Here is a 72,089-nt window from a genome sequence, read left to right as displayed (position 1 = left end):
ACTCTCATATACACTGACAAACAATGACATACACACACACACTATTACTTGGACACACACTGACAGATGCATGCACTCACTGAAAGACGCACGCCCCCACTGACCGACACATACACACTCACTCACTGACACATACACACTCACTGACTGACACACACATTCACTCACAGACACACACACACACTTACAGACACCTACAGACACACACACACACATTCACTCACAGACACACACACACATTCACTTAGACATACACACTCACAGACACACACACAGACATTTCCACTAACACTCACAAACTAATATTTTTTACATTTTATTTTAAATCCACCCAGCCTCCATGGGAGAGCTGGAGTGGATTTCTTGCCTGCAGTCCAGTGTGGCTGCTGGGCGGGCAGGCAGGGGGCGCACAGACTGAGTAGGCGGCTCTTAGTGATGCCAGGAGCCGGACTGACGTCATATTCCGGCTCCCGGCTTCATTAAGCGGCGCAGAGGGAGCTGAGCAGGAAGAGCTCAGGTGAGTATGCTCCTTCGCTGCCCGCTGCCAGCCTCGGGGGGGGGGGGGGGTTCAAACATGGCCAGCCGGCCAGCTCTTGAGCCCCCCAGGACGTGAGGCAAGCAAGGGATCTGGGGGTTTGGGGCGGCTTTTTTTGCCACCCCCTGCAAAGTGCCACCTAAGGCAGATGCCTTGTTTGCCTCACGATACACACGTCCCTGGTGCCTGTGTGTGTTACTGTATTCAGGCAACTTGGTGGGTGGTGGGGGGGCGCCATGAAGACTTTCCGCACAGGGCGCCTATTTGCCTAAGGCCGGCCCTGAACACAGCTAATTTCGTAGAAACACTTGTCTGCATAGACATGACTTTGATCTCTAATCATGGATAGGCAGCCTATCACTCTTCAAATTCTTTTGAACTTCAGCCCCTCCACCCCCACCCATGATCATCAGTCAGCACAAGCTGTGCAATGACTTTATTTTATTTTTTATTTATTTCTGAATATTGCTATGCACACATTACTGTAGCATGAATATAATCATCGCTGTAGTAATAACGTACATTTCAAATAACCAATGGCTGGAGTAGAAAGAGTGGGATGGTTTTTGAAAGGCTGAAAGCGAGATACTTAAAGGGACTGAAGAACTGATCAAAAAGTGCAACTTGAGTAGTTATGGGAATTCATTTACATAAAAGCTATTTGGAGTCTGCTGAAAATACATAGTAAATGTATGAATTCCATAGTATAAAAATCCCAACACTTACCAACCACCGTATATCTGACAGAAAACAAATGAGAAAGGAGCTGACTAAATGATATAAATTGCCACCACCCAAAAAAAATTTTTATAGACCCCATAATATAGACCCCTTCTTTCTTATTTTTTTTTACTGTTTTGTTGTTATATTTTGAGGTAACACAAGAGAGGGTTCTTTTCGATATTGTGTGTATATCCATTATTTCTATCGGTAGTTGCACTTTAGTTTTTCATTGTATATCTGACAGACTGCTCTATCTATTAATGCACACTAAACAGTGAACCCAGCTTTGTATAATATGATAGCTGCGGTTTTGGTGTTCTTAGATTACGGATGTAAGTGGAACTGCTCTTGGCCAATTAATCACTGATCACATAAAACCCTGATGAATTATATAAACCAGAAAGACTGCTAATTATAGCTCCTCTTTGTGATGAGGGAATGTTCTTACTGTTTTGCATTTTTTTAATTCAATGTCTGTATATTGCATTAAAAATGGGGGGATCATTTTTCCACTTATATTTTTAAGTTAATATGCCAATGTATGACTTGTCTTCTGCCTTTTCCAATTTTATAATGATAAAAGTATCATACAAAAACAAAAGATAGTTAAAACAGCAATAAAATACAATGAGATAAATAACTTGGATCAGATAATATAATTAACATGTAATAAGTGAATCATAAAAGAACACTGTAGTGCTAGGAATGTAAACATGTATGCCTGACACTATAGTGTTATATAATAATATATTAAGATTATTGCCCAACCCCCTCAAATAATGAAAGAAACATTTTCATTTATCTAATTTCACCCCACCTGAAATTAGCAATATTAAAGATCCTAGCATTGGGAAGGTTAATGAGCATGATCGACAATCTCCTTCTTTCCCAATCGCAATTCTCAGGTATGGTCCATGGAGGATAAGAGAATGATTATTTTGTGTATGCACATATTTCAGCTTTCGGATCCTTTCATTGACTTGGTCTTTCTTTTTTTCCTCCTTGCAGACCCTTGGACTGACTTATGCACCCTCTTTCCACACGTAGAGTCCTTGACTTATTTAGCCTTTTTCCACATGTAGAGGCTGCTGTCTGTTCTGAATCTTTAATTTTTATTCTCAGCATGGCTTTGCCATTAAGTAGAAAAAATATACTGGGGAACAGATCTGTTGATTATGTTTCACAGCATAATAAAATGTATTTGTCTGGATACACTAGGCAGCTTCTCCTTGAGACCTTCCTGAAGTCCTAATGTTCAAGTCGATTTGAATTAATCCAAGGTGTCTATCCATAGAGGGGTGATCTCAATTAATGATGTCGCGAACATAACATTTTCGGTTCGCGAACGGCGACTGTGTCATTTTACACAGCGTGGGAAAGTTCTTTGGAATTTCCCCACGCTGTTTAAAATGACAAAGAGCACTCTGATTGGTGGGCTTGGAATCTAACCAATCAGAGTGCTCTGTGTCATTTTACACAGCGTGGGGAAGTTCTTTAGAATTTTCCCACGCTGTGTAAAATGACAAAGAGCATTCTGATTGGCTTAAACCAGCCAATCAGAGTGTTCTTAGCCTAATTGCAGGGCGTGGCAAGGCTTTATAAGCCTTCCCCCGCCCTGCAGAGCTCAGTCTGCACGGAGCCCTCCATGGGTGAAGATAGATTTTTTTTTTTTTTGCGCTCGTTTTTTTGTTTTTTTGTTTTTTTAAATTGCGTCGTTTCTTATGGCTTTTTATTTGGCCTTTTTTGGGGCTGAAAAAAGAAGATTTTAGAAAAAAGAAGACGTCAAATGGTAAGTTGAATTTTTCTTTACAGGTTAGTTATTTTATTCCCCCCTCACTATTTTGTTAGGGTGAGGGGGGTAGGTAGGGGGTAACTCCTTTTGGGGTGGGGGGGTGGGTGACTAGGGGCTTGGGGACCCCTAGTCACCTTTGATTCGGGGGGATTTTTATTTAGGGCCCCCACCCACCACTCAGGGGTGGGGGCTGGGGGGGGACAGTAGGTCCCCCCTTATTGTTTTTTCTTAGGGCCCCCACCCACCACTCTGGGGTGGGGGCCAGGGGGGAGGACAGTAGGTCCCCCCTCATTATTTTTATGGCCCCCATCCACCACGCAGGGGTGGGGGCAGGGGGAGGACAGTAGGTCCCCCCATTGTGATTTATGGACCCCAACCACCGCGCAGGGGTTGGGGCCGGGGGGAGGACAGTAGGTCCCCCCCTCATTATTTTTATGGCCCCCACCCACCGCGCAGGGGTGGGGGCGGGTGGAGGACAGTAGGTCCCCCCCCCAGTGTGTATCAGGGTCCCTGAGGACAGGTGTCAATCCATATCTGCCAAGTGATGCTATGTAGGGGGGACAGTCCCTATTCTGCTCTGTGTCAGTGTGTATCAGGGATCCTTAGGATAGGTGTCAATCCATATCTGCCAAGTGACCCTATGTAGGGGGAACAGTCCCTATTCTGCTCTGTGTCAGTGTGTATCAGGGATCCTTAGGATAGGTGTCAATCCATATCTGCCAAGTGACCCTATGTAGGGGGGACAGTCCCTATTCTGCTCTGTGTCAGTGTGTTTCAGGGATCCTTAGGATAGGTGTCAATCCATATCTGCCAAGTGACCCTATGTAGGGGGAACAGTCCCTATTCTGCTCTGTGTCAGTGTGTATCAGGGATCCTTAGGATAGGTGTCAATCTATATCTGCCAAGTGACCCTATGTAGGAGGAACAGTCCCTATTCTGCTCTGTTTCAGTGTCTGGGGGGAGTATCAGCAGTAATACAGAGTGTCTGGAGGGAGTATCTGCAGTAACACAGGGTGTCTGGAGGGATTATCTGCAGTAACACAGAGTGTCTGGAGGGATTATCTGCAGTAACACAGAGTGTCTGGGGGGAGTATCTGCAGTAACACAGAGTGTCTGGGGGGAGTATCTGCAGTAACACAGAGTGTCTGGAGGGAGTATCTGCAGTAACATAGAGTGTCTGGAGGGAGTGTCTGCAGTAACACAGAGTGTCTGGGGGAGTATCTGCAGTAACACAGAGTGTCTGGAGGGAGTATCTGCAGTAACACAGAGTGTCTGGAGGGAGTATCTGCAGTAACACAGAGTGTCTGGAGGGAGTATCTTCAGTAACACAGAGTGTCTGGGGGGAGTATCTGCAGTAACACAGAGTGTCTGGAGGGAGTATCTGCAGTAACACAGAGTGTCTGGAGGGAGTATCTGCAGTAACACAGAGTGTCTGGGGGGAGTATCTGCAGTAACACAGAGTGTCTGGAGGGAGTATCTGCAGTAACACAGAGTGTCTGGAGGGAGTATCTGCAGTAACACAGAGTGTCTGGAGGGAGTATCTTCAGTAACACAGAGTGTCTGCGGGGGAGTATCTGCAGTAATACAGAGTGTCTAGGGGGAGTAACTGCTTGTAACATTTATATGCACTGAAAAAAAAATTGAAAAAAAAAAAATGAATGCAGCTTCCGAATGAATCTTAAATGGATGCTGTCCAGGAGGTGGGAGGGTCTGGAAGGGAGGGTCTGTTGCTGATTGGCTGGAATGTGTCTGCTGAATGTGAGGTACAGGGTCAAAGTTTACTCAATGATGACGAATAGGGGGCGGACCGAACATTGCATATGTTCGCCCGCCGCCGCAAACGCGAACACGCTATGTTCGCCGGGAACTATTCGCCGGCGAACCGTCCGGGACAACACTAATCTCCATGAATTGTGAATCAGTAAATGTGGTATTTTTTTTCTCTCTCTTTTCTCTCTGTGGAGGTTCACTCACTGAATTGTAGTGTACTAATTTGAAAATTTGAAAAAAATAACTGATTTGGAAAAACCGTGATTAGTTGCCTAACTGTTGCCTAAATGTTATAACATAATTGTAAATGCAATATAGTTATTGTGTAGTAAATAAAGCCCTGTTTGTCATAAACTAAATGATGTATGGAACCATGCTGCTGGATTGAATGCTAAGTCTTTTGAGGGCTTCAATATTGTCAGTAGAGGCACAACTTAAAACACAGCAATGGCTTTATAACATTGTGTCAAATGTGATTTTTTTTTAGATATTGTGTTTGCTAAGACATAAGTAAGTTCAGCATGAATAGGTTAATCTTACCGTTTCACTTCTATAGGTAAGACTCGGGGGTACAATTCAAGAATTCCATCTTGAACCAGGTATGAAGCAGACTGGCATTCATTTCAACCTATCAAAATATGAACTAAGAATCGATGGGGACAGCATGTGGCTCCCCACCAAACATACAGCTACAGTGCAGTATACAATTATAAATGACAGGCCCTGTCAGCCTATACAAGTGAAATGTAACACTGTCATTCTGTGTTAGTTCCAGTGCTGTAAGAAGAAGCATGTAAGCAATGACATTTTAAGGAAGAAGGAAGAAAAAAGTGATTGAAATCACTGCGCAATTGATTTTTATGCAAAGAAGGTGAAGCATGAATTTATTTTTCAAAGCATGTTTGTTGAATAGAACACGATTCCGGGAGCAAGTAAAGTGCACATCTTCAGGGTACATAACAGGGCACCTAATTCACAATTCTACATTGTGTCACCATCTCCGGTTAGACCATGAAAATTTATAGAATGAGAAAACAGGAGAGAAAATTAGATTTCTTCACTTACATAAAAAAAGAAATAACATCTGTGCTACAAATAACAGTGGGAAAGAACACTCAAAAAACAGGATAAACAAGCTTTAGTATTGATGAAAGAGCCCTGCAAGGCAATGCCAGTTAAGTGAGACAAGCGGTACCAGGGCTAAAAAAGATTTGCTGGTCATCGAGAGTACAAAATGTGTCTCTACATCAAAAATGACTTCTTATGATCTGTCTGAAAATAACCAATTAGTATAATTGAATAATAGCAGGAACCACTGTGATCTGTAAAAAGAAAAGTGATAAGTTAGCACAATATCATAAAAACACAGTAAGAGAATAATATTCATTCAAGCTGGCCACTGAAATAGGATAGATTTCAGAAAATAGATTTGAGGGCCCAAAAAACTAAGCATTTCCTTGGCCCAGTAGTATGGACATCTCCTCTAACCCAAAATATGTGAGGGTGAATGACATGAAGGATGAGGGATAAACAAATTGTCACAGCCCTACAAATATTGTGGTCCCAAAGACTCTACTTTTTTTACTATATATATATATGTTTTAAGTATTTTGCTGTCACTTTCAGTAGTGTAGAGAAGGGCAGCATATTACGCTGGGCTCTGTTTATGCACAAAAGTGTTGATTGTGATTTTATCCTTTAACATATTGCTTTGTTAATTTTACAGTTTTCACAATGATAATCACTTCATGGTCATCAGTACCATTTGCAGTAGGCATTGCAGGCAAGCAGATATTCCATACAGAGGTGAAGGTTGACAAATTTGTGCTAATTTCTGGATTCTACAAACGCTTATGACAAATACTTAGCAACAAGGTTGGAGATGAACCCTTGGTGAATAGCACTGTTTGATGTAACACCCATCAATGATCACACCCAGATGTCTCTGTTTATTTATACAAGGACTCTGTAAAGATGATATTTTTTTTTACATAAATACAGGGCAGCTATTGTCCATGTAAGCACCCAAAAAATTACAAAGTAAATCCACATATCACAGGAAGTGGGGTGACAGATGAAAAAGAAAGATTCAATGTCTGGACACATTTCCCATCTGTGTTGGCACTTTCTCAGTAGCCCCCTCTTTTTCTATACTGACCTAATCTATAGCTCAACTTGTGAAAATAGAGTTTGAATAGGGATTAAAAATGTGATCTTACTCTGATTGCCTCTACATTGAGAAACTGCAGTATCTTAAAAGGGTAATTACAGCTAAATATACAGCAGGCTTGTTAGATAAAATATTATTAATCTGTTGGGAATATAGTTTTAAACTGATTTATGCAAGAACATTTTCAGGTGATAGACACGCTTTCAGAAAAGTTATACTAAAAGGATTTAGAAAAAAACAGAAGACAAATAAAGTGTTTTAATATCTAAACAAAACAGCAATTCCCACAGCTATGGGAGATGCAAAAATCCACACTTAATTTATTGTTAAATATCTAAAATGCATAAAAGTTCTTGCTGTATTTCATCATATATAATACCAATGAGATGGAACAAATCACCAAATTTACTGGGACCTTCCAAATGATCCCACCTATGCAAGCTTATGGACAAGTCAAGTACTTAAACATTAAAGAGAACACAAAATAATAATAAAAAAATATACAGCATAATTAATTAAAATGTCATCTCAGGATTATCTTTAGAGGTGTGGGGTAATGCGATTGATGGAATTATTCTTGACGCTATGCTTGGAATTTTACTTTTGAGAAATATAAACTTTACAAACAGCAGCATCTTGAATGCTAGAATCCCTAATTCCAGCTAAAAGATAAATTAATTATATTAACCCTAAGTTCCTCTAACTGTAATGGCCCCCGGCTCGCCGCGAGGCACGTTGAGCCCGACCGGCACGACCGCGCCAACAGACTGAGCTTACCTGCTCCTCCAGATCTTCCTGGCAGTTTGCCCAAAACAAAGATGGCACCGACCATGCGGTCGCGGCCATCGATGACTCCACCCCCCGGTGTTATACAAACGTGCGTGTGACATCACGACGCCAACGCACGTTCTGGGGTCAGAGGTCACCCTCTGACCAATTACAGTCTAAGGAGGGATATTTAAATCCCTGAAGCTTCCCAGTTCTTTGCCCTGTCGTGGTTTCCTGTCCTGGTTCCCGAGAGTGTGTTTTCTATTCCTGTTATTGCTATTCCCAGTATTTTGACCTTGGCTATTCCTGACTACTCTGATTTCTGGTTCCCCTGACTTGGCTTGTTTAATCGGTATTGTGTATTTCTTGTTTCCGTGACCTCGGCTATCCCTTGGCCATTCTCTGTCTTTACATATTAGTCCGGCCATTCTAAGGACCGTTTACGTTCTATCCTTTCTGTTCTGTCTATGTAGATGTTACATAGTTCTGCGTGCTGGACCACACTAGCAGTCGTGACATTAACTTAGTAAATTCCCTCTACTGGAGGATGGTTACCTAAGTATTTTCCCACACTACAATAGTCAAATTAATATGAGTAATTTCTGCCACTAATAAGGTGTATAGGGTTATGGATGCCCACTGAATTAACCATATTCCCCATCCCACAGGCCATTTCATCTCGCATTTTAAAAACGTTCACTTCGGTCCAAGGCTGAGGCTCATACTTTGATACCTGCCTCTGCTTCGACAGCCTAAGGGATGGAAGCAGATGTGTAGTCACCCACCACCTTAGATTTTGACCTTATCATCTTACGGTATGAGAGATGTATTTGTGCCCATAACAAGAGTCCCTTCCAGCTAACCATTCTAGTGCCAAAGGTTTGGCCACATATGGCTGTGTAAAGTAAAGTAGAGTTTTAATCAACATGTTCAAACAAACTTCATTAACAAAACAAACAATAATAAAATAAAACATACTCAAACAAACCATAATGTTAGTCAGTGATAATTTTGTCAACTAACAATTTTAGCCAGATTTTAGTCGACTAAAACTAAAACAGTTCAGATGAATCAAATGACTCAAATTAAACCAAATTGAAATTTGCCACCAAAATTAACACTGGTGTGTAAGACACATGGTAGGAGAAGAAATGAAACACATGGGGGGCTAAGGGAATGAGACACATGGGTGAATGGGGAGCACAAAGAGACACAGAGGGGCTGGGGAAGGTGCAAAAGAGAGAGATAGAGGCTTTAATTAAACCCATTAGATTTTAGTCGTGTAGACTAAAATCTACTTGAGATTTAGTCAACTAAAATCTACTGGAGAGTTAAAACTAAAACTTTGCATAAAGCACTTTGCATAAAGGAGCCTCAATGGCTAGATCTCAGCTCATGGGCAGAGCCTCCTTTAGATTCTGTATTGATCTGTGTATATTGTATGTTCCTCCTAATTGTACAGCACTGCAGAATAAGTTGGCACTTTATAAATGCCAGTAATAACTAATAAATAAAATTATACAGGCAAACAGAATTTTCTTCCCATACAATGTACGGCATCATAGGCGTAGGCACAGGGAGTCACCCTAATCCCCGCGGCACGCCTCTGGAGTGAGACCGGCAGGGGAGATCTCAGGATCTCAGGATCTCCCCTGTCGGCTCATGCAGAGCCGGTGCTATCTGAGCGCCGGCTCATGCAGAGCTTGCGCCAGGGCCAGACTGGGATACAAATTCGGCCCGGGCATTTTTTTATCACAGCGGCCCACTAAGAAGGGGCGGTGCAGAGAGGGCGTGTTTTGTCGTCACTAACGACAAACACGCCCCCTTCTCAAAGTGCAGGCCAGGGCAGACCATGCGCAGAGCTCTGCTAAAGAGCTCTAGCATGAGAAAAAAGCCCTGTATTTGTTCTGCACAGTGCAAGCAAATTTAATAACATGCTTGCACTGTGTTTCCTTGCAACTTGTCTCTGGTGTCTCTATAAATGGATACCAGGAGACAAAAATGGCAGGAAAGAGTATCGTGCTGTGTTTGGAGCCTGCTTGTGGGATTGTGTGTGTGTGTGTGTGTGTATAGAGTGAGCTGATTGTGGTGTGGTATTGTGTAATAAGGTCGGTTTTAGTCGTGTTGTGTTTGTGGTGTAATGTAATGCATATGTGGCTAGGGTCTGTAAAGAATGTGTGTATAGGGGATGTAGCAAGTGTGTGCATACAGGCTATAGTGTGTGTGTGTGTGTATATGTGATGTAGTGTTTGTAGAGAGTGTGTGTTTAGGGGTGTAGTATGTGTTTGCTTACAAGGAATCTAGTGTGTGTATAGGGTATCCAGAGTGTGTATGTCAGGAATGTAGTGTGTGTGTGCGTGTGTGTATATATATAATATATATATATATATATATATATATATATATATATATTTGGAAGTATTGTGTATGTGTGTGTTGGGGAGGTTCGGTGTGTATGTGAGGGGTGCAGTATGTGTGTATGATGGATGCTGTGTGTGATGTGTGTGAGGGTGCTGTGTGTGATGTGTTTTGTGATAGTGCTGAGTGTGATGTGTGTGAGTCCTGAGTGTGATGTGTGTGAGAGTGCTGAGTGTGATAGTGCTGTGGATGATGTGTGTGAGTGCTGAGGGTGATGTGTGTGAGAGTGCCGAGTGTGATAGTGCTGTGGATGATGTGCGTGAGTGCTGAGTGTGATGTGTGTGAGAGTGCTGTGTATGATGTGTTTTGTGATAGTGCTGAGTGTGATGTGTGTGTGAGTCCTAAATGTGATGAGTGTGATAGTGCTGTGGATGATGTGTGTGAGTGCTGAGTGTGATGTGTGTGAGAGTTCTGTGTGTGATGGGTGTGAGAGTGCTGTGTGTGAAAGTGCTGTGATGGGTGTGAGAGTGTTGTGTGTGAAAGTGCTGTGATGGGTGTGAGACTGCTGTGTGTGATGGGTGTGAGAGTGATGGGTGTGAGAGTGCTGTGTGTGAAAGTGCTGTGATGGGTGTGAGAGTGCTGTGTGTGATGGGAGTGAGAGTGCTGTGTGTGATGGGAGTGAGAGTGCTGTGTGTGATGGGAGTGAGAGTGCTGTGTGTGATGGGAGTGAGAGTGCTGTGTGTGATGGGAGTGAGTGCTGTGTGTGAAAGTGCTGTGATGGGAGTGCTGTGTGTGATGGGAGTGAGAGTGCTGTGTGTGATAGTGATGTGTGTGCTGTGTGTGATGGGAGTGAGAGTGCTGTGTGTGATGGGAGTGAGAGTGCTGTGTGTGATGGAAGTGAGAGTGCTGTGTGTGATGGGAGTGAGAGTGCTGTGTGTGATAGTGATGTGTGTGCTGTGTGTGAATGTTAGAAGGGATTGAGTGTTGGGGGGGTAAAATAAATAAAAAAGTATGCATTATGTCCCCCCCTCCCTTCTTACCTTTAGCCTGGGAGGGGGGGACCGGCATGCTGGTGAGTGGGTGGGGGGGACCGGCACTCCGACACCATCCCTGGTGGTCCAGTGGTGAGTGAACTCTAGCCTGAGGGCTAGAGTTCACTCTCGCGAGATCCGGTCGTTGCCATGGCAACGCGCCGGATCTCGCGAGAGGAACCCGGCGGAGCTGCAAGATAGAGCTCCGCCGGGTCCTCTCCCTCCCTCCCCAGCCGCAGGTCTCTCCAAGGGGGCCGGTGAGGGAGATCTTTGATCTCCTCACCGGCCCTTCATTGAAAACAGCGGGGCCGGCGCTCGGATAGTGCCGGCCCTGCATAGACCGGCTGGGGAGATCCTGGGACCTTCCCCTGCCGGCCTCGGCCCATGGCCACCGCGGCCCACCGGGCATTTGCCCGGTGTGCCCGATGGCCAGTCCGGGCCTGGCTGGCGCTATCCGAGCGCCGGCTCTGCTCTAAGCCTCCCTCTCCACCAGCCTACAGCAGCAGGGAGGGAGGCAGGAGAGGGCCTAGGGAGCTCTTGCCAGCAGCTCTGCCGGATTACTCTCGCGAGATCTGAGAATTGCAATGGCAAAGCTCAGATCTCGCGAGAGTGAACTCTAGCCCCGCAGGGTAGAGTTCACTCTCCATTGGACCACCAGGGAAGGCAGAAAGGATCTCCCCTCCCTACATAAGGTAAGAAGGGAGGGGGGATATTACGTAATCAGCCCCCACCTCCACTGGACCACCAGGGAAGACAGCAGCATGGCCCCCCTCCCCACATAAGGTAAGAAGGGAGGGGGGATATTTATTAACTAATCTGCCCCCACCTCCACCCCCACAAATCACCCAAACATACATCACACACACAGCACACACACACACACACACAGCACACACACACATACAGCACCAACACACATACAGCACCCACACACACACAGCACCCCCACACACACACAGTCCACTAACAGCACCCTCACACACACAGCACACAAACAGCACACTCACACACAAACAGCACCCTCCCACACTGCACACTAACAGTACCCTCACAAACACACAACACCAACACACAGCACACAAACAGTACCCTCACAAACAGCACCCGCACACAGCACACTAACAGGACCCTAACAAACACACACACAGCACACTACCAGTACCACTCCCTGTGTACCGCACAGTGCGGCTGGTGCCCAATGATGAGGCTGGGCTGCAGGACAGGACTCCACAGAGCCGGACAGAATACACCCAGGGGACAAGATTGAACTGATGTAAGTATGTATGTCTCTGTCTGTATGAAAGTATGTATGTCTCTGTCTGTATGTAAGTATGTATGTATCTGTCTGTATGTCTCTGTATGTATGTATGTAAGTATGTATGTCTCTGTCTGTATGTCTCTCTCTCTGTGTATGTATGTCTCTGTCTGTATGTCTCTCTCTGTGTGTATGTATGTCTCTGTCTGTATGTCTCTGTCAGTATGTATGTATGTCTCTGTATGTATGTATGTATCTGTCTGTATGTCTCTGTTTGTATGTCTCTGTATGTATGTATGTCTCTGTATCCATGCATGTATGTATCTGTATGCATGTGTGTAACTCTGTGCCTTTATGTCTCTATATGTACATAGTTACATAGTTACATAGTTAGATAGCTGAAAAGAGACTTGCGTCCATCAAGTTCAGCCTTCCTCACACCTGTTTTTTGCTGTTGATCCAAAAGAAAAAAAAAAAAAACCCAGTTTGAAGCACAATTTTGCAACAAGCTAGGACAAAAAATTCCTTCTTGACCCCAGAATGGCAGTCAGATTTATCCTTGAATCAAGCAGTTATTACCCTACATTGAAAGATTATATCCTTGAATATTCTGTCTTTGCAAGTATGCATCTAGTAGCTGTTTGAACATCTGTATGGACTCTGATAAAACCACTTCTTCAGGCAGAGAATTCCACATCCTGATTGTTCTTACAGTAAAAAAACCTTTCCTTTGCCTTAGACGAAATCTTCTTTCTTCCAGTCTAAACGCATGGCCTCGTGTCCTATGTAAAGTCCGGTTTGTGAATAGATTTCCACACAATGGTTTGTATTGGCCCCGAATATATTTGTATAATGTTATCATATCCCCTCTCAGGCGACATTTTTCTAAACTAAATAGGTTTAAATTTGTTAACCTTTCTTCATAGCTGATATGTTCCATTCCTTTTATTAATTTTGTAGCCCGCCTCTGCACTTTTTCTAGTGCCATGATATCCTTCTTTAGAACAGGTGCCCAAAATTGCACAGCATATTCAATATGTGGTCTTACCAGTGATTTATAGAGAGGCAAAATTATATTCTCGTCCCGAGAATGAATGCCCTTTTTCATGCATGACAATACCTTACTGGCCTTGGCCACTGCTGATTGACATTGCACATTGTTGCATAGTTTGTTGTCTATAACAATTCCCAAGTCCTTTTCGTGTGTTGTTATCCCTAATTCGCTTCCATTAAGGGTATATGTTGCTTGTGTATTCTTTACGCTGAAGTGCATAACTTTGCATTTTTCAACATTAAATTTCATCTGCCATTTGAGTGCCCAGTCCTCCAGTCTATCTAAATCCTTCTGCAGCAAAGTAATATCTTGCTCACATTGTATTATTTTACAAAGTTATGTGTCATCTGCAAACACTGAAACATGACTTTCAATGCTGTCTTCAAGATCATTTATAAAAATGTTAAATAGAAGGGGTCCCAGAACAGACCCCTGAGGGACACCACTTGCCACCTCTGTCCAGCTTGAAAATTTACCATTAACGACAACTCTTTGTATTCTGTTTTTAAGCCAATGTTCTACCCAAGAACAAGCATTTTCATCGAGACCGATTTCCTTGAGTTTGAACACTAATCTTTTGTGTGGAACTGTATCAAATGCCTTGGCAAAATCCAAATAGATCACATCCACTGCAACACCCTGATCTATACTTCTACTTACTTCTTCGTAGAACGCAATCAAGTTAGTTTGACATGACCTGTGCTTCATAAAACCGTGCTGATTTTTGCTGATAACCATATTCTTCTCAAGGAATTCTTGAATATTATCCCTTAATAACCTTTCAAATATTTTACCAGCCACAGAAGTTAAGCTCACAGGTCTATAATTTCCAGGCAAGGATTTTGAACCATTTTTGAATATAGGAACCACGTCTGTCTTCCTCCAATCCTCCGGAACACTTCCTGAAAGAAAAGAATCTTGAAAGATTAAAAACAGAGGTTCACTTATTTCTACACTTAGTTCCTTAAGTACACGTGGATGGATACCGTCAGGCCCTGGAGCTTTGTTTATATTAACTTTCTTTAGTTGCTGCAGCACATTGTCTTGAGTTAACCAATTACAATTATTCTGCAAGTTTTTAGTAGCAATCATTTGCACATCTATTGCCATGGGTTCTTCTTTAATATATACGGAGGAGAAATAGTTATTTAGAATTCCTGCCTTTTCTTGGTCTTCATTAACTAACACCCCCGTTTCAGTTTTAAGTGTACCTATACTTTCATTTTTGGGTTTTTTGGAATTTAAGTACTTAAAAAATGCTTTGGGGTTGGTTTTGCTCTCTTTAGCTATCATTTTTTCATTTTGAAGTTTAGCAAGTTTAATTGCCTTTTTGCACGCATTATTTGCTTTCTTATATCTTTTATAAGATGCATCTGATTTGTCTGATTTAAATGCTTTAAATGCCCTTTTCTTATTTTTAATCTCTTGTTTTACTTCTCTACTAAGCCACATTGGTTTTAATTTGTTTCTTTTATACTTATTTCCCAATGGTACATACTGAGAAATGTACCTTTCTAATATTTGTTGGAAGATGATCCATTTATCCTCAGTGTTCTTTTCACTAAAGAGTTTATGCCAGTCAATATATTGTAAAGCTTCCCTTATCTTATTGAAATTGGCCTTTTTAAAATTATATGTTTTAGTATACCTCATGTGCTTTTGTTTTTTTGAGTTTATTTCAAAGGACACTATATTGTGATCACTATTTCCCAAGTGCTCACCTACTTGAATGTTGGTCAAAAGATCAACGTTGTTTGGTAAAACCAGGTCCAGACAAGCGTCCATTCTAGTTGGTGCTTGTATTAGTTGTGACATGAAGGTGTCATTTAACAAGTTTAAAAACCTAATTCCCTTTGCTGAGCTACTAGTCCCTATGTCCCAATTTATGTCTGGGTAATTAAAATCTCCAATAATTAAAGTGTTACCAAGATTTGCAGCTTTCTCAATTTGCTCAAACAGCTGTTGTTCCTCGTCAATATTAACATTAGGTGGTTTATAACATATCCCAACCAATAGTTGGTTTCCCTTCTTTTCCCCCAAGCAGATACTTACCCATAAAGCTTCCACATTTTCCTCATCACATTCAATTTGCTTAAGATTTGGCTTTAAATCATGGTTGACATACAAACATACCCCACCACCCTTTTTGTTTTTCCTATCCTTCCTAAATAATGTGTACCCATTTAAGTTAACTGCCCAGTCATGTGTCTCATCCCACCATGTTTCAGTTATGCCTATTATATCATATTGTTTAGTGTATGCTAATGCCTAATGCTAGTTCCCCCATTTTGTTATTTAGGCTCCTTGCATTAGTAAGCATACATTTAATATCATGCGTCTCTTGTTTATTTTGTGAATTACCAACATTACATAGCTTCTCTGTTATGAGCTTGCCCCTCCCCCCGTCTCCACCCTCCTTATACTGTTCTAAAGCCCATCTCCTTTCTGTCCTATCTCCATTTTGTAGATTGCTATGACCCTCCCCCCCTACTACTAGTTTAAAATCTCCTCCAGATGTATGTATGTGTCTTTGTGTCTCTGTATGTCTTTGTATGCATGTTTCTGTATGTATGTGTCTGTATGACAGTTTGCCTCTGTATGTATGTATGTTTGTATGTGTCTGTATGTTTATGTATGCCTGTATGTCTCTGTATGTATGTATGTATGTGGATGTATGCCTGTATGTCTTTGTATGTATGTTTCTGTATGCATGTATGTCTCTGTATGCCTGTATATATGTATGTGTCTGTATGGCGGTAGGTCTCTGTATGCATGCATGTCTTTGTATGCCTGTATGTATGTATGCCTGTATGTTTATGTATGCCTGTATGTCTCTGTATGTATGTATGTATGTGCCTGTATGTCTTTGTATGTATGTTTCTGTATGCCTGTATATATGTATGTGTCTGTATGGCGGTATGTCTCTGTATGCCTTCATATATGTATGCCTGTATGTTTATGTATGCCTGCATGTATGTGTATGTATGTTTCTGTATGCCTGTATGTCTCTGTATGCCTGTATGTGTCTGTATGACGGTATGCCTCTGTATGTATGCATGTCTTTATATACCTTCATGTCTCGGTATGCATGTATGTCTTTGCCTGTATGTCTCTGACTGTATGTGTCTGTGTCTCTATGTCTCTGTATGATTATTTCTGTGTTTGTATGACAGTGTACCTGTGTGACTGAAAAATGATGCCTGTGGCTTGGGAGGAAATACACACAGGTGAAGATGCATTTTTTTTTTTTAAAGGAGGATGAGGGGCGCCAAAATGCATCTTCGCCTGTGTAACTAAAAATCCTAGCACCAGCCATGCGCACGCCTTTGTACGGCATCAGAGCACAGAGGCTCAATTCTTGTTCACCAGGTTCCCATACATTCCTGGATTTCAGGGTAGTTCAATTTAACAGGTGGTTTAACCTACACAACTGAAACTCATCCCTTAATGACTGATTACTTCTGTTACAGAGACCTGGGGTTTATTATTTGGGACAATAATAAATGATCTGGGAAAAAATCTCCAAATCAGCAGTTTTTCCATCTTGCTATGTTGGGCTAAAATGTGCAATTCCCCTGGCATTGCTTGGTTTAATTAATAAGCTTGAATTGTGTTTTTTCTAGGGATACGTATGAAAAACGTTTATGGTTTGCAGGGCTAGGTTAAAATCACTGCTGCCCTGTATGCAGCATTTTTTTAGAAGAAACAGCTTATTGAATGAAAGGGAAATTGCTATCAATGCATTGCAAGACTCTCTATGCTTACACATGGTTCAGTATTTTATACAACTGTACTAACCAACCGCTACCTAATAATTCAGTGTGTGCAACTAGGAGGCTAATCGTTAATTTTACAGCTTGTAAATTAATTAGACTGTGCAATAATACACATTTCTAAGTGAGATTGTGAAAGAGAGGACTGGCCCTGGAACATCCCTCTATAAACTTCATAATTCTTTCACGAGAAAGATGTTGTCTAATTTATCCAGCACTCGTTAGTATACAATTAGCGGAATGCACTTAAAGTGAGAGTGGGGAATTCTCAATATGAATACATGCTCACTCTGGATTTATGGGATGGATATAGACTTAATCTCCTTACAAAATGGCATGAAATGCTAATTAATGATTCCTTGGTGTAAAAAAAAAACACAGTCTCAACATCTAGGAACAAAACAGTCTTAGCTATTAACCATTACAGTGCCAGAATAGTAGTGACACAAGTGTGTGATCTCTGTAGAGTGATCATGTCTCCTTTAATGGATTTATAATTGTATGCCACATGCAGGCTTGCTATATAAAGTCCATTTGTTTAAACATCTCATTTTAAAGGGATAATATATCATATTATATTAATAAAGCTTTACATTCTGGGCCAGCTCCAAACTTTTGTGTTTTCCTGATTCAAGTTTGTATTACATTTGAATTTGCAAACCATATTTTGTATTGACTCAAACACTTCTCTTGCTATGAATATAGTTAGTGTTGCAGAAATAAATTGAAGGCATGACTCAATGCTCTGGTGTTTGTGACCTGTACAACCAATCTGAATATTATATGAGCTTTATCTTGACTCATTAGTAAGTGTTAAACGCATTAGGCATATTACCTTGTACACATTAATTACAATTCTGTTGCTATTACATTTCAAACAATACTGTGACAAACTGCCCTTTGCCACTGGGCATTGGAGAGGACTGATCGCTAGCCTCCTGCCCTGCGACTATTACCCTGGAATGTATTGCACTTTAGGAATTACATTTGGGCATAATGGATTTTTGTATGCTGTTCCTGTCCCTTTAAATACTTTGGAGCAGTGTTACAACTTTTAAACTGGCACTTCGAATGCAGTCGAAGTGCCGAAGTTGTCGAAGTGCCGAAGTTGTCGAAGTGGCCACCATTCGACAAACGAACACGTGGCGGCGGCCATTTTAACATATTCGAACGCGGTCAGCGGTGTGTGCCCGTACGTTCTTCGACACTGCGGCTGGAGACTAAGTCCCGTTCAAAGATTCTAACTCCCGTTCGAATGGGACTTAGTCAATTTCTCTGTGTAAAATAGACCGACCGCACAGCCCAAATTCATGAAACTGTTTTTGGGCATGAAAATGTGCTTGCGGTCGGTCAAAAGAGACTTTTTAATATTTCTGGAACCACTGAACGGATTTTCACAAATTTTGAATATGTTGTTCCTCAAGTTGTGTTCATAAAAATGTAAGATGTAAAATGAGAAAGTTATAAAAATGTATTAAAATGTATAAGTTTTAGCTTGGAGATAATTGAGGAGATACAGTAAGAAACTCAATTATCTCCCAAGCAGAGGGGAGGGAATCTGTGGGATGTAACCGATATCTGATTGGTTAATGCCTAATTGCCTGTGGGCGTCTCCCTTGCAGGGGAGCACTGCCTAAAAGCAGAGTACCTGCCATTAAACATCAGAGTTGTTCTTGATCCCTCAAAACGTAGCCTTGTCTCGTTATTGGAACTGCTATATCACACTGGGGATTGCTATGCTCTGCATACTCCCTCGAGCTTTAATCACTTAGCTCTTGTTCCTGATACGCTCTCCTGGAGGAGAGGTCTTCCCCACATGGTCCTGGAGGACAGAAGCTGATCCAGGGTGGACGGAAGATGGCGAGGCTCCAGTTAAGCTACGGCGGTTGTGGAGTCTGCGGTGGTTGTGGTGTCCAGTGCGGTGCTTGTGGTCCTCGGCGCAAGCTAGGAAGCGTCCATTAATGGAAGGTGTCCGTTACAAATACCAACATTTTCTGCAGCACTGTAAAATGTAGGAAGTAAAGATACTACAACACACAATGAGGGAACTGACGCAAATGAAAAGGAGATGCCTACATGCGAACCTAACATCTTGCAAGCAAGACAAAAGGTAGCAGGGGTTGCTTTAAACACACAGTTTGTTAAATAAGGAAAAAAATACACATCTCCAGTAAGTAGTCATGGTGTACTGTCTGCAGTAAGACAGTAAAGTCAATCATTTAATTATTTACAATGAAATGGAATGAGCAGCAAGAACTGGTAAAGGCTGACCTGGAATTTAGTTAGTAACCATTGCGTGTAATTGTATCCAACTTGCCCTGAGATTGATGGAAAATGTCATCCAGCAGCAGCTGTGAAACTGTTCTTGACTAGTACTATTCTTTCCTGGGATTGTGACCTAGCACCAAGGCACCCACTCACACAGACGACAAAATGGGCATGTTGTTGGCATAATGAGAGTAGTGGTAGCATGTCTGTTTGGAATATAGAGTTTTGGGACCTCATGTTAAAGGGTTAATCCAACATCTATGACCACCACCAGCATCTGTGTCTTTGTGTCAGGATCGGGACAGGGATCCAACACGCAGAGTACAAACAGTAGCCAGATACGTATACCGGACCTTAGAATGGCCGGACTAACGTAAGTAGTACAATATAGAATGGTCAAAGACAAGCCGAGGTCGAGGGTAACAGAAGACAGGTAAGCGAGAGACAAGCCGAATCAAGGGAAACAGAGATAAGCAGAGTAAGGTAAACAAGCCGGGTCATAACCAAAAGGGATAATAGAATACACAAGCACTGAGTGACTAGAACAAGCTAGAACCACGACAGGGCAATGAGCTAATGAAAGAAGCTCTGTTAAATACCCTGTTCAGAGCAGTAACCACACCTCCGAGACGTCCTGATTGGTCCTGCAGCAATTGACTGACAGGTCGATCCGGGGGAGTGTCCTGATGATGACTTCCTGCCTAGATGGTGTAAAAGGCAGTCACTCCCTCGCGGCCGGCCTTGCATGACCGGATAGACCGCGGGGAAGGGAGTCATCAGACCGTCTGGATGGTGGAACAGCTAAGTCTCTACCTCTTTTGGAGGTAGAGACCACAGGTACCCTGACAGTACCCCCCCTCTCAGATACGCCCACCGGGCGGAATGAACCGGGACGAGATGGGAAGCGAGAGTGATATGCCCTGCGGAGACGGGGAGCATGAACATCCTCCTGAGGTACCCAACTCCTCTCCTCAGGACCATATCTCTTCCAATCAACCAGATATTGTACTCTCCCCCGGGAGATTCGAGAATCAATAATAGAGTTGACCTCATACTCCTCCTGACCCTCCACCTGAACGGAGCGAGGAGGGGCTATTGTGGAGGAAAATCTGTTACATATGAGTGGTTTCAGCAATGAAACGTGAAACGAGTTCGGAATGCGTAAGGTATTAGGAAGAGCTAAACGATACGCAACCGGATTGATACGGGTCAGCACCCTGTAGGGTCCAATATAACGAGGAGCGAACTTCATGGAGGGCACTTTTAAACGGATGTTCTTCGTGCTCAGCCATACCCTATCACCTGGAACAAAGACCGGAGCCGCCCTTCTACGTTTATCAGCGTGTTTCTTGACCAACATAGAGTTGTGCACAAGGATTTGTCGAGTTTGATCCCACAACTTCCTCAAATTGGCAACATGAACATCAACCGACGGCACCCCCTGGGAAGGAGAATCCGAAGGAAGAATAGACGGATGAAAACCATAATTCATGAAGAAGGGGCTTGAATGAGTAGAATCGCAAACGAGATTGTTGTGTGCAAACTCCGCCCAAGGAATCAAACCGACCCAATCATCCTGGTGTTCAGAAACAAAGCATCGTAAATATTGTTCAATTTTCTGGTTGGTACGTTCAGCAGCTCCGTTAGACTGAGGATGATAGGCAGAAGAAAAGTTTAATTTAATACCAAGTTGAGAGCAGAAGGACCTCCAAAAGCGGGAAACAAATTGGGAGCCTCTGTCCGATACAATTTGAGAGGGTATCCCATGTAGGCGAAAAATCTCCTTGGCGAATATCTCTGCCAATTCGGGAGAAGACGGAAGTTTAGGCAGGGGAATGAAGTGTGCCATCCTAGTAAACCTGTCAACCACGGTGAGGATAACAGTCTGTCTTTTAGAGATAGGTAGATCGACAATAAAGTCCATGGCCAAACAGGACCATGGTTTCTCTAGAACCTCCAAGGGTTGCAGGAATCCACATGGAAGCGTATGGGGTTGTTTGGTTTTAGTACAAACTTCACATGCAGCGATGAACTCCTCAACTTCCCTCCGTAAAGTAGACCACCAGAAGTCCTTAGAGATCAAGGCGTAAGTTTTGCGAATACCAGGATGTCCCGCCATCTTGCTATTATGTAAACACTGTAAAAGTTCCAGTTGAAAAGCAGGAGGAACGAAATGACGACCCGCAGGGGTCTGTTTAGGTGCGAGATGTTGCAACTTAATGATCTCGGCCAGTAATGGAGAATGAATCCTGAGATTCGTATTAGCAATGATATTGCACTTCGGAACTATAGAAGAAAGAACTGGTTCAGGTACAGTAGAAGGTTCATATTGGCGAGATAATGCATCGGCTTTAGAGTTTTTAGAACCAGGTCTGTAAGTCAGTACATAATTGAAGTGAGTCAGGAATAAGGACCAACGAGCTTGTCTAGAGGATAAGCGCTTAGCCTCCCCAATATATGACAAGTTTTTGTGGTCCGTCAAAATCGTAATAGGGTGTAGGGTCCCCTCCAACAAATGTCTCCACTCCTTTAAGGCTTTAATGACTGCTAACAGTTCCCTGTCTCCGATGTCATATCTGCTCTCAGCCCCAGAAAGTTTCCTGGAAAAAAAACCACACGGGTGTAATGGTTTATCTACCCCTAATCTTTGTGACAGAACCGCACCTACTCCTGTCTCAGAGGCATCGACCTCGAGTAGAAACGGCAAAGTCGTATCAGGATGGACTAATATTGGAGCAGAAGCAAAAAGTTATTTGAGCCTCTTGAAAGCAGCGAGAGCTTCAGGAGACCACGTCTTAGTTTCTGCCCCCTGTTTGGTCATATTGGTAATGGGCGCAATAATAGACGAGTAACCCTTAATGAAGCGCCTATAATAATTGGAGAAACCAATAAACCTCTGAATAGCCTTGAGTCCCTTAGGTAATGGCCAATATAAAATAGACTGGAGTTTGTCGGGGTCCATCTTAAAACCTTCCCCAGAAATCACGTAACCAAGAAAATCTATCTGAGACTGATCAAAGCTGCATTTCTCCAATTTACAGTATAGACCATGTTGCAGAAGTTTCTGTAATACCGCTCTGACCTGTCTATGGTGAGTTTCAATCTCCCTAGAGTGTATCAGTATGTCGTCTAGGTAGACAATGACACAATCATGTTGAAACTCCCTAAGTACCTCATTAATCAGATCCTGAAATACTGCAGGAGCATTGCAAAGTCCAAACGGCATAACTGTGTATTCATAGTGACCGTACCGGGTATTGAACGCCGTCATCCACTCGTGTCCCTGCTGGACTCTCACCAAATTATATGCCCCTCTGAGATCTAACTTGGTGAAGATTTTGGAGCCCTTAAGACGATCAAATAACTTGGTAATAAGTGGAATAGGATAGGCATTTCTGACAGTTATTTTATTCAAGCCTCGGTAATCGATACAAGGTCTCAGCATGCCATCCTTTTTCTTAACGAAAAAGAACCCAGCCCCGGCCGGGGAAGAAGACCTCCTAATGAATCCCTTTTCTAAATTCTCCCGAATATACTCCTCTAGAACCGAGTTTTCCTGAACAGACAAAGGATATACATGGCCCCTCGGAGGCATAGTCCCAGGTAGAAGTTTAATTTTACAATCAAATGGCCTGTGTGGCGCCAAAGAATCAGCATTCTTCTTGTCAAATACTGCCTTTAAGTCCAGGTAAAGGTCTGGTATCTGTCTTTCTCTGGACTGAATAGGAGTCTCAGGTATGTTAACATTAGCTAATGGAGAAACCTTGCATAAACACCTATCCTGGCAACCCTGGCCCCACGAGAGTATCTCCCCTAACTCCCAATCGATAACAGGGTTATGTTTCTTCGGCCATGGGTACCCCAGAACTATGGGAACGGAAGGGGATGAAATGAGCAAAAGAGATAAATTCTCCACGTGTAGGATACCAACATTTAAACTAATGGGTATGGTTTCACGAAAGATAACAGGGTCTAGTAGTGGTCTACCACCTATGGCCTCAACGGCCAAGGGTGTCTCCCTTAGCTGGGATGGGAAATTGTTCTTAATAGCAAAGACTTGGTCGATAAAATTCTCAGCAGCACCGGAATCTAGCAATGCCATAGCCCTTACTACTTCCTTCTCCCAAGTTAAGGAAACTGGTAGCAGAAGCCTGTGATCTTTATAATTAGGAGTAGAGGACAAAATAGAAACACCCAAGGCTTGTCCTCTAGAGAGACTTAGGTGCGAGCGTTTCCCGGACGGTTAGGACAGTTCGAGAGTAAATGACCCTTGGCTGCACAATACATACACAAACCCTCTCTTCTCCTGTACTGTCTTTCCTCCTCAGAGAGGCGGGTATAGCCTAACTGCATAGGTTCAGGGAGCAAAGATACCGTGGAGTCAGGACTTGGAAAAGCGGGGGCTAACCTAAAAGAAGGTCTCCGGTTCCTCTCTCGAGTGTTCTGTCTCTCTCTTAAACGTTCATCTATACGAGAGATGAACGAAATTAAATCTTCTAAATTCTCAGGGAGTTCTCTGGTAGCAACCTCATCAAGGATTACTTCAGATAGGCCATTCAAAAATACATCCATATACGCCTGCTCATTCCACTTGACTTCTGACGCCAGAGACCTGAACTCTAGTGCATAATCCACCAGTGTTCGGTTCTCCTGTCTCAGGCGCAACAGTAATCTGGCTGCATTAACCTTTCTACCTGGAGGATCAAATGTTCTTCTAAAAGCAGCTACAAATGCGTTATAGTTATACACTAATGGGTTATCGTTCTCCCATAGTGGGTTGGCCCATCTCAGAGCTTTCTCAATAAGTAGGGTGATAATAAATCCTACCTTTGCCCTATCTGTAGGATAAGAGCGGGGTTGCAATTCAAAGTGGATACTAATTTGGTTTAAAAAACCACGACACTTCTCAGGAGTCCCACCATAGCGTACTGGGGGGGTAATGCGAGAAGAAGCACCCACTGTGGCTACCTCTAGACCTAAACCGACAGGAGAAACAGGGGTATTACGTATCTCCTCTGGTGGGTTATTGGCATGAGATAATAGAGCCTGTAGCGCAAGCGCCATCTGATCCATTCTGTGATCCATGGCTTCAAACCTAGGATCAGGAGAAGCCAGCTGACTGTTTGTACTTGCAGGATCCATTGGCCCTGTCGTAATGTCAGGATCGGGACAGGGATCCAACACGCAGAGTACAAACAGTAGCCAGATACGTATACCGGACCTTAGAATGGCCGGACTAACGTAAGTAGTACGGTATAGAATGGTCAAAAACAAGCCGAGGTCGAGGGTAACAGAAGACAGGTAAGCGAGAGACAAGCCGAATCAAGGGAAACAGAGATAAACAAGCCGGGTCAAAACCAAAAGGGATAATAGAATACACAAGCACTGAGTGACTAGAACAAGCTAGAACCACGACAGGGCAATGAGCTAATGAAAGAAGCTCTGTTAAATACCCTGTTCAGAGCAGTAACCACACCTCCGAGACGTCCTGATTGGTCCTGCAGCAATTGACTGACAGGTCGATCCGGGGGAGTGTCCTGATGATGACTTCCTGCCTAGATGGTGTAAAAGGCAGTCACTCCCTCGCGGCCGGCCTTGCATGACCGGATAGACCACGGGGAAGGGAGTCATCAGACCGTCTGGATGGTGGAACAGCTAAGTCTCTACCTCTTTTGGAGGTAGAGACCACAGGTACCCTGACACTTTGGCAGCTTGGAACTCTGTCATTTTGTGTCACTTATCCCCTATTTTGAATAACTTACCTCTATTATGTCTTAACCCCCCTTGTTTGTCTCTTACCCCCACTGTGTGTCTCTTCATCCCCCCAACCACTTTGTTTATCCCATTCTCCCCCAGCACCTTTGTGTGTTTGTTTCAATCCTAGCCCTGTTATGTGCCTCTTTCTCCCCTAGTCCCTTTGTGTTTCTCTTTCTCCCCCTAGTCCCTTTGTGTGTGTGTGTCCCCTCCCCCAGTCCCTTTGTGTATCTCTTACCTCCTGTTGTAGCATGGCCTTGTGGATCATGGTAAAGGTCTTCTTTATCCTCTCTCATGTCTGACAGGAAGGTGATCGCTGTTCAGAATAGGTAGAGATGAATAAGATCCTCCACTGCGGTCCGCTAGACCATGCTACATGTGACTGGAGGTAGGTAGAGCGGTAACTTGGACATTACGGCCCCAGCCTGGGGCACCCTAAGGTGTATGTATGTGCTGCCTTATGGTAGCACCAGTCCTGCTTGCAGGCTGCACTGTAAGCACCCCTGCAATGTGAAGCCTTGGGACTGGACTTAATAAGCCTTCTCTTCCACCAGTGATCAATTAAAATATCTGAGTCCTCTTAATCTCTTATGCCTCCCTCTCACTTTGTGATTCCTTAAATTCCCTCCCTTTGTCCAACCCCTCCATTCACCCATGTGTTAAAGGGACACTATAGGGTCAGGAATATATGCTTGTGTACCTGACCCTATAGTGATCCTTTGAGCATCGCTCCCCCTTCTTCTAAACTTTGGATTCAGCGGCGAGATGAGCTATCAGTCAGCTCACCTTACTTCTAGCATGGTCTGCTGTGCAATGCATCATCAATTCAATCCTTTTTTATGGGAGTGTCACAAATGTTAGTGAGGTCCAGCACGCAGAACTATGTAACATCTACATAGACAGAACAGAAAATGATAGAACGTAAACCGGTCCTTAGAATGGCCGGACTAATACGTTAAAGACAGAGAATGGTAAAGGGATAGCCGAGGTCAAGGAAGCCAGAAATATACAATACCGATTAACAAGCCAAGTCAGGGAAACCAGAAATCAGAATAGTCAGGGATAGCCAAGGTCAAAATACCGGGAATATCAAAAGAGGACAAGAAAAAGCACTCTCTTGAACCAGGAATGGAAACCACGACATGGCAAAGAGCCAGGAAACTTCAGGGATTTAAATATCCCACTTTTGACTGTGATTGGTCAGAGGGTGACCTCTGACCCCAGAACGTGCGTCGACGTCGTGACGTGACACAGACGTTCGTGTGACCCAGGGGGGCGGAGCTATTTATTCAATTATATTGTACAGTATACATTTTTTTATACATGTCTGTGATTAAAAGGGTATTTCACTCTAGTGATACCTGTTACCATCTGGTACAACACTACAATATATGTTGGAGCTTTCAAAAAATAAGTCTATTATTCTGTAACTGGAAGCTGGTTCTGCTATATAAAGAAATTGTAATGTATGTACCCTAACAAGTATAACCCAATTTAACATTCTAATCTAAGGATAGCTGGGCACAGTTCTCTGAGTACCCCTTCTTAATTCACCCATGCATATTCGAACACAGTAAAGCTTTGAGCTCTTCATTTAAAAGATGGGCACTAGCTTACAACATGCCAGCAGAGGGCCAACTCAAAGAACTTCTGTCTTCACTAACCTTCAGATAAACTTTGTATTCCAATTTTGGCTCCGACTGCAGAATACATCTTACTTCATGTCTTCTTCCATCATTAATTATAGCACATTCATTTATAATAAATCCATATTCAAATATGCAGAGCGCAGGATCCCCACGAACATGCTTTATATTGTGTGTACAAGGTGAAAGGCAGCAGTTAGTTTCTCAGAAATGGGAAAAATAAGTTTCTGATTTGTTCTAGACTGCAAAGAAAACCATGGTGTTTTGATTGTAAACTCTCTAGAACATTTTGCTCACTCATACTGTCAGTGTTATTGCACAGATAAATTACCAGCAGTAAGACCTTTATGCTTTATGGTAAGACAGATATTGGTTTGATTTGAGGTCCTATAAATATGGAAGAGCAAAAAATGTATTTATAAGCACAGATGATGTATGGACATTAATTTTCTGGATGTACTTGTATTCAGATCTGTAGTTGCCCCAGAGGGACAGCTGTGCCTGTATGCTTAGTGCAGTTCCACAAGAAATCTCCAAGGACTCACGTTCTGTATTTAGGCACCAATTACCGGTGATATGAAGACATACAATTAGCCCTATCTTCCATAGACCCTTGTCTGTCTCAGCACATGTCACACACTGAAATTGCTGATAGGTGAGTTAAGGAGGACCCCCTTTCAACTAGTCTATGTAATGACTGCTGGAGTCTTTGTGTAGGACATTGTAGCTTTAGAGATTTTGCTCTCTGAGTGGTGATATCTGAAGCTGTTAGCTGAGGCTTGATAACGTGTGAGCAGAAAGTGGGCTAATCAGAGCTTGCTTCATTTCCTTATACAGACGTGTTCCACAAGCAATTTATTTTCTACCTCTCACAAATGCAGACTAGTGTTCTCCTAGTGAGAGTGAGCTCTTATTTTTCAGAGCATATGTATTTTCTGAGTATATATATATATATAAAACAATTTATCTTGCAAAGGAGCGGTTCACCTGTGTGTCTGTCTATCTATAAACAAAGTTATTTAAAGTTACACTCTCGATGTCTGGGGACTTGGTGAATTCGCAAAGAGGGTCCTGTGGCTAGGGGGGGAGGTTAAAGTGAGATTTACTGACCTGAACCTGTCCCTCACAGCTGCTGCCATCTTCCTCTGTCTGCTCTTCTTCAACTCCTGGCACTTCAGCATCGAGGTCTATGGATGATCCTGTGAGACTGTGGGATTCTCCATTGACAGAGCCAATTCCCTGCAGCCAGCACTGATGAAGACTGTCAATGAGATTCAGGTACATACAACAAGGCAGCTGATGGAGATTCCAAAAAAGGATTTTGTAGAGTGTTTTGAACAGTGGAAAAGATGCTGGGAGAACTTTGTGAGGTACCAAGGTGCCTACTTTGAAGGGGACTGAGTCGTCGCTGTCCTATGTACAATGTTTCTTGTATCATATCTTCTTCAATAAATTATGCAATTCCTATATATATATATATATATATATATATATATATATATAAAAATATATATAGGAATTGCAGTGAAATTTCAATACAGTCAAACTGAGTATTTCGTAAATATCCTATCTTTATGAAATATCAATTTTTCAATGGGGGGAGAAGAGGAATTAACGTCCCACAACAGAAATCAGTTTTGGTAAATGATTGATAACATTTTCTGCCAGTATTGCATGCCAATTATCAAAGTGATCACAACCCATGTTTGATAAACCATTTTTAATTTAGTAACACTGCCAATATCAGAAAGATTATGGTCTACCAGATGCATTGATGTTGCTAAAAAGTGACAGCTGTATAATTAACTCATTATGTCCCATGAGGCGGTGTAGCATGTGCACAGTGTGTAGTGTTCTTTAAGGAATAGAAATTGCCTTTTTAGGTCACATGTGTATTTATTTTATTATTAGTCGCACATCATTATATTTTAGTTATAGGTGTTCCTATTAGCTTAAGAGCTATCCAAGTTCTAACTGAACCCAGCACCCAAATTTCTATCTTCAGCTTTAAAACACTGGGATATCCACTAAAGTGATAACTGTTAGAAATATAACATGAAACAAACGTAAATTTCAAATTTAAGGCAAAAGTACTCAAAAGGAAAGCATAGCTTTCTTGAAAAACAATTCCAGTTTGGCTATTGTGAACTTAAATTTGAAATTCAATTTGAACTCATAATACTCAGTGAATAATCCTGTAATAGAGAGTGTCATTGTAAAGATGGTTGAAAATCTGCAACCAACTAAAACAAATTAATTGAATGCACTACTGGACTATATGTGCACTGCTTGACTGTTTGTTACATTTATTGCATTGTAAATAATAACCTAAAACATCAATAATTGCAGACCACTATACCTTACAGCTGTAGACCTTCAACGCTCCAGATGTTGAGGACCACATCTACCTTGATCCTTTGCCAGCATTATGGCTTTAAATGCATCATGGGATATGTGGTCCATGACATCAGGAGTGCCAAAGGTTGACTACCTCTGCTTTAGTACAATGCAGTCAAGGTAATAATCGTCATCTCAAAAAAACATATTTATGTTTCAAAGAAATCCATGAGTCTAACGTTTTAGCGCAGATTTCGCTAGGAACTTTAAATGTAACGAGCAAGCAATGTTGACTCAAGTCTTGTTTCTATAACTATATACAAAATGTGCACTGCTCAAAATGCCATCATTGTATTAGTATTGTTGTGTTATGTTTATGATTACACACGCTATTGTGGCAGGGTAAGCTGTCTTGTATATTCATGCACCCAAAAATAAAGAATTAAAAAAAAAAAAAAAAGAAATCAATGAGTCTGTAAAAGTAATATTTGTATATGTGTATAAGAAGCAACATAGGTAAGTATCTATTTTTAGGTCAAAATTATATAGGTCAAAATCTGTATTTAGACCCATTGGAATTAAGGTTTTCAGATAAAATACCAATTTCTTTTTTTTTTTTTTATTATTCTTTATTTATAACAAGGTTAAACACCAATAACATAAAACATAGTGACACATGTACAACAACGTGGATAGAATCATGAGCCAATACAATAGAAGTGAGCCATTCATATGAGGAGCCAGAATGTATTGGCCCCTTTGCAGACGGCGAAAGTGTGTTGTCCATGGGGTGTCCATAATAATGCATAGTGTCCAACCATTTTTTTTTTTAAAGTATAAAATCGAGGCCAATCAGAAAAGAACGGCTATATTGCTTGAAATACAATGTATCCGGAACTAGGAGTACGTATTCGCATAGCTTTCGGGTGTAATAAGAGCCTAGTCCTAGCCCAATGGTGGGGGCACCCAGTAGTGGACGTGCATATATTTGGTTGAGGCCTCCAGGTATAAGCGCCCCTCACCACTCGGGACTCAGGTGTAGCTAGTGTAATAACGGATATGAGTATGGAGCCATTCAGAGTATTAGTGGCCGAAAAAGAAAAAGAATAGACAAGAGAGATAAACATGAGAGAAGGGATCGTAGGCAAAGGAGGGAACGTAAAATACCAATTTCATCTATCTTCTTCTTAAGATTTTTGCAGTATAGCCACACTGCCATGGTATATTGCATTTATCTATGGCATAAAACATTAAAACTGTAGGATAAAAGGTGTTTGGATACCATATGATTCATAAAACCTTTGGAAATATATCTGCTTTAGTGTTTAACTATTCTTAATTTTACACTTCTTGTGATTATTCCTACGAGTTGGAGGGCAAATAGACACTCCAATACATATATAAAGTTTTTTGTATTTCATGTAATAAAATTATTTATTTTTGTATTCTGTTTTTATGTTATTTCATTTGAATTTGTTGATGTTAGCATAAGATATATCTGTATTTCTGCAGGCGGTACATCTTTTACAATTGAAGAAACCTTGCTTATCTAAAACCTTTTTTTTATAATTACTTAGTTTGCTGGTAAAAAGGACTTTAGATTGGCGTTCTTCTAAAAATATTTTTTGTTTTTACAAGTGTAATATCTTTTAAAATATCACCTTATTTTGCTATATTTCAATGCTTATTGATAATGTGTTTCATTGTATTGCATTTGTTTTTTTTTTTGCTGTAATCTAGAATCACCCGGTAGTTTTATACAGCTATCATGTTTATCATTCTTATTCTATTTTAAGAGCGTCTTCCTATCTAGATTACCTATATTCTTGATTAGGGTACCTAGATTGGCAGCACTGTATTTTTTTTTCAATCAGTTTATCTTTTTTTTTTTAATTCTTTATTTATGTTGACAGATAAAGCATACACATCTCGAGAGCATTTCGTAATTCGCAACATTTGACACATACATATTATACAGGGTACATCCGTTCTTCCAAAGCATATACTTGCGGTGGCTGCCTGTCGAAGAGCCGCCACTTTTCCCCCTGTACCGTATGTTTTAGCCGCATCGAGACTCCCTGACATAGTTAGCTACAGATTGTCAGATTTTATCTTGGAAAGTAGAGATAGAAAGATAAAAGTATTAGCAGAACCGTCTAATTATAGTAACATGTGTATCATGGCTATTGTACAAGTACGTACACCATGTAGGAGTGTGCCCTCCACCTGCCAGGACGTCTCTGAACCGACAATGTGTGCATGCCTCGGGTGCTTTGTGGGAAAACAGCTACTGTGGATTTCTCACCCACCGGCGTCTTGATAGCCTGTGCAGTCACCCATTGCCGGCCCCGGCATGTGATCCTCCCCCTGCAGGCAGCAGGTAGGAAACCCTGAGGGCTTGGGTGCAAGCTCCAGCAGTCACCCCTAAGCTTTAAGTTGTGGGGGGGGGAATCAGTTTATCTTTTAAAAATATAAAATCAGTGTAATTTCTTCTCAATCTCAACAGCTGGCTTCTGGGTATTCTGTTTAACCATGGGGAATAATGGCAGATAGTCAGATCTATGAATGTATTTGTGTGTACCTTTTACAGACTCATTTATTTCTGTGTATTATTTTAATATACAAATACCTTTTTTACATCTTAATATATTTAAATATATATATATATTGTGTTGCATAACATTTTTTCTAATGGATTTACCTTTACACATGGTTTCAAACACATCTCGTTATATTTACAGACATGCCAGTACATAAATTCTTATGTTTTATAATTGAGTATTCCACATGGTATATTATTTTATTATTGTATTTTGATTGTTTCCACATGTATGCTGCTTTGATTTATAGATTTGCTGTATATACTATCTGGTCTAATTAAATGGCCAGGCTGCCTGGTCTAATTAAACGGCTCATTTTTACATTTTATCCAGCCCATCTACCTCCCGCCTATAAGCCTAACATAAGCCCCATATTGCTATTTTAAAGTTTCTTGATCTCCGGTGCTGCTGCCGCACTGATCATGTGATGTTTTATATACCAATAAAGTACTTTTTTTTTAACCTGGACCTTACTGTGCTGCTGCTTACCTACTGAACGCTATATTCTTGGTGGGGATAAATACCACCTACACACCTAGGATTGAGCAAACCATATTTGCTAGTTTTCATTTAAGTACGTTTCTATCTGTTTGTATACCCTCACTCAATGATGTGCACTATATTATTTTATTCTGTCATTTCATATCTACATGGAGAGGACCGGCACCACCCAAATATCCCAGAGTGGGGATCATGCCATTCCATGCTATATTTTAGAAGTCATTGTTGGCTCCAGAAAATGTATATCTACTTATTTACTTTCAGAATTTCTTATGTTGTTTAAACTACAGCATATTATTTTATTTTGTTCTCCTCCTATCTATGAGACCTTCTACCACAGCCCACAAGGACTAACTACATGGCATACAATATCTACACTATATCTACAGGTGGGGATCCTAGCGCTCAGGCGCTAAAGTTGAAGCTGCATTATAGCTCTAGTAGCTCTTGAAAAGTGTACGTATACCTCGTGTATTTTTGTCTTCCAAAAACCAAAGACTTAATACACTATCCGTACCTGTATTCTCTGCTGTGTTTTTTTTTTTTGTTCCATAAACCACAAAAAAGCATTTTGAGGTGCTACACCTACCCCCCTGTTCTACCTCACTTCCATATTTACCAGAGAAGAGTGACGCCTGATTTGGTTGTTGAGCTGTGTGTCAGAACTATATCACTAATATCTAAGCACTGAATTTCTTTCTTTAGTTTTTGTACATATTTATTTATGGGATTGCAAGAGGATGAAGCATAAATCAACATTCCAGACAACACATTTAAACTATTCTTGTCATTGAGCAAGGAGTTATCACCCTTGTTACCAATGAGTGACGTTCGGTACATAGGTCATAGAACTTATTCAAGGATATAATCTTTCAATGTAGGGTAATAGCTGCTTGATCCAAGGATAAATCTGACTGCCATTCTGGGGTCAAGAAGGAATGTTTTAGCTAGTTTGTTGCAAAATTGGAAGTGGTTCAAACTGTTTTTTTTTTTCCTTCTTTTGGATCAACAGCAAAATACAAATGTGAGGAAGGCTGAACTTGATGGACGCAAGTCTCTTTGCAGCTATGTAACTATGTAACTATGTAACTACGTAACTGTTCTGCCATGTAGAAACCTATTTCTACTCCCAGTGGAATGCCAGATGCATGTGGTGATAGTTACGTACCTCTGATTAATAGGGGCTACACATACCTTTTATATTACTGTCCTCATCCACTTATTAAATGGTTAGCAGCATATATACTGATTGATATGTGTATTTATACCCTTAGTTCTGTACATTCATTGCTTATCAATACATGCATTCATACCCTGCCATTAACAGAAAATATCATCTTTCATTTATACACAGGATTCCACACATACATCCAAAGTTGTCTTTCTAGATTCTTTTAACAGCCATGAACAGCTCCTACTTTCCACATATTTCCCAAAGGGAACAATTAAAAATCACTAATTACTCACAGGCTGCTCTGACATGCAATGCCTGACCTTGCCACCTACATTTCTCATACCCTTGAGCAAATTGCTCTTGAACTGAACAAAAACAGGAATAGATGGATAGACAGAAAATTAATACGGCAACTGTCAGAGACAAAAACGACATTACAAAACAGATACATATAAATTTAAATTAATGTAAAAATATATATGTACAATTAAAATGCAGATTCAATTTACAATGACTTTGAACTATGCTATTTAACTAAAGGACAGAATTAATTGTTCTGCGTATCATTGAAACCTACTGTGTACAGGAATATAATGGCTCTTTTTAGCTTCATAGAAACAATTTAAAACAACTTCAAATAATGTGACTTAAATCAAATCTGCCATCTAAGCACAATAGAAATGTGTTCGGAGTAAGTTTGTAGAACAAAACAAAACAATCTTTTTTGACAATAAAACTATGCTATTTAACTGTAGTTTATGACTGAATTAAAGTTAAAGGTCACCGAATGGTGCATACGACTAAGCTCTGCCCGCTGTTGACAATGCTTAATTACTCTGTTTCCTTTGGTGTAGTTTTAGTTGTAATGATTTATAATTTGTTATTAATCTTTTTTCTCCACCAAAGGAAATTTATATTTTCAGGGTTTTTTTTCTTTAAATTCTGATGGTCCGAGAGTTTATTACTACTATTTGTCCATTGAACTGTATTTTCTCTTCGATCATATGCTGTACTCTTTGCACTCTTAACAATAAAATTCATTCTGGAAAAAAACAAAAAAACATTAGTTAAATTACATGCTTACCCCCTTTGTAGCATTTAATGAGTAGAAATGATAAAAGAAAGATTTATGTAAATAAAATAGCACTGCTGGATTATAGGAGACTGTATTAGATACAGATAGAGAAAGTTCTGGACCCAATAAAGCATTGCTAAACTGTGCACCAAAGTGATTTACAACCTGCCTTTGAAAAACTAGCATAGCAGGCATAGAAACTCATTAACATTTGGGGCTATATAAACAGATAATTCACGGTGAAATTAAGGAATTCAATATCTTTTTTCTTTCTTAAGAAAAACAGGACACAATTAGACAAGTTATCAACCTTATGCCACTTGTAACTTGTATTCAATAACAGACATTATACAAATTGAACTGACTCAGGACAAGTAAAACAAAACGTGTAATTTCTCTAATTTCAAACTTAAAGGCTTGCAATCAATCAATATGCCATGACTGAAAGAGAGAAATGAGCTATCCTAATGGTAAGTCTTTTATCAAAGATAAACTATAACTGGTTATCGTATATTAAAAAACTAACATTATATGTTCAATTGAAAAAAAGTCTTCTTGTGAACCAACATAATGGCAGCATAATCACAGCGTTCTCTTTAGGATCCCAATTATAATACTAAAGAGTTAGTTGATCGTGTTCTTGCAACATTGGGATGCTGTATAATGGTTGGCAATCTTTGGTCCATGTGGTCCACAGCCCTTGTCACTGTTTGTCCTCACTTTTCCCAGTAAACATGGTACGGTCTGTCATTTAATTTTGAACTTCATGGTGTGATTGTTTGTTTTCACAAGTCCTTACTGTTATTGGTTGACTTGTGTTTACAGGCATGTATTAAAACTCTGTGTGTCTCAATAAAGGTTTACTGTACTGTTCCCCACTTTATCAAAGGTCTGGTTGGTATTTGTGGAGCAATTGGATGGACTTCTACTGAAGCTCTCTCTCTCTCTGTCTTAAAGATCATTGGCACTACTATTCATGTAGAGCTGGAAGGAATGGCTATATTATGGCATGGTTGGGAAGGGGTGCTGATCACAGCAGCAATCACCATAAGCAGCAATCCAAAGGCAAGAAAAAACAAATATTTCTGGATTTCAGTTAGGTCCAGAAATTTCAGTTAGGTCCAGAAATATTTGTTTTGAAAAAAAATCAGCACTCCCAGGTACATTTCTTAGGAACTTCTTTTACTGAAAAGTGTAACAGTCAACGTTTCAGTTCCATTCAGGAACTTTCATCAGGACATGGTGGTTGTCCTGATGAAAGTTCCTGAATGGAACTGAAACATTGACTGTTATACTTTTCAGTAAAAGAAGTTCCTAAGAGATGTACCTGGGAGTGCAATTTTTTTTCTTTCATACACTTAGTGCAATCAAGCACCGGGTCAAAAAACTGTAAGTAGGAGTGCAAGGCTTTTTTCATTTTTTGTATATATATATATATATATATATATATATATATATATATATATATATATATATATATATATATATATTGCCATTAAGTGTTCTGATTTCATTACTTTGTCAAACTTTTGTAGAGCACTGTAGTATATATTAACACTATATATATGCCAGCAATACTACTACTAATATTAAAACATTAATATATTCTTTTTCTTCGTCACTTGAGAAATGGCAATAATCCGAACATAAGTTTAAAACAAGTATAAGGACTGTTGCAGCCACCTTGCAAAAACTGAACAGAACATCTTTTCTATTACAGGTTTTGCATTCCAGAAATATGCATAATAACGTATCAGAACATTTCTTTCATAATCTCCTTTCTCTCCTCTGAGTTAGTGCGAGTACTCGATATTCTAATCTGCTGCATGGCTGAATGGTGAATTCTAGTAATTTTATTCTTCCAAGCCTCATCTTTCAGCCATAAAAAGGACAAGAGAATATTCTGTGCTGGGAGATGTATTTTTTTTTCTGCAGACTTTACAGAAAATAATATTTTTAAAAACTGGAAATGAAAATATAGAAATAATTAAATTATAGAACAGGAGAAAAAAAGAAAAACTGTTTTGCGTTATCTAAAATTAATTTGCTCTGGATTTTTACGGGGAGAGAATAAGACTGTGCCGATTATATTACGGCTCATAAACTATTGCCCTGTGCAAAACTTAATTAAAACCAACAGATCTTGCAGTCATGGGTGCAGAGCTAAATGCCGGATCGCATATTTGGAGACGGAGAAGAAAGTTGGTGCCAAACAATACAGGGGAAAGGTACTGTACAGCTGTTGTTTTAATAGACTGACAGCATGAGGCTGGGTGCAGCCGACATTCACATTTGTAATAGTAATGTGGAACATTTATGTTAGAAAGACAGTTACTAATCAACCTCATGAAACTGAGGATTTGATATTTATGTAATTTATGAATTTGTTCCAGATTTTATTAAAGACACGGAGGCTCATATTATGAATAACTCTTTCTTTATTTCCTCAGCAGCAAAGATAGAGGAATATAAATATTATCAAAATAAAATAAAAAACTGTATAGGTACACAGGCAACCAACCATAACAGAGGAAGTGACTATATAAGGCCTGTGTCTCCCACAATCCCCCTCTTTCTTTGCTGCTTCCTCAGACAGCTAGTAGTTTGCTCCCTGTTCATGTTTTTTTTTTTTTTTTCTGGTATTATTGTTTATTATTGTTTATTATTATTGTTTATTGTTGCCTTTAATTGTGCAGCTAGCTTTCCTGTATTTTTGTACCTGTCTCACGCTAGTGTGCTTGGGCTATCCCCTGACTTGTGCCTTGGGTTTTCCCTCTCGGCTATTTGATTTCCCCTGCGCTCTCCCTGCTCCCTGCGGGTGCCGCGCGGACCCGGTGCTGTCTCCTAGCCACGGCTGTTTCATCTGCTGCGGCTGTGTGTTGCTCTCCTGTCTGCTCCTCGATCGCGGGCTGCCCGCGCGGGTAGTGCCCGCGATCTATCTCCTTCAAGTGTGGCGGCCATTTTGGGCGGTCCTTTCTTGCGGATCGGTCGCTCACTCTGCTACCGTGCGGTCTGGCTTTCGGTCTCTGGGTCCCCTGGATGCACCAGCGTTCAGGTCCTTTTTCCTTGTGCTTTCTGTGGGTTAATCAACCCTTCCATAAAATATATTTTCTTAGTTTTTGTTACTTAAAGACCTGTTACCTTGTCAATATGCAGGATAGGGAGGAAGGGCCAGAAGGCCCCACTGGTGATTTTAACATTGACAATCCTGAGGGGGCTATGGCCTCCCAGGAATTTCAGGCCCTGCTGGATGCCACTATGGCATCTTCTTTGCAAAAGGCATTTGCTTCAGCTATGGGTGCTGTATCTTCCTTCTTCTCTCAGTCCCTGCATTCCATGCTTATGCCCTCCCTAGCGACCCCTGCCCTCCTGGGTGAGGAGACCCCTTCCACTGCCCAGACTGTGCCTGGTGCCCGTAAGGTGAAGGCAAAGTCTAAACACGTTGACTCCCACTCCTCAATGCAGGTTTTACCTGCCATGACAGACACGCTAGATGCGGTCACAGAAAGCGTGCATCCCACGCGCAAAAGAGCCCCTGGCCAGGCTAAAAAGGCTAGATTATGGAAACGGGCTAGATCCCTGGATGATGGGTAGGATACCGAACGGAGTGTGGAGCATGACTCTGACGTTATGGAGTACGACTCCAATGATAAGTGCGAGTCGGGTGAAAATCTACCCTTAGTAAGGCACTGTTTGACCCTCAGGGCAACCCCCTGTTCGACCCTGACGACCTTCGCCATCCCCGGTCAGCAGAATGGGTCCCTCCGGACCATATTGCCCAATATGTGGCTAGACGCATGCGTACCCCCCTGTCCAAGGAGGGTCGCAACAAGTTGCACGCCGAATGCCCCAGGCCCTCCCTCCCGGACTCGGCCTGCAAGACTCCTGACATTGACCCCCAGATTGCCCAGTTCCTGTACAAGTCGGGCTGGAAGCCCAAAAAAGGTCTGGACTACTCCCTTAAGGGATGCCAGGAAAAAATCTTGGATACCCTGGGCCCTTTGTCGAAGCTGTATGAGCTTCTGGATGCCGCTAGAGCTGGTGACTCCGTTTTGGATATTGATGTGGCCATTGGATGGGTCCAACGGGCTATCTGCCTTTTGGGGAACGTGAATACGGCTATGTCCTCAGAGAGACGTAAGGCGATTCTCCTTGAGATCGGTCCTAAATTGGCTGCCATGACGGTGGTGGAACCAGGTCCATCCGACGAGGGGATGTTATTCAGTACTTCCTTTGTAAAAGACCTGGGTTTGTATATTAAGTCCTTTACGGCCATAGACAAAGCCCAGGGAAACATGAAGTGCATGTTCAAACCCAAGTTTTTCGGAGGGGCCGGGCGTAGCAGGAACCGTCCACCCGGCCGTGGTTTCAGAGGCTCGATCCGTGTCGCCAGAGGTTCCTTTTTTCCTTCCCGAGGATTTCAAGATCCAAGGACACCTCCCTTCTTCCCAGCCAGAGGGAGATCTTGAGGCTCCAGATACCCCCGCGGTGACACTTCGGGCAGACGTCCTTATGCAGACGTCCTTATGGTGAGTAGCCTTTTTTCCCCTCTCGCTGGCCTTATTCTACCAAGGGTGGACAGATATAACTTCAGATGTAAGGGGTTATCACCTGGAGTTCATTTCTCTGCCTGTCCAATTTTCCATCCCCAGGGAGTTATCCCTCCCGCCAGATCAGGACGAAATGATTTCCGCGGAAGTAGAGGAGATGTTATCGAAAGGTGCCATAGAAGAGTTGCCGTTTGCCGTTCCGGGCTTTACGAGCAATCTTTTCCTAGTGCCAAAGAAAGGGGGCGGGGTCCGCCCAGTGATAAATCTCCGTCCTCTCAACGCGTTCCTCCGCTATCAACACTTTCAGATGGAAGGCATACAGGGAGTGCAGAATTATTAGGCAAGTTGTATTTTTGAGGATTAATTTTATTATTGAACAACAACCATGTTCTCAATGAACCCAAAAAACTCATTAATATCAAAGCTGAATATTTTTGGAAGTAGTTTTTAGTTTGTTTTTAGTTATAGGGGGATATCTGTGTGTGCAGGTGACTATTACTGTGCATAATTATTAAGCAACTTAACAAAAAACATATACCAATTTCAATTATTTATTTTTACCAGTGAAACCAATATAACATCTCAACGTTCACAAATATACATTTCTGACATTCAAAAACATAACAAAAACAAATCAGTGACCAATATAGCCACCTTTCTTTGCAAGGACACTCAAAAGCCTGCCATCCATGGATTCTGTCAGTGTTTTGATCTGTTCACCATCAACATTGCGTGCAGAAGCAACCACAGCCTCCCAGACACTGTTCAGAGAGGTGTACTGTTTTCCCTCCTTGTAAATCTCACATTTGATGATGGACCACAGGTTCTCAATGGGGTTCAGATCAGGTGAACAAGGAGGCCATGTCATTAGATTTTCTACTTTTATACCCTTTCTTGCCAGCCACGCTGTGGAGTACTTGGACGCGTGTGATGGAGCATTGTCCTGCATGAAAATCATGTTTTTCTTCCTGTACTACTGCTTGAAGAAGGTGTCTTCCAGAAACTGGCAGTAGGACTGGGAGTTGAGCTTGACTCCATCCTCAACCCGAAAAGGCCCCACAAGCTCATCTTTGATGATACCAGCCCAAACCAGTACTCCACCTCCACCTTGCTGGCGTCTGAGTCGGACTGGAGCTCTCTGCCCTTTACCAATCCAGCCACGGGCCCATCCATCTGGCCCATCAAGACTCACTCTCATTTCATCAGTCCATAAAACCTTAGAAAAATCAGTCTTGAGATATTTCTTGGCCCAGTCTTGACGTTTCAGCTTGTGTGTCTTGTTCAGTGGTGGTCGTCTTTCAGCCTTTCTTACCTTGGCCATGTCGTAACGCGAACGACTCTCCTGCTCCTCGATAACGCCTGGGCTCCAGGTACGAGATAAGCTTACCATGCTTCATGGAACTCATGGTCTAGTTGGTGCATGGAACGGGCAATGGATCCCGTATCTGCCCCTCTCCATCTGATCCTGGAGTTCCTCACGCTCCTGTTTGATTCGGGCAAGGCGTACCGCACTATCAACCTTTTCCGCTCAGCTATTTCAGCGGGACATAATGATTTGGATGGTTCACCCGTAGGCAGTCACCCTTTCGTGTGTCGCCTTCTCAAGGGTATTCGCCTCGCTCGTCCACCTCGGGCTCGTTTCTCTGCCTTCTGGGACGTTAATGTGATGTTGCAGTTCCTATCGTCATGGTACCCTAACCAAGGACTGACTCTCAAGCAATTGTCCCCCAAACTAGTAATGTTACTTTGTTTGATTTCGTGTAAGAGGGATTGGGACGCCATTGTTTTCACTCCTGAAGGTGTGACTTTCAACATTTCCAGGAGGACTTAGTCAGCATCCAAATCGTTCGTGTACCCCAGATTACCGGGGTGTCCAGCACTCTGTCCAGTGGATTGTCTAAAGGCTTATCTGGAAGCTACACAGTCTCTTCGCTCGTCAGATCTACATCCCTTATTCATTTCTTTTAGAACGCCTCACCGGCCTGTTTCGACACCAACTCTGGCACGTTGGGTGCATTGGCTTTTATCTTCAGCGGGAATTGACACCTCTATCTTTACACCTCATTCTGTGCGAGGTGCTATGGCTTCAAAAGCATCTGCAGTCGGCTGTTGTCTAGAGGACATCAATCGAGCAGCTGATTGGTCTCGGGAATCGACCTTCCGTAACTTCTATTTCAGACCAATTGAACACATCACATCTCAGGTGATAGCGCAGCTTTAAACTTGCATAATATGAGCCTCCGTGTCTTTAATAAAATTCCCAGATTTTACTATTAAAGGAACACTATAGTCACCTAAATTACTTTAGCTAAATAAAGCAGTTTTAGTGTATAGATCATTCCCCTGCAATTTCACTGCTCAATTCACTGTCATTTAGGAGTTAAATCACTTTGTTTCTGTTTATGCAGCCCTAACCACACCTCCCCTGGCTATGATTGACAGAGCCTGCATGAAAAAAAAAACTGGTTTCACTTTCAAACAGATGCAATTTACCTTAAATAATTGTATCTCAATCTCTAAATTGAACCTTAATCACATACAGGAGGCTCTTGCAGGGTCTAGTAAGCTATTAACATAGCAGGGGATAAGACAATCTTAATTAAACAAAACTTGCAATAAAGAAAGCCTAGATAGGGCTCTCTTTACAGGTTTACAGTGTTTATGGAAGGCTGTGCAAGTCACATGCAGGGAGGTGTGACTAGGGTTCATAAACAAAGGGATTTAACTCCTAAATGGCAGAGGATTGGGCAGTGAGGCTGCAGGGGCATGTTCTATACACCAAAACTGCTTCATTAAGCTAAAGTTGTTCAGGTGACTATAGTGTCCCTTTAACACGACGTAAAGTCATGATTTTTTTAAAGACACGTGGGCGAGTGTTATTCCCTCCCACCCTCCCGGTGTGGGGTATAAGGGTGAGATGCGATTGGACTCTTCAGGTATGTTGCAATTTGGTCTGCCTTATGTGAATTGCTTATGCTATTTATACAATTTTATATTATTTATATTTTTTTTATATTTTCAGATTTCAGTTTTTCCCTATGAATAACCGACAGTTTTGCTTGGTAAGTCCACAGTTTGGGGTTTGGTTATTACCATATTTCTCTCTCTTTTTTAGCTTGAAGTTATCGAATTGTTCCCATTTCCTGTTATGGCCAAGTGGGATATCGTTCATCTTACCTGGTCTTAGGTTTTCGCAAGAGGGGGATTGTGGGAGACACAGGCCTTATATAGTCACTTCCTCTGTTATGTGATTGGTTGCCTGTGTACCTATACATTTTTTTATTTTATTTTGATAATATTTATATTCCTCTATCTTTGCTGCTGAGGAAATAAAGAAAGAGTTATGCATAATACTCGCCTCCGTGTCTTTAATAAAATCATGACTTTACGTCATGTTAGTAGTAAAATCTGGGAATTCTCGGGGATAACCTAGCCTTAAAAGTGATGTGATCAATGAAGAAGGGCATTTCACTGTAATTGCAAGTGTATGGATGACAGCTTCTTTTCAAATGAAAGCTATGTCAAAAGGTCTTACAAAAACAGATTGTATATATATATATTTTTTTTTTTTATCAAACAATGATATTTATCGAGGTGTAATGCTAATACATGCCCTTTCTTATTCACTTATACAAATTTAAACCTATTTAGTTTAGAAAAACATTGCCTGAGAGGGGATATGATAACATTATACAAATATATTCGGGCCAATACAAACCATTGTGTGGAAATCTATTCACAAACCGGACTTTACATAGGACACGAGGTCATGCATTTAGACTGGAAGAAAGAAGATTTCGTCTAAGGCAAAGGAAAGGTTATTTACTGTAAGAACAATAAGGATGTGGAATTCTCTGCCTGAAGAAGTGGTTTTATCAGAGTCCATACAGATGTTCAAACAGCTACTAGATGCATACTTGCAAAAACACCTTGTGCTTTTGGGCACTCCAGTGATGTTGCAGCTCTGAAATATGGCCAAACTGGTGGCAAGTGGCATCTTGGCAGCTGCACGCTTGACTTTTCTCAGTTCATGGGCAGTTATTTTGCGCCTTGGTTTCTCCACATGCTTCTTGCGACCCTGTTGACTATTTTGAATGAAACGCTTGATTGTTCGATGATCACGCTTCAGAAGCTTTGCAATTTTAAGAGTGCTGCATCCCTCTGCAAGATATCTCACTATTTTTGACTTTTCTGAGCCTGTCAAGTCCTTCTTTTGACCCATTTTGCCAAAGGAAAGGAAGTTGCCTAATAATTATGCACACCTGATATAGGGTGTTTATGTCATTAGAACACACCCCTTCTCATTACAGAGATGCACATCACCTAATATGCTTAATTGGTAGTAGGCTTTCGAGCCTATACAGCTTGGAGTAAGACAACATGCATAAAGAGGATGATGTGGTCAAAATACTCATTTGCCTAATAATTCTGCACTCCCTGTACATTGCCTCAGAGACCTCCTTCGGCAATCGGATTGGTTGGCCAAGTTGGATCTGAAGGACGCGTATTTTACGGTTCCTATCGCGGTGGAATACAGGGATTACCTCCACTTCACCTGGCACTGGAGGCGATGGCGCTTTACCTGCCTGCCGTTCGGTCTCTCCTCAGCTCCGTCATGCTTCACCAAGATCATGAAGCCAGTGGTGACATTCCTCCGTACCCGTGGGGTACGCCTGATTATTTACCTGGACAACATTTAATCATGTCCCAATCCAGGGACCATCTACTGTTACATTTGGATTGGACGATCAACCTGCTTCAGAACTTGGGTTTCCTGATTAACTGGGACAAGTCGGTCCTGATCCCTGCACAATCGATGGAATTCTTGGGTTTCCAGGTGGATTCCGTCCGACAATTCCTATACCTACCGGATTCCAATATGAAGACCATCCAAAAAGAGCTCCGACAAGTACCGGATATGTCCATCAGGCAGCTAGCAAGAATTATCGGCCTTCTTGCAGCCTCCATTCAAGCGATATTCCCGGGCCCGCTACATTACCGTGCTCTCCAACGGCTCAAAGGTTCGCACCTCCGTTCGGGTCGTTCCTACGAATCCCGGATACGACTGGACGAAGAATCCAGGGATGAACTAGTGTGGTGGTTGGCTCATGGAGGCCTGGAACGGAAGGGCCATTTTCGGTTCGATCCCGGATATAGTAATAGAATCCGATGCCAGCTTACACGGCTGGGGTGCTCGTTGTGGTGACGTTTTCACAGGAGGCAGACGGTCCGAAATAGAGAGGTCCTTACACATCAACTGTCTGGAACTTCTGGCAGGGGCCTTCGTTATTCGCAGCCCTCCCCAGGTCGAGCAAACTGCTGCGTTCTCCTCAAGATGGACAACGTGTCGGCGGTCTGATATATAAATCACCTGGGGGGAACCAAGTCCAGGATGTTAGCATTATTGGCAAAGGATTTTTGGCAATTTTGCCTTTACAACAACGTTTCGGTGACAGCGGAACACATTCCAGGTCAGGACAATTCGGGAGCGGATTGGAATTCCAGACATTTAAGAGACTCGGGAGATTGGCACTTGCACGTTTCGGTATTCCAAAGTCTGGACAGACTGTGGGGACGGTTCGAGATGGATCTGTTCGCATCACGCCTGAACACTCAACTACCGGAGTTTTACAGTTGGAGGCCGGACCCGGCAGCGGTGGCGACGGACGCTTTTCTCCAAGAGTGGCCGTCGGGCCGCCTGTATGCCTTTCCCCCATTCAACATGATTGCTTGCACAATCTCGAAGTTGGTCCGTCATGATTGTTGCCTGACGCTGATCACCCTTCTGTGGAGATCCCGACCATGGTTCCCACGCCTCATGGAGTTGTCGATAGATCCAGATCCAGATGGGAATTTACACGGGCTGGTGTTACTACATAAATTGCCTCTGGTAGCGTGGCTCCTTTCAGGGGAACCTGGGTTGTCCCAAACGTTCCGCGAACGACTCTCCTGCTCCTCGATAACGCCTGGGCTCCAGGTACGAGATCAGCTTACCATGCTTCATGGAACTCATGGTCTAGTTGGTGCATGGAACGGGCAATGGATCCCGTATCTGCCCCTCTCCATCTGATCCTGGAGTTCCTCACGCTCCTGTTTGATTCGGGCAAGGCGTACCGCACTATCAACCTTTTCCGCTCAGCTATTTCAGCGGGACATAATGATTTGGATGGTTCACCCGTAGGCAGTCACCCTTTCGTGTGTCGCCTTCTCAAGGGTATTCGCCTCGCTCGTCCACCTCGGGCTCGTTTCTCTGCCTTCTGGGACGTTAATGTGATGTTGCAGTTCCTATCGTCATGGTACCCTAACCAAGGACTGACTCTCAAGCAATTGTCCCCCAAACTAGTAATGTTACTTTGTTTGATTTCGTGTAAGAGGGATTGGGACGCCATTGTTTTCACTCCTGAAGGTGTGACTTTCAACATTTCCAGGAGGACTTAGTCAGCATCCAAATCGTTCGTGTACCCCAGATTACCGGGGTGTCCAGCACTCTGTCCAGTGGATTGTCTAAAGGCTTATCTGGAAGCTACACAGTCTCTTCGCTCGTCAGATCTACATCCCTTATTCATTTCTTTTAGAACGCCTCACCGGCCTGTTTCGACACCAACTCTGGCACGTTGGGTGCATTGGCTTTTATCTTCAGCGGGAATTGACACCTCTATCTTTACACCTCATTCTGTGCGAGGTGCTATGGCTTCAAAAGCATCTGCAGTCGGCTGTCGTCTAGAGGACATCATGCGAGCAGCTGATTGGTCTCGGGAATCGACCTTCCGTAACTTCTATTTCAGACCAATTGAACACATCACATCTCAGGTGATAGCGCAGCTTTAAACTTTCATAATATGAGCCTCCGTGTCTTTAATAAAATTCCCAGATTTTACTATTAAAGGAACACTATAGTCACCTAAATTACTTTAGCTAAATAAAGCAGTTTTAGTGTATAGATCATTCCCCTGCAATTTCACTGCTCAATTCACTGTCATTTAGGAGTTAAATCACTTTGTTTCTGTTTATGCAGCCCTAACCACACCTCCCCTGGCTATGATTGACAGAGCCTGCATGAAAAAAAAACTGGTTTCACTTTCAAACAGATGCAATTTACCTTAAATAATTGTATCTCAATCTCTAAATTGAACCTTAATCACATACAGGAGGCTCTTGCAGGGTCTAGTAAGCTATTAACATAGCAGGGGATAAGACAATCTTAATTAAACAAAACTTGCAATAAAGAAAGCCTAGATAGGGCTCTCTTTACAGGTTTACAGTGTTTATGGAAGGCTGTGCAAGTCACATGCAGGGAGGTGTGACAGGGTTCATAAACAAAGGGATTTAACTCCTAAATGGCAGAGGATTGGGCAGTGAGGCTGCAGGGGCATGTTCTATACACCAAAACTGCTTCATTAAGCTAAAGTTGTTCAGGTGACTATAGTGTCCCTTTAACACGACGTAAAGTCATGATTTTTTTAAAGACACGTGGGCGAGTGTTATTCCCTCCCACCCTCCCGGTGTGGGGTATAAGGGTGAGATGCGATTGGACTCTTCAGGTATGTTGCAATTTGGTCTGCCTTATGTGAATTGCTTATGCTATTTATACAATTTTATATTATTTATATATTTTTTTATATTTTCAGATTTCAGTTTTTCCCTATGAATAACCGACAGTTTTGCTTGGTAAGTCCACAGTTTGGGGTTTGGTTATTACCATATTTCTCTCTCTTTTTTAGCTTGAAGTTATCGAATTGTTCCCATTTCCTGTTATGGCCAAGTGGGATATCGTTCATCTTACCTGGTCTTAGGTTTTCGCAAGAAAGAGGGGGATTGTGGGAGACACAGGCCTTATATAGTCACTTCCTCTGTTATGTGATTGGTTGCCTGTGTACCTATACATTTTTTTATTTTATTTTGATAATATTTATATTCCTCTATCTTTGCTGCTGAGGAAATAAAGAAAGAGTTATGCATAATACTCGCCTCCGTGTCTTTAATAAAATCATGACTTTACGTCATGTTAGTAGTAAAATCTGGGAATTCTCGGGGATAACCTAGCCTTAAAAGTGATGTGATCAATGAAGAAGGGCATTTCACTGTAATTGCAAGTGTATGGATGACAGCTTCTTTTCAAATGAAAGCTATGTCAAAAGGTCTTACAAAAACAGATTGTATATATATATATTTTTTTTTTTTATCAAACAATGATATTTATCGAGGTGTAATGCTAATACATGCCCTTTCTTATTCACTTATACAAATTTAAACCTATTTAGTTTAGAAAAACATTGCCTGAGAGGGGATATGATAACATTATACAAATATATTCGGGCCAATACAAACCATTGTGTGGAAATCTATTCACAAACCGGACTTTACATAGGACACGAGGTCATGCATTTAGACTGGAAGAAAGAAGATTTCGTCTAAGGCAAAGGAAAGGTTATTTACTGTAAGAACAATAAGGATGTGGAATTCTCTGCCTGAAGAAGTGGTTTTATCAGAGTCCATACAGATGTTCAAACAGCTACTAGATGCATACTTGCAAAAACAGAATATTCAAGGATATAATCTTTCAATGTAGGGTAATAACTGCTTGATCCAAGGATAAATCTGACTGCCGTTCTGGGGTCAAGAAGGATTTTCTTTCTAGCTTTTTGCAAAATTGTGCTTCAAACTGGGTTTTTTTGCCTTCTTTTGGATCAACAGCAAAAAAAAAAAGTGAGGAAGGTTGAACTTGATGGACTTAAGTCTCTTTTCAGCTATGTAACTATGGTTTGATTTATTAGTTGGTTGGTATAGAAGCCAGCATTAGTCAATTAGTAGGTTTCAAGATATATGGTATTCAATAGCACTTCCCAAAGGTGATCTCTGACTGTATCTCATCACTTCTAATGTATGTTTTGTTCTGGAATAAGTAGTGTGTTAACAGAAAATGTAGGACAAAATACTCCACAAGTATCACAGTAGTAAGAAGTGGTTGCCCGTTGCCTATTAGACTTTTTTTTTCAGACAAATGCCTTCATCCAACTTTTTGGCATTTTGTCAATTTTTCCGAAAGATAAATGGACAAATGCAAATTCCTAAGATTTTAACAAATAATGAATTGCTTGTTGGACAACATTTTTCATTATCCAATAATAAGTGAGCGCTAAGAAAATATGTGCAACAACAGTATAGCAGCACTTTACCCAAATGACACAAACTAGTATACACAGAAAATGAATAATATTACCAAATAAGTGCGCTAATACTGGAGATAGTGGATCTGAAAATAAGAAAGGAAAAATATAGTGCAGATGGTATATATAGAACCATATATAAGTAGGGGTGGGGGGAAAGAACTCACATGGACCAGAGCCTAATCACCCCTGGCTCTGGGTTTTCACAGCTCTATTGGAGAGGGAATATCCCACAATCTGTAGATGAAGGCTGTATACTGGATACAGTCAAGCCAAAGAACAATTACAAAAGAGTTGTGAGTAAGGCATGGCCTCCACCAATACTCACTGCCAGGCTCGTAATCAATAAAGTGCTGGGGTGGCTGTCCTCGAAGGATGTGGCTGGAGCCGAAGTGCAGGTTTCCCAGAGTTGTAATCCAGCGTGTTTGTGCGAGGTACAGTTTGCCCCCTGGTGCCAACCTCTATGCGTTTCTCTGGATACCCAGCTTCCTCAGGACTTCCTCCTTGCAATATTTAAAAATAGAAGCCTTGAGATGTACCTTTCAGAGCACTATAATTGATTTGCGTAAGTCACCGCACCATCTGGGGAGCTCAGTCTGCCGAGGTGTGTTTTTTTATTTTATTTTATTTTAAAAGTTTGACGCAACCTTATGGATTTTTATTTGGAGTAGAAGAAAATAAGATGAAAGATAAAAGAAGACATTTAATGGTAAGCATGATTTTTTTGTATTCTACAGGTATTTAGTTTATTGGACCCCCTTTACTATTATTAGGCTGAGGGGAGTAGATAAGGTATTTTATAGGGCATTTAGGCACCAGTCATTTTTATTATTAATCCCCGCCTCTGACAATAGGTGGGGTGGACAATAGGTCAACCCCCAATTTATTATTTAGCACACCCACCCACCACCAATAGTGGTGCCGCAATGGGTGGGTGCTGCGGGTGACAGCTGGTCCAATCCCCTATATTATTTAGGGCCTCCATTTACCGACAAATAGTGGGGGGATAATAGGTGGGGCTTGGGTGGACACTAGTTTCACCACTTTATTGTTTAGGGTCACTGGGGGCTGGGAGGTACAATTGGTCTGTTTATTTAGGGCACTCAGAATATGTCCCAGTCAGTTAAATAATGTATTTAGTGCACTTCCCCTTTATTGAATCACCGACTGCCCAGTCACTAGTCTTTTCTTATGACACCGAGCAGCCAGTGGCTGCACGCTTTTTATTTGACATGTCCTTATTTATGGCACGGGGGATAGGGGCAGGGTTTGGTTTCCCTTATTTTTACTTGGTATTAGTACAGTTGTTTGAAAGACCAAAATTACAAAACGGAAAGTGTTTTGTTAAAGGATCACTCTAGGGTCAGGAGCACAAACATGTATTTCTGACCCTATAGTGTTAAAAACACAATCCAGCCCCCCTGGGCCCTTCATGCCTCCCTAAATATAACAACATCTTACTGTATTTAAGCCTGAAGCTGTAGATCTGCATGCTGTTTGCCTCAGAAAAAAAAAGCTGTCTGCTGACATCGTCAGAAGTGGTGGCCTGATCCAATCACAATGCTTCCCCATAGGATTGGCTGAGACTGACAAGGAGGCAGATCAACGGCAGAGCCAGCATGATTCAAACACAGCCCTGGCCAATCAGCATCTTATCATAGAGATGAATTGAATCAATGAATCTCTATGAGGGAAGTTCAGTGTCTGCATGCAGAGGGAGGAGACACAATGTTTGGATGCATTTTAGGCAGCCATGACCCAGGAAGGATCTCTAACAGTCATCTGAGGAGTCGCCTGTGAAGTTATCACTAGGCTGTAATGTAAACACTGCATTTTCTCTGAAAAGACAGTGTTTACAGCAAAAAGCCTCAAGGTACTCACAGGGCCGGTGCAAGGATTTTTGCCGCCCTAGGCAAAAGTAAAGTTTGCCGCCCCCTCCCCCCCTTTGACATCACAATGCCCCACCCATATGATCTGCCATGTTAACTAACTCTAGTGCTGCAGTGCCGCCGTGTTTACATTAAAAGGCCTGCAGGGACAGGCTATAGACACCAGAACCACTACATTAAGCTGCAGTGGTTCTGGGGACTATAGTGTTTCTTTAATGTGAGGTAAATTAGAGATTAGTGCCACGAATAATATCCTAGATTGCCTACTTACAAGCAGATGAGGATGATGATGGGCTCTAGCTGCAGTCTGGCTCCACTGGTCTGGTGTAGAACAGGATCTCTGGAGGCTGTTTGTAACTGTGGTCACAAAAATCAATGTTCTGGGAGAACGGGAAGCAGCTCAATTTTTTGGGGGCCCTTTACACAGCTCAAGTTCTGGGTCCCAGGGTCCACCTTCATGTTCCACCAATGAGTTTGTTCACAAGGGATGGAGTGTGTAGGGTATGTGCTTTGAGTGTGTGTAAGGGGTGCATTGAGTGTGTGTATGGAATGCATTGTGTGCTTCTGTGTGTGTAAGGGATGCATTGTGTGTAAGGGTTGCATTGCGTGTGTGTGTGTGTAATGCATTGTGTGTGTAATGCATTGTGTGTTTTTCTGTGTGCAAGGGGTTCATTGTCTTTGTGTGTAAGGGGTGCATTGTGTGTGATTGTGTGTGTGTGTGTGATGGATGTCAATCTCTCCCCCCCTCCCTTGTCACCCTCTTCTCCCCCCCTCCCTTGTTACTCTCATTCCCCCTCCCTCCCCTGTCACTCCCCCCTCCCTGTCAATTTCTCTCTCCCCGTCAATTCCCCTCCCTGTCAATGTCTTCCCCCCATCCCTGTTAGTCCCCCCCAGTTAGTTTCTTCCCCCCACCTCCCTGTTAGTTTCTCCCCCTGTTAGTTTCTTCCCCCCCTCCCTGTTAGTTTCTTCCCCCCCTGTTAGTTTCTTTTCCCCCCTCCCTGTTAGTTTCTTCCTCCTCTCCCTGTTAATTTCTTCCCCCTTTCCCTGTTAGTTTCTTTCCCCCCACCTCCCTGTTGGTTTCTTTCCCCCTCCCTCCCTCCCTTCCTGTTTCTTTCTTCCCCCTCCCTCCCTCCCTGTTTCTTTCTTCCCCCTCCCTCCCTCCCTCCCTCCCTGTTAATTTCTTCCCCCTCCCTCCCTCCTTCTTTCTTCCTCCTCCCTCCTTCCCTCCCTGTTAATTTCTTCCCCCTCCCTCCCTCCTTCTTTCTTCCTCATCCCTCCCTCCCTCCCTGTTTCTTTCTTCCCCCTCCCTCCCCTACCTGTGTTGTAGCGTGGCCGAGCTCTGTATGGTCTGCGGGTACAGGGAGCTATTGTTTCCTGTACCCGGCCGGACTAGAAGGAAGTGAACACTCAGTGTGCACTTCCTGTTAGTCCGGCCGGGTACAGGAGACAGATGCTCCCTGTACCGGCGGACCCTTTAGGGCTCGGCCACGCTACAGTGAGGGAGTGACAGGAGGGAGCGCTGAGCGCTTCCCTCCTGTCAGCCCCTCTCCTCATGCTGCGCCCGGGCGGTGCGCCCTTATGGACGCACCAGCCCGGGCAAAGCTGCAGCCGCCTGAGGCTCTCTGCAGAGCGCTCGGGCGGCTGCAGCATTAGGGGGGCCGGTGCTCCTGGCGGCGCCCCTTCCCAAGGGCCCCCTAGGCGGCTGCCTAGTCCGCCTTACAGGTAGCGCCGGCCCTGGGTACTCACCAGAACAAATTCAATAAGCTGTAGTTGTTCTGGTGACTATAGTGTCCCTTTAATTTTGATCTTTTAGCTTCTTAGTAGATAGCTCCTGAGGCACGGATCAGAATTTTGGTGGCACCCAAATCTATTGTCTATACAAATCTGGTAATTTGGGGATCAGTCTTTCTTCACTATTACAAATAAAGATTTAAAGTTAAAACTGGTGAGCAAACCCAGTGAATTGACCCCTAAAATAGTGTAGATTTAAGATAAATGAATGGATGGATGCATTTCTCATGATGCGCTTATGTTTTGCTTGTTAGCGACAGTTAGGGCAGTCGGATAGAACCAAGGAATCAGGACTCTTCTACCGAAATTGTAACAGTTAGGAAACCTGCTGACTATGATAATTATTTTTTTCAGGTTGTGTAGATTATACTTTTTTCCAACTGCTTACACTTATCTATCTATCTATCTATCTATCTATCTATCTATCTATCTATCTATCTATCTATCTATCTATCTATCTATCTATCTATCTATCTATATATCTAGACAGACAGACAGACAGACAGTGTAAGAGGCATTTTTTCAGCTACTATTTTCATCACCCTTGCAATAATTAGAGCAGTACACCAAACAGTGTTGGGCTTGACAAAGTATAGTTAAATGGTGTGACTACGTAATCATATTTAGTCCGACCAATGATTTTAAGAAGTATTTTAGCATTTATCAGAGATGTAACATTTACACTTAAAGCCCTAGGTCAGTACACAAAATTAGTTTATTTCTTATGCAATTTTCAGTGGGTCTCCATTGAATAGACACATATTTATTATGCCCCAGGCAACTCTGCCGGCAAGCAATGTACTGCAACAGTGCTGCCTTATACACTAAAGAAGACCAATTTTATGTAGATATTTTGCAAAACATATTTTAATATTTTAATTTAGGTCTTTGTAAAAAAATGTCATAAACATGTACTCTTCTTAGTGCCACAATTATGTGGCTGAAAATAAATTTACAGTTCCAATTTGTTATAGGGGAGCTGTTATTATTATATTTACCTATCCTTTATATTTAAATATAGACACCCTCACATCTATCCTGAAAGGGGGCACATCCTTCCTGGCTTCTTGTCAATCATCATCATAAATATGACCTTTTTTTTTGTCATTGAACATAGTAGAAGAGGAGAAACTTCAACAATGTTCCCAGACAACCAACCAGTTGTTTTTTACATGCACAGAGCACTACTAAAACATTCACAAATAATTGTTTCACATTTTTATATTTACTTCCCAGAAGTAAGATCGAGGCAGCCCAGCAGGATTCCAGGAGAGGGAAGAAGGTGTGGAAAGGAAAGAGCTGTCACCTCACCATTTTAGTCAAACACTGTCAGGATGCAGGAATAACTGAGCACATAGTACTTGAATCAGCACGTATCCTATAATAGCATAATTACAGGACAGAGGTGCATTACTAGTCCTTAGAATGGCCATGCTTAACACAAGGCCTAAAGATTTGCAAATTGGCAAAGAGTATAGAATAGGAGCAAAGTGGAGTAAAGGAAACCATAAAATGGAATGGTCAATTCAATGACATGCCAAATATTAAAAGTACAGTGTAAGACAAAACATGCTATTGGGTGTGGAAGTAGAGAAAGCAGGCCACTGGAGTCAGCAGAGTTTATATAGTAATTGCGATTATTGACCCTGCTTGCATCATTCCTGCTTGCCCAAGTTATATATGTGCATTGATAGTGAGAGGATGCCACAGATCCTGAATTATTATTTTGACACACAGGTCTCTATTATATGTAAACCCTCTGCGGTCACACTACTTTCTGCTATGTCATTGACTATCTGGGATTACAGTAATGTATGCTGTGTCATTGACTACCCTTCAGTTTTGTTGTAGTGACCAGCTAATGGTGAGTTTTGGGGAACATGGCTGGATATATTCAGGACTCTATTTGAGTATTCACTGTTAGTTGAGAGCTAAAGCAAGAGGTGAAAGACCCCTGCTAAGCAGAAAGAGTAGCCTAGGATTGAGACCTGCTTGATCCAATGCTAAGAGGATTCCTGGAGCATCCTAAAAAAATGTTTCAGACCGCTGTAACAAGCTCAAGATAAAGAACTATTTGTAGCAGAGTTTGCTGTGGAAAGGGAGGAATTCTTGGCAGATAAAAGCGCAGGATCTCTCCTTCCTGAACTGATCTGATTGCAGACTGTTAAGTGGTAAACTTAAAATCTCTCCCCCGGTTTCACAACAGGGCACCCTGAAATTGCTTACACAATTTAAACACCTTGATCTCTAGTTTTAATATCCTGGGGAGGAGTTCAGTATGGCCCAAGCCACATTGTGGATTACAATAGTTATGGGCTCCAACTATGTCATCATCTAATGGTACCCAACTGCCACTAGGATAAAGCCTAGGGTATACTGTAGTATTGGTTGTGGGTGAATTGTTTGTTGCATTCTGAACTATTTTACTGAATTTATTTATCTTTTATATCCTTGCATGGTGTTTAACTTTGCGATAATATATGTAAGTTACTCATCGTCCATACCCTGGATGCCCTGCTGGGTGGAGGCACTGCCATAGCCATGTACCCCAACTCCCAGGTAGCAGAGACTCAAGATTACCCTGCAGATTGCAAGGTGGTACTGGGTTAATGAATCACATTGGTATAGCTGGGCCCACACAAAATCCCGTTGCATATATAAAGAAGCCATATGGTAGTGTCCAAACACCAAAACCACTACATAATACCCTGGTACTACCTCAATGTAAGTAGTGAAACTGTTTGCTAATGGTTTATCTGAGATCCACTCTGCAGCTGGCATTGAGAGCAGAAAGCTAGGTGCTTCTATTAGATATTTTAAGATAAACCCTGTAGTCAGTGCTGACTGATGAAGTTTTAAGATGGTGGGGTGCCAGACACCTACCCGAGAATTTCACTCCTCATACAATACAAAGAGCTAAGCATAATGCAGAGATGCTCGTACAATAAAAAAATAAAATAAAAGCACAGCATAAACATATCAATAAAATAACAGAGCTGAGAAAAAATAATTCACAGAGCTAGGCATATATATCTATATAATACACAGAGCTGGGTAGACTATAGATATACCCATACATCAGGTGGAGAGTGAGGAATTGGACACATGGATGGGGTGGGTGGAGAGAGGGAGGGTATGGGACACATGGAGGGGAGGGGGGAGAAAGGGAGGGTATGGGACACATGGAGGGGAGGGGGGAGAGAGGGAGGGTATGCGACACATGTAGGGCAGGGGGGAGAGAGGGAGGAATGGGACACATGGAGGGGATGGGGAGAGATGGAGGAACGAGACATGGAGAGGGGAAGAGGAAAGTAGGAAAAATGGGACACGTGGAGGGGCTGGGATGGAGGAGGGTATGGGACACATGGAGGGGCTGAGGGGAAGGAAGTGAATGGGACACATGGAGGGGCTGTGGGGCAGAGAGAATGAGACAGATGGAGGGGCTTTGGGGTTGAGGGAATGAGACACATGGGGGAGGGAATGGAATGAGACACGGTAGGGGGGATAAGACACAGGGAGGGGTTCCCCAATTTTCACACCGGTGCCAGCTGGATTCTAGTTATGTCTCTGATGTCACTGATTGGCTGATCACTCTTTGTAAAATTTAAATTTCAGAACCCAGATGCCGTCTGAGGGGGAGGTGAAGATAAGCACTGGAGACAACTTTGGGTTTAAGCCCCTTGAGGTAAGAGTGTGCCGGGGGCCTCCTGGCAGCGTAACAACTTCATTTATATTAAGTTATTATGTTGCTTTCAGGTGACTAAACTGTCCATGCACAGTGATCTGTGTCAGAAATGCCCCGCTTCCCTGGCTTTATATATATTTGAGTAAATATCTTTGCTTAATCAGTTTTCAGGCAGTTGCTGGGGCTATTGGTGGAGAGAAAGAGATATTTTTATACACACACATTTGCCAGGGGCCAGGAGCTGTGCTGCTGTGCTCTCACGGTGTAGTTTCCAAGATGGTGGCTTGCTTCTCTCTCCTGTAGGCAGGGCCGGTGCAAGGATTTTTGCTGCCATAGGCATAAGAAAAATTTGCTGCCTCCCCATGTGACATCACAATGCCCCACCCATATGATCTGCCATATGAACTAACGCCAGTGCTGCAGGGACAGGCTATAGACACCAGAACCACTTCATTAAGCTGCAGTGGTTCTGGGGACCATAGTGTCCCTTTAATGTGAGGTAAATTAGAGATTAGTGTCACTAATAATATACTAGCTTGCCGACTTACAACCAGTTGAGGATGGTGATGTGCTCTGGCTGCAGTCTGACTCCAGTCAGGCTGTTTGTAACAGTGGTCACAAAATTCAATATTCTGGGAGAACAGGAAGCAGCTCCATTTTTTGGGGCCCCTTACACAGCTCAAGGTCTTGGCCCCAGCGCCTGTTTGTGAGTATGCCCATAAAGCTCTCCTTTTCTCCCCGACTTTCCATTAGTGGTCTCTCGTCTCCCCCTTAGTGGTCTCTGTTCTCCTCTGCCCCCCCCCTTTCCATTAGTGGTTTCTTCTCTCCTCTGCCCCCCGTTTCCATTAGTGGTCTCTCCTCCCCCCTTTCCATTAGTGGTCTCTCCTCTCCCCCCCCTCCATCCCTTAGTGGATTCTCACCCCCATTCTCCTCACCACCCCCTTCCGTAGTGGACTCTGCTCTTCCCCCACCCTCCCGTAGTGGTCTCTTCACAACCCCCTCCCTTCCTTAGTGGTATCTCCCTCACCCACATTCTCCTCAGCCCCCCCAGTGTTCTCTTCACCTCCCCCCTCCCTCAGTGGACTCTCCCCCCCAACATTATCCTCATCTCCCCCCTCCCTGTGTTCTCCTCACCCCCTCCCTGTGTTCTCCTCATCCCCCCTCCCTGTGTTCTCCTCATCCCCCCTCCCTGTGTTCTCCTCATCTCCCCTCCTCCTCATCTCCCCTTCCCTGTGTAGCGTGGCTGAGCTCCTCTCCGGTCCACGGTACAGGTACGTCTGTTTACTGTACCCAGCTGGACTGACAGGAAGTACACACTGAGTGAGCACTTCCTATCAGTCCCGCCGGGTACAGGAAATGGATGTTCCTGTATCCAGGGCCAGACTGGCCCACCGGGATACCGGGAAATTTCCCGGTGGGCCGCGGCACCTGGGGGCTGCTCTGGCAATATATGTGCCACCGGGTGGCCGGTCCGGTGGCACACACTTTGAGGGGGCCGGCCGGCAGGTGGCCGCATTGCACGCTGCAGCCTCACCGGTCCGGTGGCACACCTAATGCTGGGGACTGAGGGAGGAGCATGTCTCTCTACCATGCTCCCTCGCAGTTCCCACAATCCACAGCAGCATCTGTGCTGGGGATTGTGGGAACCGCGAAGGAGCATGGTAGAGAGACATGCTCCTCCCTCCCCCTTCAGCCCTCAGCATTAACAGTGCTGCCGGACCGGCGAGGCTGCAGCGCAATGCGGCCGGCCCCCTGACTCCTCTCAGGTGGGTGGGGGGGATGGAAGTAAGAGAGAGGGGGTGAATAAAGAGAGAGAGAGAGACAGGGGGGAGAGAGATAGAGGGGGAGAGAGAGAGGGGGAGAGAGAGAGAGACAGAGGGGGAGAGAGAGACGGGGGGAGAGAGAGACAGGGGGGAGAGAGAGACAGAGGGGGAGAGAGAGACAGGGGGGAGAGAGAGACAGGGGGGAGAGAGAGACAGAGGGGGGAGAGAGAGAGACAGAGATGGGGGGTGAAGAGAGAGAGAGAGACAGAGAGGGGGGTGAAGAGAGAGAGAGAGAGACAGAGGTGGGGGGTGAAGAGAGAGAGAGAGACAGAGGGGGGTGAAGAGAGAGAGACAGAGGGGGGTGAAGAGAGAGAGACAGAGGGGGGGGTGAAGAGAGAGAGAGACAGAGGGGGGTGAAGAGAGAGAGAGACAGAGGGGGTGAATAGAGAGAGAGAGAGACAGAGGGGGGTGAATAGAGAGAGAGGCAGGGGGGTGAATAGAGAGAGAGAGACAGAGGGGGGTGAATAGAGAGAGAGACAGAGGGGGGTAAATAGAGAGAGAGACAGAGGGGGGTGAATAGAGAGAGAGACAGAGGGGGGAGAGTGCCACAGGGAGAGGGGGGAGAGAGGAGCAAATAGAGAGAGACAGAGGGGGAGGGAGAGTGCCACAGGGAAAGGAGGGATAAAGAGACAGAGGGGGAGAGTGAGACACAAGGGGAGAAAGAGGGGCGAATAGAGAGAGACAGAGGGGGAGGGAGAGTGCCACAGGGAAAGGGGGGAGAGTGAGACACAAGGGGAGAAAGAGGGGTGAATAGAGAGAGACAGAGGGGGAGGGAGAGTGCCACAGGGAAAGGAGGGAGAAAGAGACAGAGGGGGGAGAGTGAGACACAAGGGGAGAAAGAGGGGTGAATAGAGAGAGACAGAGGGGGAGGGAGAGTGCCACAGGGAAAGGAGGGAGAAAGAGACAGAGGGGGGGAGAGTGAGACACAAGGGGAGAAAGAGGGGTGAATAGAGAGAGACAGAGGGGGAGGGAGAGTGCCACAGGGAAACTCTAGCCCTGGAGCTACGGGCTAGAGTTCACTCTCACCACTGCGACCACCAGGGATTCCTGGTGGTCCAAGTGGTGAGAGTAAACTCTAGCCCCATACAAACACTGCCCACACACACCATACACATTCACACACTGCCCCCCCATACACACACACAGACCCCCATACACACATTCCCCTACACACAGCCACCCATACACACATTGCCCCACGCACCCTACACACTGAACCTTTCACACACATTGCACCCCTCACACATTGCACCACTGCTCCTATACCCTACTACAGCCCCATATCCCAGCAGACCCCAGGTAAGTTGTCAAACTGTACTTAAACGGTTTGACTACTTACTCTGGGAGCGGGTCCCGGCACTCCTGGCACCATACCCACTACACAGAGCAGTAGTGGTTATTGTGCATGGATTATTTCTTTAAATAATCTATAGGTGCCCCTCCTGAGATCAGGCTCTGGATCCGCCACTGATTTATATATATATATATATATATATATATATATAATTATGCCTATTATATTTACACATATATTAATGTACATTTATATATGCATAATACACTAAGAAATGTCATTGATATGTACAATATGTAATAAGCAGATATTGGCCCAGTCTTGTTGCTAGGTGCATAATCCAGCACAATAACATATTTAAAGTGAAGAGTGCACCCACAGGACCTCAAAATAAACAAGATAACGTCATTTTTTACAGTTGTGCCCTACATACATTCACCATTTCAGTCCCATTACCAAGCTTTCCTTAATATGTCATGGTAGTTGGACTGAAACATTGGTTATATGCAAAGGCACGTCTGCTTAAAATAAATCTGCACTCTTTTTTTTTTTAAGCCTATATGTGCTTTTTTCACGTCGGAGTAATCATTTTTAATTTTAAAGGACCACTCTAGTGCCAGGAAAACATACTCGTTTTCCTGGCACTAGAGTGCCCTGAGGGTGCCCCCACCCTCAGGGACACACTCCCGCCGGGCTCTGGGGGGAGGAAGGGGTTAAACTTACCTCTTTCTCCAGCGCCGGGCGGGGAGCTCTACTCCTCCTCCTCTTCTTCCTCGCGACATCATCGGCTGAATGCGCATGCGCGGCAGGAGCCGCGCTCGCATTCAGCCGGTCGCATAGGAAAGCATTCATAATGCTTTCCTATGGACGCTTGCGTGCTCTCACTGTGATTTTCACAGTGAGAAGCACGCAAGCGCCTCTAGCGGCTGTCAGTGAGACAGCCACTAGAGGCTCTGGAGGCTGGCTTAACCCTCCGAATAAACATAGCAGTTTCTCTGAAACTGCTATGTTTATAAAAAAAAGGGTAAAAGCTAGCTGGACCTGGCACCCAGACCACTTCATTAAGCTGAAGTGGTCTGGGTGCCTAGAGTGGTCCTTTAAGTTATCTTTTCTAACTCTGTATCTGCACACTATGCTGGCGCGACGCATTATGGGGCTGGTAAATAATTTTTTTCCAGGGCTGCTTTTAATTCCCAGTCCGGCCCTGCCTGTATCGTGGACCGGAGAGGAGCTCGGCCACGCTACACAGGGAAGAGGAGGCGGGGGTGAGGAGAAAGGGGGTGTGAGGCAGTGCTGCAGCCGCCTGAAGCTCTCTTTAGAGCACTCAGGTGGCTGCAGTATTAGAAGGGCCAGTGATGAGGGCGCAGGGCACCCCCTCCTATGTGGCACCCTAGGCGGCTTATAGGAAGCGCCAGCCCTGTCTGTAGGCACCCACTGGTGCTATCAGCCAGTAATGGACCCAATAGCATGTAGTGGGCAGCTGGCTCTGCAGCCAAATTGCAACTCAATGGAGATTCTTGAAAGTCAATCTTAAAGGAGACAAGGCATGTAAAAAACCTTCTGAGACTAAGTAGATTTGAAATCATGCCCATTTATTTGACATACCTAGATCCTATCAAGTAAGCTTCTCCGAACAGCTACCAATGGGGGAAAGGGACTTGCAGAATTAAAACGTGTTACATAATTGACAATACATTAACTTCTTTCCATATTTTTTTTGGCTTACCACCCTACCCTCCAGGAAAATAATCTTAGTGTTTCTAAACTACTGCAAATTATTTCCCCCCCGCATAAAAACTAATAGGGCACCCCCCAATTGCCTTTATTGACAAGCCTCCACTACTTGCAGTGCAGTGTGAGAGCACCAAATGGCTTGACTACTTACATTGGGGTTACCAGGGCACTCTTGACACCACAAACACTACAGTACTTTGGTCTGGTCATGGTCCTTGGAGTGTTCCTTTAATCCTGATGCAACAAAAGGCTACCTCAGGTGTTTGTGAACCACATTTGTCAAAATGCTCAACCAGCCTAGAGGCTTGAAGTTTCTCACATCTGGGGAGCCAAGATTAGCCTTCACTGCTCTAACAAAAGCATGACTATGCAGAAAAAAAGGAGTATTAAAGGTAAATGGCATCACCATCGGTCCCTCATGTAGACAGTGTTTGTAGTGTATTCATTCTTTGTTTTCAGCTTATTCAGTCTTACAGTGCTGTCACTTCAGCCAGGGAACGGTTAAATGGTCCTGCTTACCCTCTCTTTGAATTGAGACAAGCAGCTGTTACACTGTATTGACAATAATTATTTCCAATGTTGTTTGCCTCATATCTTTGTTTGAACATTTGATATTTTCACAGGCTTGCAGACCTTGGCAGCAATGGAAAAATGTTTACCCGCAAATAGAGCAAATGATGTAGCTTTTTGAATATTAATACAAACAAGCACTTTGTGTATCCAGGAAATGCAGTTAATGGCATTATTCCGCTCAAGTGAAATGCAAACATATTCACCAGGAACATTGTTGTACCATGTGCTGTGTCTTCAGGTAAGCTAGCAGCGGGTATAGCAGCACGTTCAACTTTTCCTAAAACACAAATGTCGTGTTACTACTTTTCTCATCTTAGAACTAATTTACCACAGAACACATGATTTTATTGTTTTCTGCAAAGGAGGTAAGAACAATATGCTTAACTCCCCCAAGTGGACATGCAGCCACTGTCTGTTCAGTACTGTACTCATTTTCCACACAATGTGGAGATATTTAATGCACTGAGCTCTCCTCCATTTATCACTTTATTGCCCAAGCACAGCATTCAAACCGCCCTTCCTTCCTCATTCCTGTTGACTTTTCTACTGGAATTGATACAAGCAACCATCTCACCCTTTTCTCAACCATGCAGCCTTAGTTTCACTATAAAAATATGAAAAGCATCAGGCAACGGTAGGTGCCACAATATGACTTCTATTGAGAACAACTAAAGTCTGACTCAGCAATGTTTCGACTTGTAATGGAGATTCAACTGCAACAGCTGAATTTCGAGATCTCAGTACAATATTAAGCAAATTAGAACAAACTAGAAACCCCCAAAACAGGAGATTTTTATACTGTATTTAAAAGCAATACATCTTTTATGGATATAGAGTATAGCTGTAATAACAAGTGGGGAATAGATACCATTTAACAAAAGAAATATGTGCTACAAAATATCCACTGGCTCATTAGGCTTTATTTATCCTTGCCAAAGAGACCTTAACCCCTTAAGGACACATGACATGTGTGACATGTCATGATTCCCTTTTATTCCAGAAGTTTGGTCCTTAAGGGGTTAAAGGATATAAAGTATTCACAATGTTAAGAAAAAAAATGGTAATCAACCCCCACATCCAGGGAGTGAAGGTGGGAGATGAAGACTTCAAAATAGCTGTGTTCGCCGATGATTTACTATTCTCTATCTCAGAGTCGGCGTCATCGATGCCCGCACTGGTGAGGGAGCTTGACCTATATAAGGAAATCTCCAACTTTCAAGTAAACTTCACAAAAAGCGAGATATTACCAATGATTGTTCACCCACACACAAGGCTAGCTATAAAGGAAAGATTTTGCTTCCCATGGGCCGACACGGCGGTCAAGTATTTAGGGGTTCACCTACCGCATGATTTGTCCAAATTCTACGAACTGAACTTCCCCCTCTACTCAAGGCCGTAAATGCTGATCTGACAAGGTGGAACAAACCCCTATTTGGATGGCTCAGCCGCACAAATATAGTCAAAATGAACACCCTACCTAAGATATTGTTTATCTTACAGACTCTGTCCATCACTATACCCAATATGTTTTTTCAAAAAGATAAAGAGTATGCTTGGCATTTTTATTTTTACACAAACACCCCAGACTGCCATACAGCCTTCTAACTAGGCACAAATTTAAAGGGGGGTTAGGCCTCCCAGATGTGGAACAATACCACATGGCAACCGTACTCACGAAGATATCGGAATGGGCTAAACCGCAGAACCAGACGCAGTGGGTACAAATTGAAGCCAGTTACTTCTGAGTACCACTACACTTGATACCATGGCATGATAAAGGGAAAGACATCCTTAAACCCCCACTCACTGACTTTAAAGCTCTGGCAACACATATGGGCACTTCCTCAAGTATCTCCCTATCTCTCCCCCCTGTACCCACTAACCAACAACCTTCTGTTCCAACCGGGCATGACAACCCCTGCTTTCCAAGTGCTACACAATACACAGTACCTCCAGTTGGGCAATCTCCTCTCCTCTACGGGAGTGAAAACAGCGGAGGATTTGTTACCAGACACCACAGTCTCGGCAATCCAATGCTTTAGGATAACCCAACTCATACACTACATCTCCTCAACTCCAGTTCTTCTACAAGTATACAGGGACAAAATTATATTTGAGACACATTGCAAAACACAAGCTCTTAAAACAAAAAAAAAACTGTCCACATTTTACAAGATCCTACAAACAGAATCTGGTCCCCCCAAACCTAAATATATAGTCCACTGGGAAGATGAACTTCAGATATCGATAACCGCAGGTAAACAAAGGATATTGTTCAGGAATATATTCCACACCTGCATTAGCAATGCCGCACACGAACACAACTATAAAAGAATCTCAAGGTGGCACTATACTCCTTCGCACATACACCGCTTATTCACAACTTCTACCGACCAATGTTGGAGATGCCAAAAACAGACAGACACGCCAGGACACATATGGTGGCTCTGCCCGGAAATAAAAAAATTCTGGAAAAGAGTGACACAAATGATTTGGACAATCATGGGGGTCGGCCTGCCACTATCCCCAAAGGTCTTACTGTTCCTCCTCCTTCCAACTCCACTACCTAAGTACAAGGAATTCTCATTTATCATCTTCTGACAGCGCCTTACATGCTAATCCCCATAAAATGGACACCAATCATCATACAAAAAGTGGAAAACATAAGACTGATGGAAGAAATCAAAGTATCACTTACCCGTACATACTCACTTTACACTGACTGCTGGAAACCATGGATCAGTTTTATGAATACATACCGGGAAACAGAGGGGGACATATAAGAGACACATATAACCCTCCTTACGACTATAACCCCGATACGGCTCAGCATATAAAATTAGACGTAGGGAAAACACCCACTCTCATCTAGAGCCCCCGACCCAACGTACTGTTAACCGGGCATTAGGCCTATCCTGAGAAGGACTGGGAGAAATGCCCACGAACAGGCGGGACATATTAGTGCACAGGCACGTGTAATGATTGGGTCTTGCGAGAACCATAATCTGCAGCTCTGCAGAGCTGCAGACCGGAAATGATGGCCACCATGGACCCCACCGGACCAGCAGGCAGCCCCCACTGCACCACCAGGGATTTAAGGTAATTGTTTAGTCCCCCCTGCATCACCCCCTCTACTCATCACCCCCCCTCTCCTCGTAACTTCACCCCCCCTCCCTCTCCTCATCACCCCCTCTCCTCATCACATCACCCCCTCCCTCTACTCATCAACCCCCTCCCTCTACTCATCACCCCCCACCTTAATCACATCCCCCCCTTTCCTCATCACATCACCCCCCTTTCCTCATCACATCACCCCCTCCCTCTACTCACCCCTATCCTCATCAATCCACCTCCTCATAAACCCCCCTCCTCATCAACCCCTCTCCTCATCAACCCCTCTCCTCATCACATCACTCCCCCTTCTCCTCATCACATAACCCCCCCTCTCACAATCACCCTCCCTCCCTATCACAATCGCCCACCTCCCTCTCCTCATCACCCCCCAACCTCTCACAATCACCCCCTCACAATCACCCCCTCCCTCTAACAATCACCCCCTCCCTCTCATCCTCACCCCCTCCCTGAGCTCCATACTTACTCATTGATAGGGAACATATGGAATAATCAAACTCCTTTTGCATTCCATTTGTTGAGGTTTGCCACTGACATTCTGCTGGGTGGAAATCTTTAACTGCAAACCTGACTTTGTGTTATGGAGTACTGTATTACAGACTGTACAATTTGATTTATTATGTTTATGGAGACTGTGTGCTGAAATGTCTATGTTGGTTCTTTTTTTTTTCTGTGAAAATACTCTTAATAAACAAATACATAATATTGAACATGACACAGAAAAGGACAAATGTATAAATGGTCTAGTATTGTTCTACATTATATAAATACTATGTATAGGTAATACAGCATATATACTGCTTTTTGTAGCATATGTATCTAGCACTCACTCTATTCAGTGTATAAATGCCTCTGTAAAATAGTTATTTGTATTGGATATTTTGTTTTTATTGGACTAATATTAATGCACTTTCATGACTAACACATTTTAATTGCAATATGTTCCCCAACACATTGTTCTGCATTGTTATTCTCAGCTCAGATACTTTTGAAATATTTTCAAAGCCTTTTCTAAAAGGGTCAAATGTCTTTTTAGGGAAAGAAAATTAAATGGATTTTCTCTTCCCATGGGGCTACATGGTAGACAGATTTAGTACAGGACAGATATTGCAGCCTAAGACCTGCACACAAACTCACATTCTGGGACTGTTTGCTTTTCTATCTCTGTTTAAACAGAATATATTTGTAACTCAGTCTCATTTGCCGTTTCGGTGAAACAATGTTTACCGAGAAAATTTAACACTTCTAGCAATAGAGCATTTAGAATAGAGGGCAAATTGTGACACATTACTGGGCTTATACAGAGGTGACTGGAATAGAAAGTGAGACAGGTTGTATCTTAAGGTGACCTGCTGCACTTATTCAAAAAAATACTATATTTAATGGTAATATGACCATTTTTCAATTGTCAGATGTGTAGCTCTAGTGTCTCAAGCAATCGTTCAGTGTTCAGGTTCAGTGTTTAATATCAGAAATATTTGCTGTAGATCTCCTTCATCAAAGCTGTCATGTTGCTCATTAAAGGGACACTGTAGTCACCAAAACCAATACAGCTTAATGTAGTGGTTCTGGTGTCTATAGCATGTCCCTGCAGCGTTAACACTGTATACAATGCCTTTTCAGACATTGTTATCTAGTAACACCTCTAGTGGCAGTCACTCAGACATCCACTAGAAGTACTTTCTAGTCCAATGATGCACAGTGTGCAGCACAGCGCTGTATTTAGCATGAGGCTGACAAGGCATTTGCCTTGGACGGCACTTTCAGGGGAGCGGCAAAAAAGCCGCCCCCAAACGTCCTGGCAAATACCTTGTCAGGCTTTTACTAGGGTCAGAAGATGACCGGTCTCCTAACGCAATATTGTTTTAAGTGGTCTGAGCATCACCACCCTTGATCCTGTGTGTGTTAAAGAGCCAGGGAATTATCAGCATTGGTACACTATCAGCATGTCCAGTCTCTGCTTCCATTAAGAGTTATCTTCTTTTGGGTTTGCATCCCAAGACCAGGGGATGCTCAAACACCTAGCCCATAAATGATTAATATATATATATATATATATATATATATATATATATATATATATATATATATATATATCTCTATATTTACCATTAGAAGTTACCCCTTCTGGGGTTAACTTTATACAGGTTTAGAGGGCTGTTGACTCTCTAATCCTGTAAACACACACAGGACTAGAGAGCTGAGGTGAGACTGGCGTGATTAATGCCTATATAGAAATGTATTTAAGGATAAACCCCCTATGTATTTAGCCCCTTGTTGTCCAAGCGATTGGGACTGGGGAGCCTCTAGATCTTTTGATACATACAGGACTAAGGAACTGGAGACCTCTGTGGGTTATATAAACACTGATGCAGCATCACTGTTTTCAGTTGTTGACACAGTTATTTTCCCAGTGACATGCATAGCTTGAACTTGGGATGGAAAAATACTCTGACATTATGCTTAGAAGACAGACTACAAACTGTTAACGCAAATGTCATGGATTCTTAAATTGACTTTGGAGCATGTCTTTTAAGCAGTTGATCTTTACATTGCCTAGAAAATTAAGCTGAAAATCAGACTTATATGTTTGGAGTCATGTATTACATTATATCCAGCACATTATATAGATATTTTATAGTACTCATCACAGTAAAACATCACCATTTCAATATAATTATTAAAACTTCCTGTAATCAATGAGAAGGTTGTCTATATTGTTGATATATACAAATAAAAGCCTAGATATGGATAAATGCAAATTATTTCAATAATAATTTCTACAACTCTCCGTTATATATACTTCAAAATACTTTTAGACTTACTTTATATATTTAAGCCCTATTTCTCCTTACTGACTTCTTTATCCTTTGCACTTGCTCCAGCTGAAATATTACACACAAATACACAAATACTACTTCTTGGTAATTTGCACAAGAGCTGTGTGAATGTGTACAGCAAATGCCGACTGCAGAAGGAACTTATGCAATACACAATGAATAACTTATATTGGATGAATATAGGGTGATCTCCATACTCTATAGCAAGTGGTGTATTTCGGTTTTGTGCTGCTTTAGGTATGACTAATCTCGGGCACCCCCCTAATTTAAAAACCCTTCCTGTCAAGACCACACCTCTTCCTGTTTAAAACACACCCCTTACTTTGTAAATTACCCCTCTTCCTTTTTAGGTTCCACCTATTCACTGTGGTAGATTATAGAACATCCTCCCACACAACACAGTATACTCCAAGTACATTTGTTTATTACTTACACAATGTTACTAAATACATTTGTAAACCAAAGTGTATCATTATATTGAATGAAAAATCATTCAATTTAATTATTTATTACAGGAAAAATAAATAACTATAAATAGAATAAATGCATTGTGTAAAAATCATTGAGGTTAAGGGGCAAGGAGAAAATAATATATATATAAATATATATATATATATATTAATAAATAAAAAAAAATATAAAATCAACTTTTTTAAAACATAGTGGGGATTACAAATTTACACAGGACCTAAGAGGAGCAAATTCTGAAGAAATAGCTATTGATTATGTTTTTTGTTGTTTATAATAACTATGAGACTATTGGTATTGCAGTTAACTTTGGGGGGCAACTTTCACAGACTCAAGCAGACCGGTTGACATCAGGAAGCCATTTATTTAGAATTTTGGATTCACATGAGCATCAGTACCGCCAAGCACCTGTATATATTGTGCGGCAACTGCAGCACTGTCCACAAAAAAGGCAACGGCAGATTCCACTGGCTGCAAGAGTTACGGCCTTGTGGGAGCATCATGCGCAAGCTAAGTAGGGGGCATTTAAAGAACTGGCATGTGGAGGTGGCATATTTTGACACCCCCCCATGAAAAGGGCCGCCCAAGGCAAATGCCTTCTTAGTCTTGTGATAGATACAGCTCCGACCAAGTGTGGACTGCATAAACATCAATATACAGAAAGTGAGTGTGGGTACCTAATAAATATGGTGGTAGTTGTAATATCTATTCCAATAGCAATATGTATGCTAAGATTGTCTTCGATGGGCTTGAGGGCAGCATTTGCAAAGAGTCTTCTTTGCTTAGCATATTTTCAAGTGGACGTGCATACTCCTTAAAGTAGAACAAAATCTAAAGAACATTCCTCACAACAATCATCATTCATTTTGCAAGTACATTTGTATAATTTGGGTAACACAATCAGATTGCTCTATTCTTTCAGTCTAGGTGGTCCCTTCAGGAATTGCACACATAGGAATATTCCTGAACTCTTGTAAATGTACATGCAATTGTCTGGGATAATGCAATCTCAAACACTCAGGTCGGATGCTGCTCTGATCAGTAAAATGGATTTGAAAACACATTTCTAGAATTAATGCTACATATTCATTCTGAGATGAATAGGACAGTAGTTAAACAGAGAATATTTGTCAAGTGGGATCATTTTTAGGATGAAGATGATAAATTGAATGTTTGAAAAATTGGGAAAATGGGGATACCAAGAGAGAAATTAATCACACTAGTAAGCAATGGAGAAGATGAGAACAAAATATATTACATAAGGTGAGGGAGGATAGGATCAAGGGGGAAAGTTGATGGGGAACGACATCTGAAACCTCTTCCTGAGTAACAGAGAACAAGCTAAGGATAGAAGAAGAGGGTATGATAGTGGGGCCAGTTGAGAGTGTTTATAATAAAGATATTAATTAAAATGGAATAGGATTTATGGGATGAATACTGAGTTTAATGTATTAAAAAGTAGTTTGAGCTTAGAAACATGATGATGATAAGGGAATAAAAGGATGTTTGCTTGCAACATTGAAGTCTGTATTGTAAGAACAATGCATCAAAAGGACACTCCAGACATATACGCCACTTCAGCTTGCTTATGTGTCTTTATGTGTCTGGAATCTGTAATATTTGTGACAGTAGAAATCAGTTCTTTTATACAACTACACTAAATCCGACAGCCACAGAAGTTTACTTCTGCTGGGCTAGAGCCTTTCTGCCTTCCCCTCTTCTCCGTGAGCTGTATCTACAACTTGTTGAGAAGCACAAGAAATCCTTGATCACATCCACATGCCCATGCTTGCTTGCAGCTCCAACACAGAGACTTCTCAATGAGAAGCCTAGAATTAGTGTATTCACTGACTCAGACTGAAAGTCGGTGCTGGGAAAACAAATTTGCCGCTTTTGCAAGCTATGTTTTTTTTTTTTTTCAAATACAGCTCGCAAAATGGGAGTAAATCTACTAAACTGCTAAACTAAAAATAGTATTGGCGAGAGGCAGTGAGAGACTTCTTCCAGCTATGGTCAGCAGTTCGAGAACATCTTTGCAGGTAACTGTTTCATTTCATGTGTCAGATTTATCTGCAATAAATCAGTAATGTAGAAAATCAATTAAATTGCAAAAATGTAAAGGTAGCGTGTGGGCCCCGGTGCAGCTACATATCCAGCATTGGCGGTAGTTTGACGAGTGTTGTACCTGGGCCCCCAGGATCATCGGTCCCTAACAACAGTCACGGTTGTCATACCCTGGAGGCAGTAGAGATCTCCACTTCTGTTACAAAATCTGGTTCAGTCAATAAGACATAGGTTGGAATAACACAATAAAGTAGTGGTATAATAATGGGAAATTGTTTTTCTTTTTCTTTCTGCACCCCCCCCCCCCCCTCCCATCCTGATTAGTTGTAAATTGGCTGTGAGTAAAAGTGTGTGTAAAACAACATGTTGTTTTACTCTACTTTGTTACTTTGTTACCATGACTACTGAGTGATACATACTGTATATTAGAGATGAATGCAGGGCTGGCTAATCAAGTTCCTTCTAATGTTGTTGGCTATAAATAGCGATCTAGAGACCTTTAGCTTTCTGCAACATGTAGTAGCTCAATACCAGCAGCTTGCTATGATTACAGAAGAATCTCTCAAACTAGCTATTTAGATTCACATTAATAAAATTCAAGGGGATTAATCCTCAAGCACTTTAGTTTTAGGGAGACCATAAAAATAAGCAAAAAAATTAAACAATGAAAATTGGCAAAATTTAGCTTGAACTTTGGTTAACTTCTATGGTATCAAAGAAATTGTATCTAATTTGTGCGATTTAAAAAAAGAATCTATACCATACCTATACTATTTGTACATCTGACTAATAGTACCTAAAAGTGCAATCCAGAAAGGACATTCGTATAGATCCCATGTACATGGCAGGTAAAGTAACACCAGACAACCATTTCACCCTTCTTTGGGGTCTCCTCAGTGAGGTGTAGCTGAAACCTCTCTAGGCACTGTGAGCAAGGTGTTCACATTTGGCTTACCCTTTAGACTTAAGGGAACACAAATGTGCATTATTTTTTTCATTAAATAATGTTTATTGATTTGCATCATCTACATTAACATACATGTATCAATAAGGGGGTGTACAGAATCATTAGCGTACAGTATACAGTAACATATTCGTCGTTATTGATATACATTGTTACAGTGTAAGAATTCTCTGTAGCATGAGTTTGCTGAAACTTACAAGAAGATACAAAAGACCTGTACATGCAGGGGCACTGCTGGAGGGGGGGGGGGAGGAGAACAGAGGGGGCCATGCCCCCCCTAAATCATGCTGTGCCCACCCTCAAATGCAGGTGCTTCATTGCAACTGGGGTGGGACTAAATGATGGCGGGGGCAAAGCTAAAAACGCCCAGAAGACATCCAGTCAGGGGTAACTGCTGCACAAGAAGGGGTAAGCAGGAAGGAGTCGCTGCTTACTCAACATCCAGATTCCAGGAGCTACACCACCTCCACTCCTCCCTTTCAGCCCATAATGGACAGAGGTGTGTGTGACTGTAACTGAGTGTGTTTGATTATAACTGTGTGACTGTAACTTTGCTTGACTGTCTGCATCTGTGTGTGACTGTCTGCCTGTGTTTGTGTGACTGTCTGCCTGTGTGTGTGTGTGTGAGTGAGTGTGTGTCTGTCAGTGAATATGTGAGTGTGTGTATGTCTGTCAGTGACTGTGTGTGTGTGTCTGCCATTGAGTGAGTCTGTTTGTCATTGAGTGTTTGCGTGCCTGTCAGTGAGAGTCTGTGTTTATCATTGAGTATGTGCCTGTCAGTGAATGTGTGTGTGTTTACATTGAGGTTTTGTCAGTGAGTGTATCTGAGTCTGCCAATGTTTGAACATCAAATTAGTGAGAGTCTGTGTACATGCCATCCCTAGTCGATGTGCAATTCATAATTTTTACCTTTTAACATAATTAAAGCAGTAAGAGGAAGGGTAAGGTAAAGAATAGATACAAACAAAAGAAAGGATACAATCAAACAGGTTTTATTTGTGTAAAGTGCGTCCTGCTTGGAAGAGGATTACGCAGTAGGCTCCTCAAGGTGAACCCTCTTGGCCAGATACTCTGTTCAACATGGCCTGGTCTTATGGGATCTCTCTAGCTCCACACACTCTCATTCCACCTAGCCCATGCAAAGTTATAAATATGATTGGTACCTTTACTTTGTGTGTCAACTTCTAGTCTTCCCTAATTTGTCAATTACTACCTGCAATGGAGTAGCTTTGCACTTTTTCCAGTATTGCTCAATTGTGCTCTTGGCTGAGATCAATATGTAGATTGTAACAGCCCTCGCATGTTTTGTGAGACCTTCAGCATGCATTATTCTGTAATATGTAATTGTAATTTGTCTAGTTCAGCTATAGCTTGTTGGAATGGGGTCAGTTGGGCCCATTTTGTGTTGTGTTTCTAAGTCCGCGATTTGGCATGTGAGTTTTTCTTGTTTTTTGTGAAATTAGTTTTTCATTATAGCTCCTATCTGTAGACAAATCTCATGTATAACCGCTTTGTGTGCTAGCCAAAGTGA

The sequence above is a fragment of the Pelobates fuscus genome, chromosome 3 (genome assembly GCF_036172605.1).
Source record: "Pelobates fuscus isolate aPelFus1 chromosome 3, aPelFus1.pri, whole genome shotgun sequence".
Classification (NCBI taxonomy): domain Eukaryota; kingdom Metazoa; phylum Chordata; class Amphibia; order Anura; family Pelobatidae; genus Pelobates; species Pelobates fuscus.
The sequence above is the reverse complement of the archived record's forward strand: the minus strand, read 5'-3'. Positions refer to the sequence as shown.